The sequence below is a fragment of the Halichoeres trimaculatus genome, unplaced genomic scaffold (genome assembly GCF_033239565.1).
Source record: "Halichoeres trimaculatus isolate MK-OKI-2021-1 unplaced genomic scaffold, fHalTri1.1 fHalTri1_scaffold_5, whole genome shotgun sequence".
Taxonomy (NCBI): Eukaryota; Metazoa; Chordata; class Actinopteri; order Labriformes; family Labridae; genus Halichoeres; species Halichoeres trimaculatus.
Window position 1 is genome coordinate 5,413,687 of NW_027437183.1, and position 72,089 is coordinate 5,485,775.

Here is a 72,089-nt window from a genome sequence, read left to right on the forward strand (position 1 = left end):
TGAGTCCGCCTAACAAGAGGAAACACCAGGGACAAGCAGATCACACCCATCATATCAGATTAATCTGCAGAAAGACATGGATGACCGAGCAGAGGAGCAATGCCGAGTGGTCAGACTATTATTCCAGTTATTAGTGATCCATTTCGATCAAGCAGCTGAAGTAGGATCCATGTAAACAGATCTTGGGCACATATTACTCGAACACTCCAGTAAATTTGTCCTCCAGTTTCCTCAGGCTTGCTACACCCTCTCTTCTAAACATTCCTGTCTGTATTTTTATATTTTTCTGTGGAAGCCTTCATGTATTTGTTTGAGGGCAAAGGTGACAAATTTATTCCTTCATGGTGAGTTTTCTAACAAGGTAGTTTGACCAGCAGCTGTGACGGATTGCTCGCTCTGCTTCTTCTCCACACCGGTGGCATTCTCTCAAAGCAGTTTCCTCTTCAACACCCACACACCGGCACACACACACACAGATACACACAGAAACCTTCTGCCTCCTTTTTTTTTTTCCACATCCAGCCGCGGTTCATTCGTGCCGCACCATGCTTATCGCTTTGAAAGGGAAAACAGTGTGCATCTCAAAGAGAGAAGATGAAAGCGGTTTAATGATCTATAATACATGGGCACCATTCATTGGCGCAGAACAAAGGGTTTTAGGTGATGGGGGGGAGAAACGGCAGAGTGGAAGAAATGGAGGCAAGATTCATTTTGTGTCACCCATCCTTACTGGTGGCTTTGAGGTTGAGGATTGGGAGCCCGCAGTCGCTGCTTTTGTGTTTTTAATTCTTCCTGGACAGCTCCCTTTGCCTCCAAATGAGATTACTAAAACAAACCAGTCAGTGATGACAGACTGACTGACTGACTGGAAGGGGAAAAAAATATTAATTTCAGGGATGTGTGAGGCATGTGATGTGTGCTATTTGCATTTTTTTTCCAGCCTTCACTGTCACAAAACCTGAGATAAGTGACAATGCTCTGCCTCACACATCCGCTCAGGAGATTTGGCAGATGATTTCACTGATTTGTGTTTGATAGCAAAGTGATGACACCGATGGCGGCGCCACAATGTGACGCTTTGGTGTGTGAAATAAAAGTGTTTTCCGTCATGCACACATGACAGCGTGCAGAAAACACAAACTTTCCCTCCCCTCTTTCCCCGCTTCCCCCCCCGGCTTTTGATCATTCGAGCTACGTTTCTGCCACTCCGTTTGGGCCGATGAGATTAGTCATAGCCTGTCCCATCTGTTGTGTTCGCGACTCATTTGTTTACTCGCTGGTTCACATCAGAGCCTGCTGCGGCCGGGGGGGATTCCTTCAGCGCAGGAAGGGGTCTGGGCTCAAGGGTCAACCTGACTCAGTGATTCATCTCATTTCTCACTAATAGCTAAGATGAGCTGCATGGATCCCTTTCTTTTCTCATCAAAGTCAGGTAAAGTAAGGGAAAATGAGACATGTCAAAACCAGGAATATTTACAGACCATATGCAGATTTTGACTGTTTCATTCACAGTCCCTTCTGCTACTACTACACTGCAAACAAATAATAGTGTAACTTGAAGCTGAGATAATTAGAGAAAGCAGCATGTGTTCATTTGAAAAATGACTAGGTTCTCACCGTCATACACGTCTATGACTCATTCTTGAAGCCAAACCCCCCAAGCTAGCAAAATTAACAAAAACAAACATCTTTGAAAAGTTTCTTTAGGCAGGGTAAAAGAGCCAATGAGGAGACAGAAGAAAAGCAGGTACATCAAATATGTTATAGGTTGGGGGCTGCTGCCGGAAAAAAAAACAGAATCATCCCATATTTCACACTTAAACGGTGCGCCCCATTGTGAATCAATTTTGGATGCAATTTGTCCCGTATTTCCAGTTTGCCTTGAAAGCAGCACCATTCTGCTCAATTCAACATGAGTTAGCTTCAGCCTGCAAATAGTAGCAGTTGATTTGGTTGATTTTGAGGATGGAATAAGTGCTTCTCATTAATTGGGAGAGAGAAATGTACAGGAAGTAAGAAGTAAACATGTCCGTGCTTGTGACTGCTTCTGGTACTCCGCCCCATTGTAAAGCAAAAGGTGCAAAAATACAGACAAAAGTAATAAAATTGAAACGACTGGCTTGGACAGTGTCAGTGAAACAAATTCAAAGGACATGGAAAAATCTGTTCCCGAATGCTTTCTGCAGTGCATGGTGGTGTTTGTCGAACATGCAACAGCATGCAACTGGAAAGCAACATTACCACAACACAAGGACCAGTTCTGTGCATAATTGAGACAAAATGAGCATGTTCCTTGAGTTCCTTGTGAACTGAACCGCCTATTTTTAAACTCATGAAGGGAAACGTGAGCAAAGTTAACTCCTGGGGCATTGAGTGGCCGCTCACAATCTGAGAGGCGCCCAAAGGTGCCAAGAGATGAGTTGCCTACAGATGATGGGAGGTGCCGAGCACTGTGATCTACAGCAACAGAATTCAGATCTACTACTACAGCACTCTCTGTGCATTCAGCACAGCTCATCCTGCTGATGATTCACATAGTACGGTTACGGTTTTTCTACCTGTGATGCTATGACAGCATACAAGGATTCATGTATTCGGGGAATTAGCTCAAGGTATAGATTAAAAACACAGATAGCTCTACTGAAAAAAAGAACTTGTGGCAAAAAATGAACTTTATCTAGTTCATTTTCTGGACCATGAACCAAGTTCTAAATTTTCCAAAATGAACTATGAATTTGAACTAGTTCACTTTAACTGGTGTGAACTGAGCTTTGAGCTAGCTTAGTTTTTGTGTTAGCTGACACAACACTGGTCACAGTTCTCCAAACCTGAAGCATCTACAGATACGGTAATCTTATTAGCAACTTACAGTATATGATTGATTTAACTGTGTGGTTTTAAAAAGGCACAAATTATTTTTAAGCTACCATTGTTTTAAACTTCATATATTTTCTTGGATAGGTTATTTGTCATCAATAATTTAAGAATACAGACATTTTGTTAAGACAACATGAAAAAAATGTTCAATATTGATAACTAGTACCATTCATGATTTCAGAGAAAACAAGCAACAACAGGATAGACAGGAAGGACTTCACACGTATATATATATATATATATATATATATATATATATATATATATATATATATATATATATATGTGTGTGTGTGTGTGTGTGTGTGTGTAAGTGTGTGATGAAAAAAATAAAAAATATCAATCGCATGATTGATCATAGTTGACTGTCGATTAATCTCAAGTTGATGAAACATTTTTTTTATCTTTTCCAAATGTATCTCAAAGGGTTAAGTTTAATGTTTTGAAACTTAACAGCCTTCTTTGTTTCTGTTTTTTTTTGTTTTTGTTTTTTTTAGGCAGCTCAACACAAACTGACAGAGTTAATGCACCACAGCAATGAACATTGTCTTACAAGTACTTTTGGTCAGAAAAAAAAAGAAAGATAATTTCCTGGACAATCCACCCTTAAAAATATTATCTCACACAATGTGTATCTCGTTGGCCCTTTTTCAATTGTGCATGGCATATTCACACACACACACACACACACACACATATATATATATATATATATATATACATATATATGTCATATAAGCACAAATTGCAAGATGACAGGTGGTGAAATTAGTGGTGGGGAGAGTGTGGTGGGTCACATTTTTATATTATTTGAGCTCATACTCAAGTGGGAAAACATTGTATGTTACTGTAAGCAACAAACATGGCTGTTGTTAGCAAACATGGTTCTCCAATTAGTGTGTTACCTTAGCAAAATTTTTAAACAACCAACTGGAGCATTGTTGGCACTACAATCAAAAGGAGTGTAAAAGAATCGTCAGCGATAACAACACAAAACATAAATAACCCTTTATAAGCTTTAACAGAGTCTGACATTCACTTAGTATGCTTGTGCCTGCAAAACATTTGAACAGTCAGACAGTTGGTGATTCGAAGCGAGCCAGCGTTAGTTTTACATTATTCAGATGAGCAGAACAGCCACAGCTGGAAAGACTCACACTCAAATGAAACTCTGCAAAAAGTTGTCCACTATGTCTCAATGCACGCTAGACTGGAAATGAGCTCAGCTGTTTCCCTCCTGATTTGGCCATCCATCCTTTCATACATTTTTCATATCAACTCTCAGAAAGCTTATGATTCTCCTGGTTTTATCATATGGGATATCATCACACAATGATAGCTTCTGAGACGGGAACATCTCGAGAAATGAGTTCATCCTTGGTCACATTCTTTTATGTAGAAAACAGTCAAAGCCTCTCATCACCCTCAGGCATAAGAACATACATCCAATCAACACACACTCAAGGCTGCTCGGGCCTTTGCAGCAGAGTACTCTCAGTGCTAAGAGGAAGCCTGTCTGTACAGCGACTGCTCTCAAATTCAGATCACACATCTATAATGTTAATGTAAATCGAAAGTGGACTTCTCAGCTGAAAGTGAAAGCACAAGCCTTTCTACAAACACAGTTAAGAATATAAAGCTGCACGCCACACAACTAAGCCAGTGACAGGCGCCTGCACACACACAGGAAGCTATACATCTAATTTCTGCTCTGATGCTCAGATCAAACAAAATCAACTGTGTTCCATTCTTCATCCTTATGAGAATTATCAACGCAGAGGAAAAAGTAGGCCCCCAGGAATTCAAAACATATGCTGCATTCACCAAATGCATTCAATTTAGCCAGGGAAACACACTCTTACCATGTGATGTCTTCATGATCAAATAATCCATTTGTGTTCTGGTTGGCTGTGACGGAGTGGGTAGTTCTGACGGGCTCAAACCCTCACAGGGATGATTGCTTAAGTCTTCAGCAATGGCCAATTCCTCATCAGAATACCTGATTAGATGTCCCGGCCTGCAGACTGTGTTTACTCCTGGTCAGTGACTGACATCTTTCTGCTTTCTGTTTGTAACTGAGACTCCACCAAGGACATTTGTGGCATACGAAAGATTTATTGTGATACACACTGTGTGCTCAAAAAGTAAGAAAATGTACATAAGATCTGTTAATTTGGCTAAATTGGGTGAAAATAACCACCTACATTGATTACTGTTGCTTTGAGGGGTCAACAACAACTACCCTCTTGTAACCCAGCTGGCTTCTACCAAAAGAAAGGGATTCATGATTTCTAATGAACTCATCTCAAACTCCTGCCTGGTCTGCAGATGATCTCAACACATACAGTGAGGTCACAAAAACATAACCAAACTACATTTACATAAAGTTCAGTCACACGTTCCACTTTAAAGAGCATTTCTTAGTTCATCTGTCAAAACACCCCTCCCTTTCAGTAGTACATGGTTCCTTCCACTCAACTCACCTCATCAGCTAATGACAGGCAGCTGTTCCTGTTTGGTAGTTCCTGGTTTTGGAGGTGGATTCAAGTACTGCAGTGGATGACAGGTGACAAACAGATCCTACATTTAAGATGTTAAGCAGTATATATAATAGTTTATGAAGAGATAAAATCAAGGTGTGATTCATTTGTTTGGAAATTTACATTTTTTGTGTTTCTACTCTTGGGAATATTTGTGCTTTCACATGGTGGTAACTTGCAAATATAAGGCCCATTGGCCATGTGCTCAATGGTACATACGGATACGGATAGAGCCTTCTGTCCGAGCTCTGCATTTATTACATCCGTATATCTGCATGTTTCTATAAAGCTTACAGATACAGACCAAACAGAGCAGTATTACTGGAAACCATGGGGGTGGTGTTTCTGTTACTATACAAATACCCGAAACAAAGCTCTAGTGAGACATAAAGAAGAAATTGCAATGGCGTAACTTTTGTGATGTATTTAACTATCTTTTTTGATTGTGTTTTATGCAAGCGATAAAATTAGCAATACCTCCTCCATAGTCGCCATATTTATTTGAGTTTATTGTTGTCATAAACTTTTGCATTCTGGGCTGACCCCCCCCTCCCGGTGGATGTATTGGTTTACTGCAAAATCAACGTAAAGCAGGTATGGAAGCATGTGAGCAGTGACCGTAGCATTGTTTGAGAGGGACGGATACATTTTTGTACGTAAAGGTAGTACAAATGGGCCTTTAGCATGTTAGATGTCAAAGCTGGAGTGACCATGTAACCTGACAGCATGTGCACTTTGCTTTAGAACTATAAAAAAAACTGCAATTGACCAAAGTGCTGCACGAACTTAAAAAAAAAAAAAAACACTAAAAAACAAACTAAATAAACAGATAAATATTGGTTGAAAGGTAAAGATTAAAAGTAAATTAATAAATAGCTAAAATAAATATGAGAAAATTCAATTTTTAAATGTCACACTAAACAGCTGCAAACATTCAGACAGGTCTGACGTGAGTGAAACTGATCATTTTTCGTATTAAACTGCAGGGAGCAGCATTGAAGATATGAGGCACTGAATACTCTTGAAGGTTGGTAATTTAATTAAAACAACAATTATTTCATGTTGGGATGAGCATTTCAAGCAAAAGAGCCATTCGATATTTGCTTTTAACAATTCGAATATTATTAAGACTTTTTGCCACCAGCCCACATACATCTACCTGCCAATATTACTCTTTGACAAAGATGGAGAGGGCTGTCGTGCTCTGCACGTCGATCATCAAACTTACTTCTTTAGGGGACAGTTGACTGTGGATCTGTGGATAGTGCTGTACTTTTCCCTGCATGCCTCACTGTCACATGGCTGTTCATAGTTGTTGATGACTTGTGATGCGATAGCCTAGCCTTGCAGAGTTTGTGCTGTACCTCATTTTCGTTCGCTTTTTCCAATGAGTTCCCACACTTCCCAAATCATATTTGAATGTGTCCTCATTCTTGTTTTGGTGGTAAATCCTGTAACCGGTTCAATTCAGGTCTGGTTTCGTTCATTTTTACAGTTTGTTGTCGTGCTAAAGCTAAATACGATCTGGTTTGGACATGGTTTGTTGATTTTGGAAAGTCATTGGGCATTTTAGATGGTTTCCGTGCACAACTTCCTGTCCTGCTTGACCTGGTTTTTGGGAAATTGACGCGTAACAGCTCCAGCATCCTGCATAAAACTGTGATCTGCCCCAGACAGGGCAAAGCACTCGTCACACGACTATTGACTATTTGAAAATCATTTTTCATCCCTTGTTTCAATTCATCCTATTTCTTTATGATTTGTAGTTTAAAAAAAAATCCCATTGGCAAAGTATAGTTTTGTCAAGAAGAAGCCTTTTCAGAGATGCTCTACATCAAAACTGAGTCTAGTATTATCTATAATCTTTCTGCTCCAAGAATAATCTTCTATAATCTTCTCTGACCAAAGGTTTCTCACTTCAAGATTAAAGTCCACAACTCTTTTTGAACAATTAGGCTGTATAAGAACCCATAACTCTGACAGCTTTAATGGAAATTTGCACAACAGGTAGAAAAACGTTGGATAAAGGCAAACCAGCTTCAGATATTTAGAAAAATATCCCATTCAGAGGCCCTGTTGGTGTTGAAAAATGAATGTGAAAGCATCTATAATCCTACGTAAATCAGCAAATATAGACATGAAGTACATATTTCCCTGTATTGAAGGCCTGTGTGTTCAGCAGGCCCATTCATATATCAGATCTAAGTTTCTGCTTTGTCCGTCTGCTTTTGGTTATTACTCGGGATATTCTCTTCACCTTATCAGGAAGTGCCAATTATTTCATGGGGAAATGTCAGCGCCTTGCAGAAAGTTAACAACCCTTTCTCCTTGTTAGACATTTGCGGCAACTTGGCCTCAGATGTTGTTATAAAATATTGACAACATGTCTTGCAGCACATTTCACTGTTGCCAATATACTTTAGTTATACTGTGCTTGTCATTCTGACCGGCCATGTAGAAATGATGTTGCGATTATGTTGCAATGTGAGGAAATACAGTCCAATGTCTGGTGAAGGTCTCTTTTTATTAATTTTTCCTCCATCTCCACTGAATGTAGTCAAGATTTGTTTAAAGTAGAAGCTGGATCAGAGAGAAATTACTACATACCTCTGTTCTTTATGACCTGAGAAACAACCTGCTGTTCACCCGAGAAGCAAATGAGTATAGGAACTTCTATTGCAAAACTATGGACCTCTACCACCTACATTATCATAAAGTTATGTTTCTTGTTCAAAGTAAAACTACAGTATATCATCAAAATATTAACTATGATAATTGGCAATACTAAAATACTTTACCATTATTATTCTGATAGGTTTGGTGCAGTTCCCTGTCTGGATTCTTTGTGATGACCAATGTCTCAGACTCAGCGCTCTGTGTCCTCGTCTTTGGTTCAGGAGGGTTTCTGGTTCTTTGATGTGAGTTTATGTCTTGTGTTTGAAGCGCTATAAATGTCTATAGATAATGCCGTAATTTACACTGAGTGACTTGTGTGTCTGATTGCTGATGTCGTCCATCCACTCAATGATTTCACAAAAAGCAGGAAGGGCACCATGCGTGTGATGTAGCTCTTTGCAGTATCACGGTAATTTTTGTGGCCCTTGGTGGATCCAGTGTAAGCTGACTCGTTGACTCGAATGGAAACCTTTCTGATCCGGTGCTGCGATAGATCTGGTGTATTTAGGCTGTGTTGCTGTCCCTCCTGGAGGGAGACATCATTACTGAGGCTGTGATCACAGCCGTTTAACTGCCTGTGCATGGACCCAGTGTCTGTTGTGGACTGTAAGCCTGTAATCTCTCGCTTTGCTGTCAAAAGACAAAAACACACAATACTTCTGGGCGGCTCAGAGCCCTGTTCTCCTAACTGTCACTTCATCTGCTGGCACACAAAGCCTGATAAGAGATTAAGTGCCGGGCTGGGACACAGTGAAGAAACCAATCCATTCATTGTGCTATGGAGACAAAAAAATCTTTGCAAAATTTCTAAACCTGCAGAAGAATGGCTCAAATCAATTACAAATCCACAAAGCCAAGGGCGCCACAGAACATATAAGACGTCATGGTGCGTGGAACTGACTTTCACAGGAGCCTGAGGAGCTGTGTTACGTACGCCACCCTTCACATCTTGCATAACACAAAGCCAACAGTCATTACTTGGAGTAAATTAGCCCTGGCTGACTCCATTACATGCCTGTGAGCTTTAATGTAGGGAGAAGTCTTGATGAGTCCCAAAGACTTCCCTGAGCCCACGCTGGCTTCAGATCTTGTGTGGAATTTCTCATTCTATAATGTGTCCTCTAAATTATCTTTGCAACTGAACCCAACCAGGGAAAGTGAAGCGCGGCGTGAGCAGGGATTTGTTGGCAAATGTGTACCCAAAGGCACGTCTTACATCAAAAGTAGACTTAATTAAACCGATAGAATACAGCAGCAGTGACAGCTCTGTGGCGCTTCGCCTCAGTAAAACTTAACAGCCACTAAAGTTTCTTCTGAGTAATGATTAATGCTTCCAATTTCTGTGATCTGTATTGAGCGCTGCATCATGGGTAATTAAATGATGGTCTACAGAGCACTGACTGCTCTCGTAAAATGAAAAGGCCGTAATTATCATGACGCCTGGTTACCCTCTGTCTTAAATACTAATTGTGTATCAATAACCGAGCGGAAGATGTCAGAGAATTAAAACCCAAAACAAGCCGCGCCGGGGAGATAGCTCACAGCTGCAGCGCCGCGGCAGTCAATAACGTTAATTTCTACCCCTAAAAAAACTTTGAGGGAGACTTTTCCAATGCTTACAGTGCATATTCATTCATCCAGCAGTTTCACAGGTTGAAAGGCGCTCGCACAAAGGCATAAAAAGTAAGACGAGTAAAACCAACAAATTGAATTACCTGCTTCAGACGTGTTTACGTTGTCGAAGATAAAAAAACAGCGTGGTGTAAATCCATCAAAATGCAGCGAGGCATCCCTGAAACTTATTTTTATTCCTTCACATTTTATCTTGTATATAAAAAAAACACCTGCCAGGCTCAGAGGCAGCTGTATTTAAAGGAAGATTCACTCTCTGAATACTGACAGTCGTACTTGTAACACCTCAGTGACCAAGAATATAGCTTTCCCCCTCGGTAAATACAATAACAAAAGCGTTCCACGTTTCAAAGCAGAGGGTTGTGCCGTGTGGAGCCGTTTATACTTTCCTCATTGATTCATAAACAGGTTTCATTTTCACAGGCAGGAATACAACCTCAAACACAGGCCTGCAAATATATAAACAATCCAGAGAAGTCTCCTGGGACTGTGAGGCTGTCCGGGAGACAAAAGTATAATATAGGAGGAGAATATTGATGTTTCCTTTACTACCATTTAAATCAAGCCTGTTATTTTTATTATTGTTGTCCCTCTCAAAGATAAATAGGGTGATAAAAAGAGACGCCCGCCCCGCTCTCGTTGACATTTTAGGGAGTCCTTTCGGAGCACTAAAGACGCCCACATGATGGATACCACTGCTCTGTAGATGCTTGAGGATGCAGAGGCGGATGAGGGAAAAGAAACACACGATCAGAACACAGAGGAAAGGGTAGAGGTGAAGGCGGGTAACAGCAGAATGCAAGAAAAACAACACTGGAAAGATAAGAAAAAGAAAGCGACAGGCAGAAAAAGTCCATCAGCAAGAAAACTCCAGGACAGCGTGGAACAGGGGGAGCTACACGCAGGGAGAGCAGTACTGAGACAGAGACAGAACAGACAGCCACAGCAGCAGCCGTCAACCAGAAAAGATGAAGAAAAAAAAAGTCGACAACTTGACACCCTCTCCTCTTTGTCTCTTCTTCTCTGTTTTCAGCACACCGGCCTGTAGAGAAGCTCCCCAGAGGCAAGTCTGCGTTTCAGCTCCTGCCACAGCAGCCTCTTCTCCTTTTGGGCACCCTTCATGAAGCCTCGATTTTATGGAGACAGGTAGGGCTTCACCTCATTCTCCAGCCCATGGGGGATGTACTCATAGACAGGGGGGCTGCCTGGCCTGTGGGTGAAGTGGGTGAGATGGGAGAAAACAAAACAAGGGCCTTAGAAGCATAATACTGGAGAATACTATCAGAAACAGATATTCTTTGTTCATCCCCAAGAGGGGACTTGCTTTTTAGTTACAGCTACTCCTACAAAAAATGTTAGAATTGAAAGTAGAAAATATGAAATCACAAGATTCAAGAAATTACAAAATATACAAATATAGAATAAACCAGAATAGAATAGAAAATACTTTATTTATTCCCATGGGGAAATTCAGGAGGACTCACAGCAGCAATACAAGAAAACAAAAGTAACAAAGTGTATAGAAAGTGCAAAAAGCTCCATAAGAAAATAGATGCTGACAGCTTGTCCTTCATTGTCCAGCCAGCCTCCACCTCCACAGGGTCCAGGACTGAGCTTCTTCAGCAGTCTGTTCAGTCTCTGTCTCCTGGATCCTGTCTGCTCACAGCAGGTGAAGTTCTTCCAATGTGGTGTTGGTGCCTGGTGTTAGCTCTGCTAGCCATGTCTGTGAATAGCATGATACTACTCTGCCTTCTGGTATTCCCTCTGTTGCTGGGTTAGCACGGCTAGCTTGTCCATCTTATTGGAGATAGATCTTACATTCCCAATCACGATGGATGGAAGGACAGGTCGATGTCATCACTTCTTAGCTCACTCCTGAGAACCAGCACGTCGTCCTCACCTTGTGGGGAAACATCCGGACTTGCACCAATTAGCATCAACATGCTAAAGGCTGCTAACAGCTGATTTGACATGTAAACAATGCAGCCATGGTTACATGTAGGATCTCCAGACAAACACAGGAGCAAAAATAGTAAAAATATCACTAAAGACCAAACCAGTTTGGTGTCCATGACCAACAAATGAACAGTACAGAGTAATGATCCACTCTAAATGCAGAGAGGATAAAAAAGAAATGAAAAAAATCACAAGAAACAGACAAAGAAGAGAGAGCTGCTGCAACAGGCAGCCACAACTAACATTGTTCTGTCTGACAGTAAGGCTCCTGTGTCCACCATCACTACAAAATTAATCACAGATATTGTTTCCAATAAATCTAAATTCTAAATCAATCCAATCCTGCTATGAAGTTGCATTTTGAAATAACCTTTATTGGTGGTTATAATCTCGTATTAAAGTGTGGATTAGGGTCAGACATATTCAGAAGGGAGACTTTTTCGAGATCACTTTCAAAATAATTACACTCCCTTTAAAGGGTTGAAATAATACAAAACAGTCACATTTTTGATTAGGACAGAAGTTAATTAAAAAACCTGAGCAAAAAATCCTCCAATGTCCTCACAGTGTCATAAATTAAAGCGTTTGACAAGAGTTAAAGTTAGCCCTGCTAAATGTGAATAAACAAAATATTTAAACTCCAGCTGTGTTTCCTCTTTGCTGACTCTATATGTCTGCATATATATTTGAATCTTATCAAATTATTTCTTGTAGCCAGGTAAACAAAAGCTCAGTATATATACTGTGTTTTTGGAGTAAACTGGAATATTTTGTGCCTCCAAACACTCTCATTATGGTGTTGCTGTTGGACCAAGAAGTCACACAAGGAATGTAAAATGCTGAAAACAAACTTTTTCAGCTTTCTTCACCTAAAGGACGAAAAGGGATTATCAAGTTTTATGGAGCTTGTTTCTAGTTGTTTGTCACTCTGTAAATCAAGCCACCATTTACATGTAGTTCAGATTTCTGTATGGTGGTGTTTTTTTTCCCCTCTATTTATGTGCAGTTTGGTGAGATTTGGAGTAAAATTGCTGAAAGACTCATTATGAAATGAGTCTTGTGAGTGAATATCTACAGTTTCACTTGTTAGAGTTTTAGCGGCAGAACTTCCTCTAATCTGACAAGTTTCGTGCATTTGCTGAATTTCTACAAGAGGATCTGTTGTCTGCTTGTCAGACTCACGTACTGTGACTGTTTTAGACCGGATTCATTACTGTAAGTGTCTTTTGACAAACCCACAGTTGCTTGGTGTCTTTAAAAACAGTGAGAAGCGGTGGAATAGGTGTCAGGCAGAGAACAGAGAGCTCAACTCCCTTTTCCTTCATTTCATCTAACAACTTCTTTATTGTTCAGAGATTTAACCACACAGCTCCGACTGCTCCATCTCCGGAGAAAACATCAAAGCAACACGTGTGCCTGTTTGCATCAATCCCGGTCAAGGCTGTCTCAACTTCAGCTCCACATTGACAGACAAGCGCCTGCCGCTGCCGCCGTGTCCGTCTCTGACTGACAAACAAAGTGTTGAGAGCCAGCAGCAACGCTTTGTTAAGACAGCTTGTCAATATGGAGGTGTCGCAGTCCATACGTCACTGCGAGCTGCAGACTGACTTCCACGTCTGCTCTCCATCCAGTGGACTGCAGGGTGTGTGTGTGTGTGTGTGTGTGTGAGTGTGTGTCCCTCTGAGGCTGAATAACAGATCCTAAAGAAGCCTCAAATCCTCCTTATTGAGGGGGAAGCTGATCTCATCACACAGGCCCAGCAGTTGAGCAGAGGACACCTTGTTCTCTGTGAGTGAAAGACCCCGCTCATTCATTCTGAATGAGACAGAGACAGAGCAACAGAAACCACTTTGTTTTCACACAGATGCTAAGCTGTGAAAATACACATCAATACTAAGTGTGTTTACAACAGCTTGTTTGCTCAGACCTCTTCAAGGTGTGTTGCCCTGTGTCCTCCTTATGTGAAGCCACCATTATGTCGTCTGCAGTCTCACCCAGCACAGAGTCCAGACACCTCACACTCATGTGAACAAGAGGCAATTCATCCACGTTAATATCCCGAAGTCTTTCTGTGAAGAGTGGATTAACTCACTTCTAATAATATGTTGTCTGTGGCAAACATCTTGAGGATCAAAGTGTTTCATGACTCATTTACACAATACTTCTAATTTACAACGTAAGATTTATAAAGAAGTGCAGGGCTAACTCTACTTTACTTAACACTTTTACACCCCAAAACACAAATTCAGGGACTGCTTCCTGATTTCCTGCCATGTGACTAAATTATAATTCTCACCTCATGCTCATGTTGATGTTTACATCGAATCTAACCGACACTTGAGGGTGGTCTTTGTGCTCAGCATATTGATAACCACAAGAAGGGTTCTTTAAAGTGATACTCCGGGATGGAACAAGTTGGGTCCTATCACAAGGTTTAGGGCAGAAATTACCCCTACAGCAGTGTTTTTGTGCAGCAGAAGCTCAGAGCGCACGCACCAAACACCCCCTCCCTGCTCCTCTGCTGGTTTCCTCTGCACTCAGATGGGGCCATATTTTACTTGACCAAAAACACAAATAAACGGACTCCCACCCAAAAAATTTGATATCGGTCTGCATTCACGCTTTATTTAGAGAATTTTCAGCGCGTTACTTTCACACAAAACAGCGCTAAATGAGGCTCTAGTTCTCATCGTGTCTCTTCGTCCTGGCAGACTACCTGCGTTTTGTTTATATCTGGCACGCCGCGCGCACAGACTGATACACTAAGCGGCGAGCGCCTCTTTGCCAGCTGTGGCTCTGCAGCGGAGGTAGCTCCATTTTACGACACGATGAGAACTAGAGCCTTATTCAGCTGTGTTTTTGTGTGAAAGTAACGCGCTGAAAATTCTCTAAATAAAGCGTGAATGCAGACTGATATCAAAGTTTTTTGGTGGGAGTCCGTTTATTTGTGCTTTTGGTCAAGTAAAATATGGCCCCGTCTGAGTGCAGAGGAAACCTGCAGAGGAGCAGTGAGGGGGTGTTTGGTGTGTGCGTCCTGGGCTTCTGCTGCACAAAAACACTGCTGTAGGGGTAATTTCTGCCCTAAACCTTGTGATAGGACCCAACTTTTTCCATCCCGGAGTATCACTTTAAACTTCATATAACAGCAGATCATCAGGATGAGCTCTTCCTAAAGGTTTTCTTTTTGTTTTGTTAAGTCAGCTAAACTACTTACAAAAAATGATACCCCAAGCTGTACTCTTGCCTCACTTTCTTGTAATGTAATGCTTTTAAATGGCTTAGGAAACAAGTCGTTTCTCTGTCTTACAGCACATTCCCAGGTCCCATTTGCTCAGTTTAGAGAAAACATTCTGCAGGACAAACTCCTCCCTGTGAAGCAGAAGCAGTGGTTTCCTTAAGGTGACAGTTTGTGTCCTTTCTCAGTTACATCATGAAACGAGGGCAACATCATCACTGAGCTTTTCTCATGTCACATGAAGGTTGAAGTTGAGGTCTTATCCCCCTGGTACCCCCTGTTGGAGCTTAGCATGTTTTAAAGCTCAAAATAAATAAACAAATAATGATCTAAACGTGTAGATTTTCAAACATCTACACATTTGTGTGTTGTAGGAATCCCTGAATAGAATAGAATAGAAGACTTTATTGTCAGCCACCACAACAATAAAAACACAGCAGTAAAGCACACAACACTAGAAACACACAACAAGTCCATAAATACATAGATAAATAAATAATCCACTACAATTCCACTACGCACATAAGTTACTTGAGACACAGCTCATAGTTCATAGTTCATTCGAGATTGTTGGTTTAGAATATTCACTGCAGAGGGCACAAATGACCTTTTGTATGCCGCTCTCCTAACTAGAGGAACTCTGAGCCCCCTTCCTGATGGCAACAAAGCAAACGCAGAATTGAGAGGGTGGGTGGTATTGCTGTAGATCAGGACACTTTTTTTTGTTAATAAATGTTTACATATTTCCTGAAGCTGCATCTGCTTGTCCCCTATTATTTTACTGGCTTGGTTAACTACCCAGGTCAGCTTGTTCCTGTGTCTAACTGAGAGATTCCCATACCAAGAAATGATGTTAAAGGAGAGACCGGTAGACCATGGCCAGGGTTTGCTTACTGGCATTAGAGCTCTTCAGTTGCCTGAGGAGATGGAGTCGCTGTCTTGACTTTTTGTAAATGCTATCTGCATTTTCCTGGAAAGTGAGGTTATTATCTATGATTGTGCCAAGATATTTAAACTCAGCGACCTGCTCCACCTCCTCCCCTCTTATGCTTACAGACCTGAAGATGGACCCCGTGCCTTCTGCTTCAATTCTCCCTCCTAAACACATCTTCTTAGTTTTGTTAGCATTGAGGTCGAGGAAACTCTCCTCAAACCAGGTGGTGATTTGGTTGATGTACTGAGAGTAAGAGGAGCAGCAAGCATCGTGCAGGCCGGCAATCAGGACCATATCATACGCATATTTAGTGAGGGAGAGGTTTTTGTTGTTAGGCTGCAGCTCATTTGTGTACAGGGAAAATAAGAGGGTTGATAATACGCAACCCTGGAGAACACCGGTGTTTAAGACGAGACAGTCAGAGAGGGTGTTATTAACACACACCCTTTGGGGTCTTTCTCTAAAGAACTCCGTGATCCACAAAATGAGGTTGCTGCTGACATTCAGGTCACATAAGCGTCTCAGGAGAATGTGGGGCTGAACCGTATAAAAAGCGGAGGAAAAATCCATAAAAAATAAACTGACATACGTTTTAGCGGGACTATCTAGAACATAAAATACTTTACCCAGGAGGCGAATCTGTCTGTAAGCTGTTTAAAACCGTCTTCTCAAAAAAAAAAAGAAAAAAAAAAAGCACCAGATCTTCACAAGATCTCCAAACTAGTTCATGACAAGTTAGAGGGTGCAAGCATCAAACACCAAGGTCTGCTTGTAGCTCCGCCTCAACAAGCCTCCAGAGCGCTGACCAATCAGAGGGAAGGTGGTTTGTGAAGCTGGGAGCCTTAAAGAGACAGTAGCTAAGATGAAGTGTGTTGGTCAGAACCTAAAATGAGGGCTTTCTAAAACACCAGAGTGGGAGAAAAAATTTTTTTAACCTGCATTATGTAAAGCTTTAACACTCAAGTGGCAACATAGACCTAAAAATGTAAAAATTTTAAAAGTACGTAGTAGGTGGTTTCGAGAACAGCCAGTGACCTTTTGCAACCAATGGTGTCTCCCCCTGCTCCCCTCTTAAGACAAATTGCAGTTTAAACTTGCCACCTCTTTGGCTTCATTTCTAACACTAATACACTACCTCCTCTTCCTAATTAACATTTTGAGTACAGTCTGTGTTTTCACTCTCCAGATGCCCTGATGCATTTTATGAAGGTGTCAGTATTCGGGTCACACTTCGCTTCATCGGTGTTGAAACTCCGTCCGGTTCCAGTCTCACCCCTGCAGTGCTCCCTGAACTGTGCGTAAGCTTTGTAATTCTTCCTCTTCATGCTTCTTGCCTGGAGGTTGAAACACATTTGCATGCTCATTACTTCTAATTACATCATGTATTGTGTCCATAAATGAGAAGAAAAACAAGGCAAGCTACCTATGTTCTGTTCCTCTTGATGCAAATGAGCTGTTAGAAAGGCAAAATGTAATTTGAGGCGTTATTAGCGTATACTTTTTGTCAGATTGGAGCTGAAGTCCTGCATCTTTCATAGTTCATTTTACAAACTTGCACTTTTGATACAAACATGTTGGCCTTTTGGCAGTGGCATGCCAGAAGCTGACATTATGTTAAGTGACCCCGGCATGATATTTGCTCAACTGTCCTGCTGTCAGCGTGTTCGCTCTCCAGAGAGGGCGGCTGTGGCAGCACACCACACTTGACCTGTTCCCCTCCAACACAACGGGGAACTGGGGAGCTTATGTCACCAAAGAGAGGACAAAACCCAGAGCATACGGGACGTCAGGGAGTGACAAGTGAATTCATGGCAGAAAACTGAGGAGGTAGTGGCGGATCTAGGATTTATTTTCAGGAGGGCCAATGGGGGCCAAGGCTATATTTTATGGGGGGGGGGTCTTAAAAAGTCTTAAATTCATGTATCTAAAATTAAGGCCCTAAAATGTCTTAAATTCATTTTTGTGAGTGTGTGTGTGTGTGTGTGTGTGTGTGTGTGTGTGTGTGTGTGTGTGTGGGGGGGGGGGGGGGGGGGGGGGGGGGGGGCAGTAATAGTAAATGTGTTTTTTTAAATATATTTTTATTTCAAAGATGTTATTTTTCAGATCTTTAGTTAAAAAAAGTGTGGGTTTGATTCCTAATTTAAAAAAAAAAAAAAAAAACCCACCTCTGTTGTTTTCTTTGTTTAGGAATACAGTTAACAGTCTTGTTTTTGTTTTGTTTTGTTTTGTTTGTTTTTGTTTTTTTTGTCTTTTATCCCTGTGATTTAAATTATCTCAAATTATCGCAAACTTTTTGCGTCTTCAGTGATATTTTTATCATTTCTGCTCCTGTGTTTGTCTGGAGATCCTACATGTAACCATGGCCACATTGTTTATATGTGAAATCAGCTGTTCCTAGCCTGTAGCATGTCAATGCTAACTGGTGCAAGGCCGGATGTTTCCTCACATGGTGAGGAGAAGGAGGTGAGGACAACGTGCTGCTTCTCAGGTGAGAGCGAAGAAGTGATGACATCGACCTGTCCTTCCATCCATCGTTATTGGGAACGTAAGATCTGTTTCCAATAACGATGGACAAGCTAACTGTGCTAACCCAGCAACAGAGGGAATACCAGAAGGCAGAGCAGCATCATGCTATTCACAGACATGGCTAACAGAGCTAATACCAGACACCAACGCCACATTGGAAGAGCTTCACCTGCTGTGAGCAGACAGGATCCAGGAGACAGAGACTGAACAGACTGCTGAAGAAGCTCAGTCCTGGACCCTGTGGAGGTGGAGGCTGGCTGACAGGACAATGATGGACAAGCTGTCAGCATCTATTTTCTTATGGACCTTTTTACACTTTCTGTACACTTTCTTACTTTTGTTTTCTTGATTGCTGCTGTGACTCTTGAATTTCCCCTTGGGGATAAATAAAGTATTTTCTATTCTGTTGTTCTATTCTAAATTGCATCTCATTTTTTAAAATACGTATTTTCTGCATTGTAAGAATGCCTGTTTACTAAAAGTTTACAACAAAAGTTTCCAAAAAAGTACAGGGTTAAAGAATAGAAAATTACACATCACTAAATGCTTTAAAATAAGATAGAGGGCTTTTTATTTTCTTGTCTGTTTAAAAGACCTGGGAAGGTGTTGGAACTAACTATTTAGTGGACCCACTGCTGTAACCAAAGGCAGGGTTTTATGTACAGAAATGGAACACAGGTAATTTTAAAGTCATGGTATCTTTGCTATAAGAAAGGTAACAAGGCTAGTGGCTCATCCCATGAAACTTTGTGTTAAGTGTCTCCATTCCACGATTTTTCTAGTTTTAAAAAAGAAAAAAAAAAAAACTCAAGCTAGTTTTCGTGTAACATAAAAATAACGCAGGAACCCCTTGGCAGTTATTTACTATTGAATTTGCATGTTTCATTAGCTTCGCTACTTAAGTTTTTGCTCGCAAAATATTAAATGTTAAACCAAAAAAGAAATGGTTAAAACTAGGTTCTAGGATGAGACATATTTACTTACCCTCAGCTGGAGTTTGCCTGCTGCCGTTCTCGAGTGTCCATTGAAGCAGGTGCAGAGTGGAAGTTACAGAGGTGTGCTTGTTTTATATTTTACTGCTCCCATCACAAACATCACAAACATTTGTTTCCCACTCCCCGCTCCTATGAAGCTGCCCTGCGAGAACCAGCTGGTTATCCTCTGGGAAAACAATTAACCTAATGACAAGACACTATTTTGTCAAGAGGGCCAATCAGAGTCCAGCAGGGGTCATGGCCCCAGTGGCCCGTGTGAGGAGCGGATCATCTTTTAATCAAAAATTCTTGATTTGATTGGAAGGGACCAATCCAAAGAGTGGGAAATAATCTCAACCCAGTCACTTTAACCAGATTGAGACCAATCTGAAGCGCTCAACTGTTTGGGTTTGTAGCTGTTTGTCACTGCTGATTCCAGATGAGGTTTTAACTGTATTATGATTTATAATCAGATGTTTTCTGTGTTGCACTGCCAGAAATTTAAATTTTCTAGGACCCCTAATGATGTGTAATCTTTGAGCATGAAAACACATCTTAATAGACTGTGGCAGCTGGCATACATCATCGCCTTTTGGCAGCTCTTTCACAAAAACTGTCAGAACCGGCCAACATTTAATTTTAAATCGGGCGTATATATTTTTAATATACATCAACGCATTGGAAGCCTGGCAGTGTAATTATCACGCCTCCAGCATCAAGCCTGTTTCCTTCCACCTTTTTTCTGTTTCAATGAACTGAGTAATGCTGCTGTTGCTATCCTGACAGATCACTGAAGTGCCTGTCAGAACCGGCTGCCTCAGATCAAGCTGGCTTAATGTGCCCTGTCCTTTTGCTTTATGGAGGGAAGGTGTGTGTGTGTGTGTGTGTGTGTGTGTGTGTGTGTGTTTCGCCAAACAAAAGCTTTCTGGGGATGAGATTTGATGTTTCTTTTGATATTTCCAAGAGGACATCCTCGCTACAACATATATCAAAGCTGTACAGTGATATCTTGCTGTGCAACAAGGAAAACCCAGCATTAAAGGAGCCGTAGAAGTCATTGCAGAGGGCTTACCTGGAGCTTTGTCGCCTTACTGAATTTGATAACACAAGGAAACAGTAATAGATGACATTCTGTGTGGCTCAGGCTGACTCTGTAGTCAACAGTGACTACTTCATAAAACTTTAACACTAAAACAAGCCTTCATATACTGTCTTCTATCCACTTCATCTGACCTTTAAAAACCTTAGAATCCATTTTCAGCCTCAATTTTGTAGTTATGCAAAGTTTATCTGACATCTGTATTTGGCTCTTTCACTCCAGTGGATTATTTTCACTGAAGTGCTTTTATTCACTGATTTGACTCTGAAGCGACTCCTTAATGAGCCAAATAGTCTTTATTTTGGACCATGAGACGTCCTCATTAACTCATAATGCATGAATGCTCAGTTACACTTCTTAAATAATACTGCATCTTTCTTTGAACACTAAAAACCCAGCTTACATAAGGTCTGTCCTGCTGTCCAGCTAAATGTAAAAGACTCATTCTGTGAACTTCAAATAGTCTTACTGTATATTTGCATATCCATAAGTCATGTTTGAAAATGAGATAATCAGTGCCAAAAATCAATACGTTTCAAAATCTTTAAATTGCTTTAATCTTCATTACGTAGAATAAAAGAACCTAATCCTACGGTGGCCCTGAGAGCTCACAGCACTGCAATTTAAGTTAACACATGCAAAAAGAAAAAAAACACAAGCAAATTGAGAAACAACTTCATCAATTTGAGAACCCTTGTGAAGCATTTGGAAAACATGCTGCAAATGCACCGCAATACAACAGAAGTATTTTCGGTGGTTACTCAAAAGTGATGCACATGTACCTAATCCAATATTTATCAGACTTTGGCAGGTATCTGACATGCCCATGGCCTGCCTATGGCAGCGTGAAGCGTCTGTTTACATAAAGTGCGATCTGATCAGAGTCAGCACAATGGGACTTTTTGACTTATGGTAAGTCATTTTGGTCCAACACAGCCCTCTAAAGGCTGATTTATGCTTAGTGCATCCACAAGGTCAGTGCTGCCTTGTGCGGACAAATGACCTCATTTTCGTACCTACGCCCTCTCGCACAGTTCTTTTCATGCAGAAAATTTTGAGTGTGCACCACTCACACTCAAAGATTTCTGACCTGCTTTTAGTTCAAGCATGCTTAAGCACGGTACGATTTGCCAGTGTGACAGCGTTTTGAGTCATCCTCCTTTCTGCAGGCTGTGTGTCTCTGCTCTGCTCTCCATCACAGATATTACACCATTGTTGACAACTCCTCAGTAAGAAAAGTAGCGATTAGCTGACCTAGGAGTGGCTTAATGACATCATTGCAGGGGTTGCATAATTAGCCATTTGCTATATAATTGTCATGAACGCTGAAGAAGAGAGAAGAATATTGTCATGGGAGATAAAAAGTGAGAGAAAAAAAATAACGAAAACATGTTTAAATCTATAAATAAACGGTCAAAATAATAACCCTCCTCCTTTATTTAGGAATGGGGGGGCCCATGGCATCACCCGCTAATCGTTTCATAGAGTAAAATCAAAACATGCTTTCATATCACAGTCTCCAAACTGACCCCTGGAGCGGTTTGAAAACTTGTGAAATACAGCGACGAGTGCTACATTTAAACATTGAAAAAGTAGTGTCAAAATTAGCTTCCAAAACAAATGCACACCTTGGCAAAAGTCATGTCTTTGGGACAGTGGGCGAGGGTGCTTATGTGAAACTGAGTCTTCATTCCAGTAAAACGCAACTGATTCTGGCCTCAGGTGTCACTGCAATCAACCCCAAACAGACAGGTATCACAGAGCCTCGTCACCTTGTTTGACCCACTAGTGTTGCTCCACAGACTGATCTGTTACTCCCTCCTTTTGTAAACAAACTGTGTTTCCAAGCATCCAACTGAGCTTCTCTGACACCACGTTACCTTAACAACACGTAATCCCATAATGTTCATCTTTATCTTCTTTGTACTGGTTTTTGCCACATGACACACTTTCCATTCTGCCCACGTTGTGATTCATGGTGTTGTGCTTTTATGGATTATTCACAGCAGGGCAGTTTTAATCTTTCCACACATCACGTCTTCTTGTAATCAATGAAAAGCCTGGCTCTGGTTGTGAAAAACAAGTCGCTACTATCAATGTGAAGTCTTATTTTGCGATTCTGTTGATTCTCAGAGACGGCTGCGGTGCCACATTCACTCCTACATGCCATGCTGTTATGGCTCGTGGGTGATAACAAGATTTAAATTCCTTTAATTTAGTAATGTTTGTCTTTTGCTACATGGACTCACTGTTTAATTTGTCGTCTCATAAACCTGCCTGGACACATCTGGGGGGTTTTCAGCGCTCAAATTAAATTAGGCGCATAATCATACATAACAATCATATTACATGCCTGTCAGAAATGTGCTGCTTCTCCCACTTCCTGCTCTGGTTTATGCAGAGAGCTACCAACAAGCTGGTGAAGTTGACATTTTGAGTCGTCTTTGTAGCGGGTGAGGACCACATGGTCACCTGACCACTGATGCAGAAGAATCAGACCTGCAGGGCTGGCTTTGTCTCAGACTTCAGACGGAGGCCTGGCACACTCAAAAAGACGGTTCAGAAAACATCATTGATTAAAAAAAAACCTCTTTCTGTTCCATGATTTTAAAACCGTCCCTTGTTGAACACCACAGCCTCACACACCATCAAATGCAGATCCAACCGTGGCTGCTTGTTCTGGATTGGCGAGCTAGAACAGAATTTCTCACTTGTCAGTAAATCCTTTCACAAGCCAGCGGCTGTCTGACCTGTGTGCTTATATAAACTAGAGAACAGTGCAAACCTTATGCAAGCTCACTTCTTGAAGCAGAGATAGTTGAAATGTTGCTTAAAGTGACTGTGAGGGACTTTATGTGCTGATATTGGTGCCCTCTAGAGGTCAAACTTACCAATTCTGTCTTAACCCTTAAATGTTTTTTTGTATCCAGGGAGATACAAACATCTAACAGGCTGTGGGGGTGGGGCATAAAGTATTTGATTAATGCAAATTTCTAATCAGCCAATCACATGGCAGCAACTCAATGCATTTAGGCATGTAGACATGGTCAAGACGATCTGCTGCAGTTCAAACCGTGCATCAGAATGGGGAAGAAAGGTGATTTAAGGGACTTTGAACGTGGCATGGATGTTGGTCTGAGTATTTCAGAAACTGCTGATCTACTGGGATTTTAACCCACAACCATCTCTAGGGTTTACAGAGAATGGTCCCAAAAAGAGAAAATATCCAGTGAGCAGCAGTTCTGTGGGCCAAAATGCCTTGTTGATGCCAGAGGTCAGAGGAGAATGGACAGACTGGTTGGAGCTGATAGAAAGGCAACAGTAACTCAAATAACCACTGGTTACAACCGAGGTCTGCAGAAGAGCATCTCTGAACACACAACACGTCCAACCTTGAGGCAGATGGGCTACAGCAGCAGAAGACCACACCGGGTGACCCTCCTGTCAGCTAAGAACAGGAAACTGAGGCTACAATTCACACAGCAACACCAAAACTGGACAATAGAAGATTGGAAAAGCGTTGCCTGGTCTGATGAGTCTGGATTTCTGCTCCACATTCAGATGGTAGGGTCAGAATTTGGTGTCAACAACATGAAAGCATGGATCCATCCTGCCTTGTATCAGCGGTTCAGGCTGCTGCTGCTGGTGTAATGGTGTGGGGGATATTTTCTTGGCTCACTTTGGGCCCCTTAGTACCAACTGAGCATGGTTTAAAGTCCACAGCCTACCTGAGTATTGTTGCTGACCATGTCCATCCCTTTATGAGCACAGTGTACCCATCTTCTGATGGCTACTTCCAGCAGGATAACGCTCCATGTCATAAAGCTGGAATCATCCGACTGGTTTCTTCAACATGACAATGAGTTCCCTGTACTCTAATGTCCTCCACAGTCCCCAGATCTCAATCCAATAGAGCACCTTTGGGATGTGGTGGAACGGGAGATTCTCATCATGGATGTTCAGATGACAAATCTGCAGCAACTGTGTGATGCTATCATGTCAATTTGGACCAAACTCTCTGAGGAATGTTTCCAGTAACTTGTTGAATCTGTGCCACGAAGGATTAAGGCAGTTCTGATAATTGGTTTTTATATGTTTTAAAAGTTGAAAATGGCATAGCTAAAAAAATTGGAAATTTTGAAATTCATACCCCTAAAAAATAATGAAAGTGGGTTATTATAGCCTAAATACATTAGAAAAAAGCAGGTAAGTAATTTTCATAAATCTTAATATTATGTGCTTGACCATTAAAGGGCTAAAAAAAAGTATAACTCACAAACTGTTTTTTTTTTTTTTCTTTTTTACATGTGTGGGAAAACTTGTAGGTAAATCAACCTTCTACCAAGCTGGTTAACCAGTGAGCTGATGAAGGTGTTCGGGAGTCTTCAGCTGGAAGAAAAGACATTTAAAAGGAACATCCGCCCCCTCCTGTCTCAGCATCATCACGACTCTGACAGCAAACATCAGCCTGGAGAGGAGGTGGGTGTCTGCGGAGAGCAGGGAGGTTAAACAGACCTCATGTCGGAGTGACCTGCACATACTTCACTGATGATGGAGAGGAGGCAGACATGACATTGGTATCAGATTTTAGATAACCTGTGACGCAGGTGCAGATTTTTCCCACATCTTTGAAGGTGTGCCTCTCAATCATACTCATATCCACTTTTCAAACGAGTATGGACAGCCATTTTTCCAGCTTAGCTAAAGAGCAAATGATTAAACTTTTAACAGGCGACCATAAGAATGGGAAATTACAGTGCCCATTAGAAACCAAAGTGCTGCATTGCTTTCTAAAGGCACAATTTCAGCCATATAATAAATATTCCAGAGCGTGCTGCTTTATCTAAAATCTCATACATAAACCATTGTTTCAGAGACAGAAACAACAAGAGCACAGGGTTGTTCATTGCCAAGGATTTGTTGAAAACAAATCGGCCAAAGCATAGAGATTTGCTGTGGCTGCAGTCGTTAGTTTGGCCTCATGCAACACGAAGCGTGACCTCACCCACTGTTTGCATCACTATCTGTAAAATTTAAGTGATACTTGTGCTCTTTTGGCAGAAGAAAGACCTAGCATGTCCCTCCCTTTAACCATAGGTAAAGTCATGTTCTAATTTCTAACAACTTTTCTTTCTCAGCCCTCTTCCTGTAAATTTCTCCTAAGATGCAAAGAATGGGGTACTAAAAAATAAACTCTCTGACAGCTCTAGCTTTAAGGATTGATCCCAAACCGAGCTAATATTCATGTCCTCAAAGTCAAGGAACATGTTGGACCACAAGTTGTCTTTTTTGTTGTATCCCATGCACACAGACACAACATAAATTTGCTGGAAAAAAAAAATTGTGTTGTCATTACGAGGTTTTGTGTGTAGAATTTTGAGGGAAAAACTGGATTTATGCCATTTTGGAATGAGGCTTGTTAGAGCCTAATTTGTACCAATGACCTGAAATGCACCTGAAATGTAATAACTGGTCAATAATGTAACAAAAGTGCTGAGCCTGAAATGTAATAAGAATTTTTTTAACAAAACTCAATATGCAACAACTGAACAAAACTGTTACAAGATTTGACATTTTGGGCAAAAACTTCATACATTTGGAGCTCAGCATTGTGTTACATTTATAATTCGGAAGTGTTTGTCATTTTTCAAAAAGCCTTTTTTTTTTTTTTTGCTTTTTTTTTGTGGGATATTACAAGAAAAATGATAGAAGGCAGAACTATATTTTCAAGTTAAATTTAATCGAAAGGTTGACGAATTCATAACTTAATACATCTTAACACAAAATGAGTTAGGAACATGAACAGGAAACACAGCTTTAGGCCAGCCTTCTGAATATAACGTGTTTCTAAATAAGACATCACCCCCCCCACCCCCACACACACACACACACACACACACACACACACACACATACACACCAAAAAAAAAAAAATGTGAAGACCAACCCAAACTGGACTTTCTTGCTAGCACCAAGGCTAACAACTGTGTAACAACTAATTAGATTGCTAATCACAAACTAGACTTATTTCCAATTTGACATGAAAAACACAAAAGTCCTCTCACCTCAAGTTCAGCTGTCTTACGCCAGAGAAGACTTCCTATGTGAGCTGTGATCTCAATTCAAAACTTTCCATAGCACGTTTCGAGGGACAGTGCCCTCTGGTAGTGAAATATCATGAGTGTGACAACCAACCCCGTTCTCCCTTACATTTTTTTCATTATGTTTCAGGTTGTTGTTACATATCAGGCTGTAGGCTGTAACATAAAGTGTGGAAAGCGTGAATAGTTTCTGTGTGCATTTTGTTTCTGGAAACATCTTTTACCTGAAGAGGCCAAATCAGCTGAGTATGGCTGTTCTAGTTTAAATCAACTTCATCCTTTTCCTTCACATAGTGACCACAAAAAGAGTCACTCTTCTTTTTTATCCATATGTAATATTGATACACCAGTCTTTAAATAAACATCATGGAAATATAAATTACAGCTGCAGCATCAGAATGAAAACATTTGCTTTAACGTGTCTGTTTTTCAGCCTTTTCTAAAACAGTCTGTCAAACATTTTGAGGTCATATTAGTTTCCATGTTGACTTTTGGCTGTGTGCTTTGTTTACATACTGCAGTATCTGCAAACTGATTATGTCAGAGGACTTAAATCACCCACATGTCATAACTGTGTGCAGAGGAGTGATGAATATCTGTATGTTGAACCTGAAGCTCCTCACAGACCACTGCAGAGCCACTAAGCTCGAAATGAGTCGTGTTCTTGTGGGGAAACATTTTGCACAGTGCAGCTGTTTGAGCAGCTAGGGAACGGCCTGGATATTATAACGCCTTCAAGTAATTATTTTTCTCTTGGCTGCAGCTTTAAGTGGTTCAGAGGCCTTGCTCTTGTATTGATTTAGTGCAGGAGGTGCCATATGCCAGAATTACTTCGTCCATGTTGACAGATGGGGGAGCTATTGTCTAAGGTGAAGTCATTACACTGCTGCCCCCTTAAACCCCCACACACTGAGGCCCACACACTCAATCCATCATGGCAAAAACTTCACAAACCTATTCATTCTAAGTCAGCTACTGTGAGGAAAAAAAATACGAGCTCTTTTTTATTTTAAATTTTATGGTTATTATTTAATTATTGTATCAAATGCTTCAAATATGCAAATATATATTTTAAAAATATGACAAATAACGGAAGTGAAGCTTTTATTTTACATTTCTTTTCATTAAATTCGCCTCCATCTGCTTTGTAATTCCCACAATAACGCAACAAGCCGCTAGGCATCGTTCTGCGTCCAAGGCCATTTAGAAACAGCCTGTTGCGCGCAGGCCCATGTAAATTTGGTGGCGCACGCATGGCGCTCAGAGCCAAAGATAGAGTAACAAATCAGGAATTTCCCTCCTGCCACTCCTGAGAGCGCAGCAGAGGACAAAAGTTGGGGATTAAGCGCTGCTCCTCAGAGAGGAATAAGCGAAAAGGCAGCTCATTTATCCTCACTTTATGTCAAGATTACCACCGATCTGCTCCTTTCCGCACGCGTTGAGGATTAAATGTTGGAAGAAACTTTTATCACGACTCTGGATCATTAATCCCTGTGTTCCGGCTTGTTTTGAGAAACTTTGATGGAATAAAAGCCTCACTCTGCGAGAACAGCGTGTATGGTTTGCACGTTCTGCTTTTCGGACTCTTTTCAGCTGTTCCCTTTGGATATGTGTCGTTGGTCACTTTTTTCGCTGCCGAGTCTCTTGATGGCGTAGGTGGTGGCAAGAGTTTCAGATCCTATTTTTTGGATAAGGATACACAAGTTTTTGAATGCAGCTGCTTCAGGATACCGTGCGTAAAACACATCGGAGTGCCTAAAAAGCCCACTTACAGCCGTTATTGTCACTTTTGGAGCAGAGGGAATGAGGAGTAAAAACGGCGTCTAGAAGGATGCTGCTGCTTGTACAATGGAAGTGAAGAACTCTTTCGCTGTTTTCGCGGTGGTTTGTGTCTTCTTCTGCTCCAGTGTTAGCCAAGAACTCAATCCTAAAGGGAGGAATGTGTGCAAGGCGCCTGGGTAAGCATCTCAAGTGTGGAAATATGACTTTACTCACGGGTTATTAATGCACATCAGCTTGTTTGTGAGGTTTTCTGGTGACGTAGTCTGACCCATTCTGCGTTTGGTGCTCCATTATGGCACTTTACGTTCAAATCAGCCCAATCAGAGTTCAAATGTTACACAAAATAAGACACATTGCTTGAGTAAAACTTTGTTATGGTGATATTTTTTGTAGTTTTGGCCTTCTTGCGGTTCTGACTGAGCCATTAAAAAAGTTTAAACGTTATGGATTTCCACTTTAATCTGTGAGCGTTTACAGTTTTTTTTAACAACCAGAATTATAAACAAAAGAAAACTTTACGATATTTAACTTTATTTTCTTTTATTTGATGTTTTCTTACAACTTTAAAGACATACAACGTGATTCCAGTCTGCTGTTCTGGCAGAGGAGGAGTCCATTGAGGTTAATACAGATGTGTGCATCTGGAACAGAGGTGTTAACATCGCTCTGTAGGGGGCGCACTCCCTCAAACCCCAACAGCATTCGTGGCACCGCTTGATACCACATTGAATTGCATTATTTTTTTTTTTATCTTAATCAAGTTTTATGAGTTTGGAATGAATTATTATTATTATTTGAAATAATGGATTTTAAACTCCATTCAGCTTCCTTGAAATGCTGATGCTTTCTTCAAAAAATATTCCTCGATGGCCTCCAGGATTACACCCAAACCTGTAGATGCATTTAGCTTGTGTAAAAGAACCACATCCAAGTCCATAATTGCATCGTTAGCGTCCAAGCTTGTTGGACTCACATCTTTGAATTTGGAAATCATGTTTGGCAGGGAACAATAGATGTAGCCCAAAGCTCCTTCGCTGCTCTCTGTTCATAAAAGATGAGTGATAAGAAAAGATGTGCTCACAGTTTCTCCTGTAGGATAAAAAAAAAAAGAGATAGGAGCTGCGGAAGTTGAGGTTATGACCAGGTTAGCATCATAAATCCTGAAAAACATGCTGCTCTGCAAAGCGGGCCTCCTCTTCTCTACAAGTTTGACATTTCGCCCTTGCACAAGCATTCACCATGAACTCACCACTTGCTTGTTTTTCATATTCTGCCCATTATGTTTTTATTATTCCAACTCGAATGTTTTCAGCACTGGTGTATGGAAATATGTTATTGAATTAGTGAAAAACAGCTCTTGAAGTCCTTGGCAAGAGAAGCTGGTACATTCTTGGTGCAGTAATGAAAGGCAAACAGGAGTGCAGCTATAAAAACTGACCCTGCTCTGCACAACATGAATGCACCCTCTCCTCTGGAGTGCCGACATGTATTACCTTTGAGAGGTCAGAAAGAGTCAACCGCATACATGCTGACTGGAGTTTATCAAAGTGTGTGCTGCACAAGTCATATTCGGCACATGCATGCTTTAAAATCAAACATCTTTCTTGCATTAAGAGTGAAAGTACACAGAGGTGAGACCTGTGATCTCTTCCACGCGCCTGCTCTGGCAGGATAAAAAGCAGCACTGATCCCCCGCTCATTGACAGAAAGCAAACCGCTATCTTCAAACACTTTAGGGGAAGCTGACGTGTTGCAGGGGCCCCGCAGAGGTCACAGGCGTGGGAGGAAGAGGAGACGCATCCGTCCTTTCCTGATGGGCTGAAAAGCTTGGCTGCAAAATGTTGTCTCTGGATATCCACTGCCCTACTTCTGTAAATCCCCGAAGGCTGAGGAAACCTAAAGAAGCTGATAAACCAAACAGATGCAGGGGTTAAGAGGGTGTACAGACGGGAAATTCCATTATTTATGTCATTATTCAAGCATGTGCTTAGCATATGCATCCTGTACGTAGCCGTGCATACGTTTGCAGATCTTCGCCACATCAATCAGATCAAAGCAGCTTAAGTTGGGTGTGGATGCTGCTGCTTGGATGTGTGTTGGTTTTACAGCATTTTATCCAGGTTCCCCTCTAATTCTGACTCTCATTACTCCTTCTTTTCCACAGATCACCAGGGTTTTTGTGCTGCAGTGGATGGGGGCAGCTAGGAGACGAATGCCTGACACGTATGTACCACACAAACTTCAGCACATGTCACAAAGCTGTCGATGAAAGCCGGGGGTCTAATGTCGCTTGTTCTTCTTCATCCAAGCTCTCTGTGAAGGCAACTTCACCTGCAAGGAGAACGAAGTGTGTGTCAGGCCCAATGAATGTCGCTGCCGCCATGGATACTTTGGAGCTTTCTGTGACACCAGTAAGTGTTTTTTTTTTTTTTTTTTTTTTTTTTTGTCCAAATATCACTCCAGAGGTCAAGAAGAAGACTTCTCTCCCTAAAAAATACCTGTTTAAAGAAAACAAATGTGTTACTGCTTTTGTCTTTTTAGATCTAGCCACTGATTAGCTTTAGGGATGTAAGCTAAAGTATGAAACCACGTTATGTAGATGGAACCACTGGATTTAAACTAACACACCTGCAGATCCTGTGATTTATTTTTAGTACCACTGACAGATGAACTCTTTTAGTTCCAGCTACAATCAATACCTCGGTCAAATTTTGTGATCACTGGAACAAATAATACATCACATTTTATTTCAAGGCGCCTTTTAAGACACTTAGACCTTCCATGAGGACGCCACACGAAACATAGCATTTCAACAAAAGTTTTAAAAGATAGATAAAAGTTTAAAAGAAATGGATTTAAAAGACAAGCAAAGAAGCTTTTTGACCACTGGAACTGTGTGCGTTTCAAGTACTCTTCGGATGTCCAGGGGGCAGGGCCTCCAAGCTGAATGTTTCTGATTGGTGGAGCACCCTCAGTGTTTTTATGTCCCCCACCCTCCGTCCACAATATGATGATCCCCAGCTAGGGATGGGGTACCAGGTACCGCTTCATGTAAAACCAAAAGGTACCATGTTTTTTGTACCTGAATGCATCCTTGCAACTGTGAGGGACTGGGAGAGTTGGCGATTTTCCATGGTGGACATGAACACAGCATTGGAAGGTTATATACTGAAGAAAAATATGCTAAGTTGAAAAATTTATATATTTCAATTTCAGAAGAATTTATATTTTTTACCACATAAACACAAAAAAAGGTACCCCAAATTGGTACCGTTGAGTACCGGTACCGATTGCCAGGAACCAGGCATCTGTACCATATAGTTTCAAATGTGAATGGTACCCATCCCTACCCCCAGCTGTGATGGACGTGGTTTAGGCCCTGTTTACACAACATTTCACCCCAAAACCTCAAAAGGTAGAGAAGAAAACCTGTGTTTGCACAGAAACTCTGAGAGACCAAAGACACTGTAGTAGGCATGCCAGGTAGGTATTGGCACAGATCCTATCCTGGTATGAGGTATTGGCACCAATCCAGCCACTCAAAGCCAGATCAGGTATCAGTGGGAAGGGTTGGTCCAAACTTGACACTAAGGCTAAACTATGATTAGTCTTCAAGGTTTTGAATTTCACAATCAAAAAGTCATTACTGTAAATTCTGAAGCATATTTTTAACCAAACTGTGGTTAAACATTTATAGTTTGAATAAGTATTAACTTCAGTAATTCAAAAATGTACTTGTTTTTGTCTTTTACTCAAAACATTACAAGTCTTATCCCACAGTAGAGCACGCAGGTTATTAATTAACAATGGTATAAGATCAGGATCGGTATCGGTTGATACCCAAAGCCCAGATATTGGTATCAGTACCTATATTGGGACCAGAAAAGCTGGATCGGTACATCCCTAATGCCAGGGCTAAAGCAACAGTGCTTTTGCGTTTCATCCTAAAACCATTGTCGTGTAAACCTAGAAGCCCCCTATAACCTCCTAACCAATGGTCTCCTTTGAGCCTGATAGTGTAAATGTGTCTCTATCAGCTCCTGGTGTTCCAGTTTAAAAAGTGACCCTGTAAAGTGGAGACCTTCAGCTGAACCAGGTTACAACAGCTGTTCAAACACAGAGGAAGTCCTCAGGATACACCCCAGCTTAGTTTTATATATGTGTGTGTCAAATTCTCCTCATCAGATAGGTTTTAATGATGGCCTAAAGCTTTTTGAGGAGGATGCATCCCACTGAAAGTTGAATAAGCTTCAACCTGTTGCAGTTCTGTCAAAAGCGCGACTATCAGTGCAATATAGCACGATTAAAAGCAGCAAAGCTTGAAAATCTCTAGAGGTGTCCCAGTTCGATATTGATATCGGATATCGGTCCAATATCAGCAAAAAAAACAAGTATCCGTATCGTGTTGGAATGCATCTAAAATCTCCGATACAAGCAGTTTCTGTTACCCATTGGTTAATAATAAATGGGTCAGTTTTTCCTCAGACCTACTGTTGCTGACTACTGTTCTTTGTTTGAATAATATCACTTAATCAAGCCTTTTCTAACATGACAGACATACTACAAATTAGGTCATGAAAGTATGCATGTTTAAAGCTGATATCGTATCGGATTAATATCAGTATCGGCCAATACTCAATGCTACAGTATCTGTATCGTATCGGAGGTGAAAATGTAATATCGGGACATCCCTAAAAATCTCCCATGCTAACAGGCTAACTGCAGTGCTACATATTAACAGTAACTTGTCTTTACCTTCTACGGTGTCATCTCTGCTGAAAGGTCTTGTCTTACTGCCCTCTACTGGTCTTGTGGAGTGTTTTAATTACTTGTATTGTTTTCTTCATACATGAATGGATTTATTTGGATAATCATTTTAGTCAGACCAACAATGAACTACAGGAGCCATGTAACCTGCTGGTCAAGAAATACCTTTAGCGGTCCATTATTTGAGCAATTTCCTCAAGTACTTGCTTTCATATCAGCTTCGGTGTTGTGTGGTGCAGCATAACGTGTTCAGAAACACCCTTAAAAAGATGATGGGACCAAAACAACAGGATGTAAGCATTTTTTTGTCAGTAAACCTAAAGCATAAATGAACCTCCTTTAGAAATCCTCTTACTGTTCGAAATGAAGCCAGTGGGAAAACGGCTGAAAGGGATATTTTTTACAGCGGTAAATAGGTAGAGGGTGATTTTGGTGATTGCTTACGTAGTTAGATGGTTTGAAACATTTAAAGTAAATCACACACGCCTAGTTTCAAGTGTCTCATTGTGAACGTAATGGTCCCATTTGTAGTAAAATCAATGTTAAGCCGGCTGCACCTCTCACTGATGACACACTACCACAGCATAATGTCAACAAGGATGGAGGCATACCTCATTGTGTCCAACCTGTTATCCAGACCTGCACATTTCACATTTGGCCCTGAGAAACCAAGATAAGGACAAAATGCCAAACTCAACAGAAGGTCCAGACTGTTTTGTCTGGAGTGGCCAAACTGGGGCTTTTGCAAGGTTGGCATGAGAAGTCTTTCTATCACCACATCATATTTTAGTTGATTTCCAACATCAAACATTCAATAACATTTTATATTCTGGAGAATTCTTAGATTGTTCTGACTCTGGAAAGTACAAACAACACCGCTAAAAACTGAAGTCTCATCAAGTGTTTTTGTCTTATTTCCAGTGGAAAATGTCTTTTTAGACTTAATATGAGCCTCATCCACCAGACCAGTCCAGAAACATGTCTTATTTTAAGTTGTTTGAAGAGAAAAATGAGGTCTGATATGCTTGAAACAATTGAAAAAAATCTTCCAATGAAACAAGAAAAAAGTTACTTTTATTAAGACATTTTTCTAGTGTCAAGCTAATTTTCTTGCAAATTCTTCTTGTTCCTTTGGAAGAATCATTTCCATGGTTCCAAGCAATTCAGAGCTTATTTTTTGTCTTTAAGCAACTTGAAACAAGACATTTTTCTGGACTGAAAAGTTGAATATGGTTCACTTTAAGCATAATAAGACAATTCTTTACTTAAAATAGGACAAAAACACTCGATGAAATTTTAGTTTTTTTGCGGTGCAGCAACGGGCAACATTTCAGTGTGTTGAAACAGTCATAATCATGACTCTTACTCTGAGAAGGCAAAAAAGACCGATACAGTTTGGGATTTTTTGGGTGGCCAAACAAATTTCTGTTGAGGCCATGGCCACCCCTGGATCTATCCCTGACACTTTAGACTTCAAACCAGCAATCTACTGAGACTTAGGTGACTTTATGGCTTTTACAGTCATTTATTTTTTTCAGAGAAGTTAGAGACAAATGTTTTTATTTTGTTTTTAATTGACCCCCCTGTCTTTTAACAGAGTGCCCAGCCCAGTTCTGGGGCCCAGACTGCAAAGGCAAATGCAACTGTTACCCCAACGGCCAGTGTGACGATCTGACCGGCCAGTGCACCTGCAACCACAACCGATGGGGACCAAACTGCGAGAATGCCTGCATGTGCCAAAAGGGCAAGTGTGATCAGGAAACGGGTAAATGCACATGCCACCCCGGCGTCTGGGGCCCGCAGTGCAACAACAACTGCTACTGCAGCATCAACTCCATTTGCGACGCCATGACCGGTCGCTGCATGTGCAACCCCGGCTGGACGGGGAGGAACTGCGCGATCCAGTGCAACTGCAACAACTCCCCGTGTGACCAGTTCACAGGACGCTGCCAGTGCCGGGAGAGGCTGTGGGGCCCTCGCTGCGAGCGGTACTGCCAGTGCATCCACGGCAAATGCAACCAGGCGGACGGCTCGTGCACCTGCACGCCAGGGTACCGTGGGAAGTTCTGCAGGGAGCCGTGTCCTGCAGGGTTCTACGGTCAGAACTGCAGGAACAGGTGGGGGAAGAAAACTTGGCAGAGAGCAAATGCACTATTTCAAACACACAGGAAACATGCAGTTTGAACAGATGTGTAATGTTCAACTCCCTTGTCTGATCTGCATTATAGTGCGGTTTTGTGGTTTGATAGGAAATACGATTTGATACATGCTGCAGGTGATAACCCATAAAATATCTGAACATGATGCTTAATGGAGCAATAATAAAGTCAGATTTGGGAGTTGGTATTCACATTATCCCATTATCATCAGCCAGCATGAAAAAGCAATTGGGGTTAAGTGTTTCACCTTCCATGAGCTGAGCTGAGCTGATCTCAGAGGACGGCGTTGCTATAAACTGAAGAGAAACAAAGTTCAACCTTCTTTATCTCCTCTTTAAACTTCAATTAGGGAAATGATACTTGGCATACAAATATAGACTCCAAACACTGAGGGGATGGAAGGTTTTAGCGGAAACAACATTAATCACATTTAATCTGACTCTGTGGAACACAGGTGTGGACACTGCAAAGGCCAGCAGCCCTGTAAGGTGACAGAAGGACGCTGCATTACCTGCGACAGAGGCTGGAATGGGACGCGGTGCGACCAGCTCTGCTCCAAAGGCTTTTTTGGCGAGAACTGCCAGGAGGTGTGTCCCACCTGCAAGGACGGACACCACTGCGACCCCATCCAGGGGAAGTGCGCTCACTGTAACCCCGGCTGGATTGGGGACAGGTAAAAAAAAAAAAAACATCTAGAGCTTTGTCATTTTGAAGCTTACAAACAGCCTCTTTAACTAGTAGCTTTCCACACTGTGATAATGTCCGTGACTCATTCCACTCAGCTTAAAAATTACCGTAATCACTGCATTCCTTTCGTGTGTGATAGGTGCGAGGTGCGCTGCCCCAACGGCACATATGGCGAGAACTGCGAGAACAACTGCAGTCACTGCTTTAACGGCATCTGTCATGTTGTCACCGGAGAGTGCCTGTGTGACCCGGGGTTTTACGGCACCTAGTAAGTCATGAGACACCTCATACCTCCAAAATAAAGTCATGTTTACGCTCTCGGTGGCTTTGCAGAAAGGCTTTCTTGTGAAGTGTGTTCTCGTCTTGGGAATTGAAGAGGGGGCTTTTGTTTTTGGGCGTTTTTTTTTCACAGATGTGGAAGATTAACATGGAATAGAAAGTGAAAAATCCCTGATCCTGTTTACCCCTTTATTGCACTCTATTTTCTGTATCCATTGCTTTGAGTGTTTTCAAACAGATGCTTTTTTTCCTCTTTTGTGGTAAAGCTGCAACATGACCTGCCAACCCGGCCAGTTTGGAGTGAACTGCAACCAAACCTGCTCCTGCAATGACAAAAACTGTGATCCAGTGTCTGGTGCTTGCTATCTCCGTAAGAAAACCCCCCTTTTTTTAACACAAACAACCATGTCTGTGTTTATGACGTCTTAAAATGTTTCATTTTTGTTTACCCAGGCTGTCACAAGCTGGTCTTTTTTCTAAATAATGTACTTTTTCAGACAAAAACAGTAATTTCATGACTGCGCTACATGTTCAGCAAAGACCTATTTGTCCAAATGAGCAGATGCCACGAGTGCTGCGTGTGTATAAAACGTCTCATAGTTGGCTGTACACTCCGTGTAGCAACAAACACGTCTATTCAGGTCACTGTTTGTAGTGGGAGAGTTAGCGTAGTGAGGCCTTGATAGCGTTTCCAGACCCGGGCCGGTGTCCTTTTTATGGCTGTGTTTGTTGGCTCTGTTCCTGTCCAGGGAGAAAGAGAAGGAGAGGAAGAGAGGAAGGAAGGAATAAAGAGGGGGATGGTAAACATATAAGAGGAGGAGAAGAAGTTGGAGCACAAACAGAGGGAAAAAGAGTCGAGCAAACTGTTTTGACACGTTTTTATGTAGGACACAAAGTGCTTTGACAAAGCAGATGTGATTGGCTGGTGAAGGCAAGTCAGTGATGTTATGAGGCCGTGACACTTCCCCCCCCAAATCATTTCAGTCTTTAATCCAGCTGTGTGCAATGACAGCATGCAACACCCAGGCTGTCCAACAATCTGTCCTAGACCACAACTAAAGAAAGCTCAAAAAATAAAGGAACTGTGTTTGAAGATTGAAAATAATTCTTATACCAATGTAAAATCTGATAATTTCTCTTTATAATGGAGCCAATTCAGTCAGGAACAGGCATTTGTGGGATGAGCAGCAGAGCAGAGTGTGTGGGTTGCGGCCATGAAAAATTTGCCAAATTCTCTCTGCCAATGCCAAACAGCTGATTCTACACTGGAAAAAATGAAATCTTATCAAGTGATTTTGTCTTATTGTAAATAGAGAACGTCTTTTTTAGACTTACAATGGGCTGGATTCAACTAATAAGTCCAGAGAAATGTCTCGTTTCATGTTGTTTAAGGTCTTGTGTTAAGGTCTTAATTGCTCGTAACAAGTAAAAAAAAAAAATCTGCCAATGTTACAAGCAATTTAGACCTCATTTTTGTCTTTAAATAACTTGAAATGAGACATTTTTATAGACTGATTGCCTAAATGTGGCTCATATGAAGTATAATTAGACAATTTTTACTCAAAACAAGACAAAAAACACTTGATAAGACTTACATTTTTGGTGTGGACTCCTATTTGGTGTTGTTTGGTGGACTAGATGAAGTCTAAAGGAATAAGACATATTATTAGACATATACAACTATAGACATATAGACATATATGTCTAGACATATACAACTCATTCAGAGTACAGGAACCGGGTTATGTTCCTGTAGTCTGTCCTGAATTGTCTGCAAAATCTGTGAAGGACATCCTACAGTTCCTAAGTTCTGGGTGTCATCTTCTTGGGATGGAACTAGACCTTCACTTTTGGGGGGATACCTGCGCTTATTCCAAACAGATTGGCACAGCAATTCTTGAAGCAGACACTTACCGGCCACTTAACAGGGCCCATGGTCCATGGTGCACTGCAAAAAACTGAAATGTTATCAAGTGTTTTTGTCTTTTTTTTCAGTAGACAATGTCTTTTAATATGAGCCACATTCACCTGACCAGTCCAGAAAAATGTCTTATTTCAAGTTATTCAGAGACAGAAATTAGGTCTGAATAGCTTGTAACAAGTTTAAAAAAATAATAGTGACTTGAAACAAGACATTTTTCTGGACTGACCAGTTGAATATGGGTGATATCAAGTATAATACGACAGTTTTACTGTGCAAGCTTTTGGGGTACCAGAAGCTCAAAACAGGAGTGAAAAAAGCTGTTTGGCATTGACAGAGAAGATTAGGCAAATTTTTCTTGGGCGCAACTAGGGCTGCGTGATATAGCCTAAAACCATCCTGACACATGATATATATCTCAATATTCTGATTTTTCCTCTTAATCACTATCTTAACAACCCAAACCCCCCCAACATAAAAACATAAAAACAGGCATTTGCAGTAGAGTTTTCTAGGTGGGTAGGGGAGAGTGCTGCTTGCTCAGGGTCCATGCAATAGGGGGACTGGTGTTCCACAAAAACGTCACTTTTGGAATGGGCCCTGAAACCATTTCCAAGTGAAGGCCAAGTTCCACAGAGCAGTGGATGTTAGAGACAGGCTGTAAAGCGAGAATCCCAAAAAAGGCTGTTTCCTTACCCACAGATCTGCATTCAAGGTTTACAGAACAGCATTGTCCTGACAATTCCAAACAGACTGCAGGGACCATCTCCAGCCTCAAGTCCAGCCAGGTCAACGGCAGAATCAGCTGTTTGGCTTTGGTAGAGAGGATTTGGAAAATTTTCCATGGGGCGCAACACACATACTCAGCTCTGGTGCTCATCTCACAAATACATGTTCCTTACAAGATGCTGCTGCATTCAAAGGGGAAGTAAACAGGCTTTACATTGGTTTAAGGTTTATTGGTAACACTTTACTTAAGAGGTCTGCAAATTTCATTGCACTTAGGAAATAATTAGACAAAGTTTTTTCTTATTTCTTTGAAATTTCCCCTAGAAATTTCATGAGAATTTTGTGAAAATTAGCACATAACTTCTAGCCAGATTCTGTTTTGCAGTGCCCCTGCAAAACATTAAAGGCCTAATCATAAAGGTTTATCATTTTGCATCTGATCTCAATTATGCATATCAACAAACTGGGTACTAAAGAACTTGGTTAAAATTAAATAACAAATAGGTAACTATCAACTGCTTATTGGAAAATTGAATTATTCACTTTACATTTCGAAGGTAATTATCAGAGGAAACAATGAACCCAACTTCTGTTTTCAAGAACTAAGCAGCTATTTATCACCTGCTTCTCTGGAAATAGAAACGTTGGGATACTTATAGAAACATTTTGTGTTGGGTTGTGATTTAATTTGACATAAATTATTTGCTAATCTGGATTAGCAATTTGGACATTATTTTAAAGAAGTGCTAATTTCAAAGAAATAAGAAAAAACTTTGTATAATTATTACTTAAGTGTGATGAAATTCGCAGACCTTATTTTTTAAGCTTTGTTAAAACACGAAAAAATCTACCAAGCACGTGTTTCCTTGCTTTTTCTGCAAAGTTTACTTCACATCTCTGTCCTTCCGAGCCATCTAATCTTATGCAATGCAGGACTTATTATCTCTGGGGTGTCTCCCACTTAAAGAAGGAGGGGTGCTAATAAATCATCCATGAGTTATGGTTGAAGGGGGGGCAGGGTGAGTAAAGCAGAAGTGAGGGGAGGAGGTTGCTCACAGGAAACAGCTGAAAGAGGGTAAGTGGCCTCACATCTTGAAGGCGACAAGATTAATGGTGAATAATCTGTGGTGAATTTCAGCCTGTTGCACTTTCATTTCCTGAGAGATGCTTCCCGTCAAGCAGCAATTAAAAATCAATTGTTAATGCCCCACTTTGCTCCTTCTTTATTATCTCTCTGTAACTATCACATTAATAAAGATCACACACAGTTATCTTACCCTCTTTTCGATTAATTTAAGTTGTAAATCATGATAATCTGCTGTATGCTGATGTCTGACGTGTTAGTGATGACAGACAGACAGAGATTTGTTGAAATTGGCGTTCAGAGCCGCGTGGCACACCCAGAATTCCCTGCGTCTCCCCTTTCAGAGCCCAACCAGCGGATGGGTGTGATTGCGGCTGGAACCCTGGTCTCCTTTCTGCTGATCGTCCTGCTCTCGCTGCTGTGCTGCTGCTGCCTGTGCCGACACAAAGACGACCACAAGTGAGTGACAGATTGGTGTCTTCACCTCACTGGTGCATGATGGGAGCTTTGGGTTTGCCCTGGTTAGGAAAATAGGAAAGTGTTTTCTTTTCAATCCCTCTCACAGGTACCAGGTTGTTGAATGAATAAATGTATGTAATTTGCATTTTAAGTGCTTTTTTTATGTGTTGACATTACAGTGTGAGTAGAATGTGAGCGGCCCCCGGGCCCCAAAAAGAGGCACGGGGCCAGGTGTTATATGCCTCTTTTGAATGATTTATTTAAATTTCCATGGCGTCATCCTTTTCAATCCTCACCAAGATAACTTCTTCTCTCTTCCTCTCTTTCCACCAACAGCAAAAAGGCGAAGCGGATCCTGTGTGGACGATTCAGCCGCATCAGCACTAAACTTCCCCGTATTCCACTGAGGCGACAGAAACTGCCCAAAGTAGTCGGTAAGCCCCAAAACTCTCACTCACATCCCAGCGCCGTGCTGCCAGGAGCTGCTGGAGTTTATGTAACCATCCTCTGTGGTGCTTGTAGAGCACAGCCTGTTAATGCAACATCAATCTGAGCGCTTCATTAGCAGTGAATGCATGATTAGATGATAGGGGCAAAAGTGCACCCATTATTTCAAAAAGTGCAAGTAGAAGTCAGTTGGAGAAGCAGCTCCTGATGCAACATCTTGACTGAAGAAGTAATGAGAAGTTCAGGCTCTGAAGGGTTCTCACGGTAAAAGAAGTTAAATGCATACCTCTTGAGGAACCTAAGAGGCAGCGACAGACACGGACGTAACATGAGTGTTTTACTGGATGATAAAAGGGTTTAACAAACATATTTGCTATTTGTGGAGTGGTGAAGGAGGAAAGTTTGTAGTGAAGTGCAGCGTTGCCAACTTAGAGACTTTTCAGACCCCTCTAACTGCTTTTTTTTTTTTTTTCAAAAATGCGACAAATCTAGCAAGTTTTTCTGTAGTTTGGAGGCTCTGACATTAAAGCACATTTCAATATTACTCTTCTCAAACACGTTCAAAACCACTCACAGGCAGACAAGTCCTCCTCACTTGTGAAAGCAGGCAACTGCACATCAGTGAATCTTGCATGTGCATGATTCTTTTACGCTGTCCACTCTCTATACAGTCTATGTTTACGCACACTGTCATAAAGATGTGACTTTTAACCAGGTGTGTGTTTCATACAGTAGTTTAGTAACTGTGTTAGCCTTTAGCTTGGGCTGTATCTCTCTCCTGTTTCTCTGTCTTCTGCTCTTCTGTCCTTTTTCTGTCCGACAGTTAGGCTCCAGTGTCCACCATCACTACAAAATTAATCACAGAAATTATTTTTTAGCAGAGAAAAACACAGATCTCTCTTTACACTGCTAAACTTTGTCAGCTGGGGACTTCAACGTGCCATAAATCAATCCAGTCCTGCATGACCGGATTGGGAAGCTATGAAGTATCATTTTAAAATAATAGGCGCAAATAATCAATTTCAAAGTGTGGATGTGTATGATCAGGCATATATCTAGAAGGGAGTCTTTTTCAATATCACTTTTACACTCTTCACAGCCCCTTTGAAAGAAGAATAAGAAGAAGTTCCATTTGTAGTTCTTAACAAATTTATGGTGGTTTTTACTAGGGCTGCACGATTATCGCAATCGCAATGTCAGCACACGCAATTATGTAATCGCGAAAGAGGATATCGCAATCGCAATCGCAATGTCAGCACATGCAATTCAGATTTTTCTCCATGATAACCAAGCAAGCCTGTAGACTCATCATGACACAACTTTTTTTATTAAATCGCAAGCACAATCGCAATCGCAATATTGTCCACCTAATCGCAAATCGCACCTTTTCCCCAAATCGTGCAGCTCTAGTTTTTACCCTGCTTACGGGACTTTTAGTTGTTCCAGGGTATTGGTCCCATCAGTCAAAAATGTGCCATGAAGCGGAAAAAACATAGTTCACACTGGACTATAAGGCGCATTTATTTAGAACAGTTCAGCATGTTTACAGTATTTCTGGAGAGAAACATTTACAAATAACTTTGATAAGTCAGTATTTGTGCATTAGGAAACTCGACCATAGTTAAGTTTCAGTTTCTGTTCTCTACATGCGTTCCTCTCACTCACTTCGCTCATGCGCACTCTGCCCCTCCCCATCCTTCCCTGCTCTACTGTGAGTGATGCCGCTTAGACATGAGCTCTAAATGTCCTCACTTTAGAAAATTTACAGGAGTTTTGATACTAGTTTTTTGACTTGAATCCTTAAAAACTGGCTAAAGTGGAGAGCGAAAAAGACACAGGTGAACTTGTTATTTCTCCAAATCACATTACGACAGCTGTCAGGCTGTCCAAGCCAGAGATGCAGAGCCTTCGTCAGTGCGCTGGGCCATCGGGGCCATGGAGATATTTTCTCATCAATATTCATCTTTTATGAATTTAGAAATCTTTCTTCATTAAAGTATCCAATAACACACAACCTCATTTATTTGACATATAAGCCACACCTGACTATAAGTTACAGGAACAGCAAAAAAACAATCGCGACTTATAGTCCAGGAAATCTGGTGCTACCATTTTGTCCATCACAGGACATTATTCTTCCATCCTAAAGCATCCATGACAATTACATGCAAATGCCTGATTATGCAAATTAGGTGATGGCATCATTTAACAACTTCTTGGACAGCCAATAGCTGCTTTCCTGACTGGGCTGTTGGCAACACTGGTGTGGTGTCTGTGATGGAGAGCAGAGCAGACTCACACACACAGCGAGCAGGAAGCAGTATGACTTTAACTACAAGCAAAACCAACTCCAGAACTTTCCTTTTCAGAGAAGTGGTTCAAGAATAGCTTTTAATTTTTCAGTTTTGCTGCTTTATTTACTTTTCTTGCGCTATCCCCCTTCATGTTATCTCAACGTCAATCGACATACATCACTAGCTATCTCTCTATTTTATTTTTTCCACAGCAGCAGCGGCTTCTTTTTGAAAATATCAGTCTGTATCTGTTTTTCCCACAAGTTTTTGATACTAGTGGATGTAAAAATGACACAGTGTATAGTTTTAAAAGCTAATGGTTTTGAAAAGTATCAATTATTTAGACAATCTCAAATACTTATGAGTTATTATCAAATCTTATAAGGTTGGAATCATTTTTCGATAATTTGCTTTGAATGAATTTAGGTAACAAGCCTGTTTTGAAAAGATGATGTGCCGGGAAATGTGTTAAAACTTGAGGCCAAAATTTAGAAAAAGGTCAGGAAAATCAGCTTTACTTCCCAAAAACATGTTTTTTTCTGTTACTTTCCACCTTCAATTTGCATCATGATGCTGATTGACACGTTTTACTTCTAAAGACGCTGTATACACAACATTTTTGGCTCTCTCGGCTGTCGATGCCTTTTTGTGTCAGGAGAGGCAGTGACAGCGGTGAGTGTCAGTCAGAGTGAGCCTCCTCCTCCTCCAGAGCTACCCCAGTCTGCTGCTTTTAGATGATGAATAGGGTTGAAAGTGTGTGGTGGCTGCCAGGCGAGTATGGGGTTTCATTTGAAAGGAATGCTCTGGTTTTAGAGCCCCTTATTTTTCTTGGCACCCTCAAATGCCATGTGTTCACATTATTACAACCCTTAACTGCCCCCCCACCTCCATTTTCTTACTTACTTGTTTCCATCACCTTCTTCCTCAAGAAAACTTTTCTCGGGCCGAGGAGGAGGCCGTGTTATTAAAAGAAGGCCGGTGGTTGTCGGGTGCCCGGGTGGCGCTGAGTGACGGGCTATCAAAGGCCGCACTGTTTGGGTGGATGCTGCAGCTTCATGTGGAGGTCTCGTGGTCTGTGACAGATCTGTCTGTGACCCCGGTCTTCTCTTTTTTTATAACAGCAGACAGAGAAGACTGCTTATCGTTCATGCTGAACCACATCTAGTTAAAAATAAGGACGTTGAGATGAGCATGTTTGGCCCCCGATTAGATTTTTTGTGTTGAATATCTGCTGATACTGCATCCTGTTTTTGAGTTTTCTGTGATAATAGTTGAAAATAACATCAAACTTTTTTTTCCATTTTACTTAGTTCAGCTACTTTTGTTGTAAAAAATCATCTGTTTTATATGCTATGAACTTTTTCCAGAGTTGCTAACAGACAATCCTATGTTTGTAAGTTTTTGTCTTTTATGTCCCAGGAGTGTTACAGTAGGCTATTTTAAAAATGCGTTCTGTAATAAAGCTAAGTATAGCTGTTGTTCCACATCAATATGAGGTTTGTTATTTTCACAAGTTTCAGCCAACTCGCTTGGTAAGACATTGACGTTCTGCAAATTGTGCTCCATCATAGATAGGGTTGGGTTTCAAAACCAGTTTTCTCAAACTTGCTCGTTTTGTAACCGTAAATAAATCTATAAGATTTATAAAATTGATAAGGCACATGAATTTCAGCTCCAGTTATCATTTCCTGACAGTGACGTAAACATCTTTCAGGAATGTCCAGGAACATCGTGAGAATCCTGCAGCGCCCGAGAAGTTTTTATAAACTGCCAGAACTGCGGTGCTGCATTAGATTACATCACACAAAATGCAGCATGTCACAAAGTCGTGAGGAAATGATGGTTGCAGACCGAAACAACTGTTCTAAAGTTCTGCTAAGCTTTTTTCAAAATGTCTCACAGCTGTAGTAACCCTATCCTTAGTTTAAAGTGATACTCCGGGATGAAACAAGTTGGGTCCTATCACAAGGTTTAGGGCAGAAATTACCCCTACAGCAGTGATTTTGTGCAGCAGAAGCCCAGAGCGCTCGCACCAAACACCCCCTCCCTGCTCCTCTGCTGGTTTCCTCTGCACTCAGACGGGGCCATATTTTACTTGACCAAAAACACAAATGAACGGACTCCCACTGAAAAAATCTGGTATTGGTCTACATTCACACTTTATTTAGAGAATTTTCAGTGCGTTACTTTCACACAAAAACACAGCTAAATAAGGGTCTAGTTCTCATCGTGTCTCTTTGTCCTGGCAGACTACCTGCGTTTGTTTATATGTGGCACGCCGCACGCGCGGACTGATACACTAAGCAGCGAGCGTCTCGTAGCCAGCTGTGGCTCTGCATTATTTTCACATTTTTCATTATATATATTACTTCATTGAAAGTGTTACTTTTACAGAGAGATCAAGCTTTCGAATATTCTTCAGAGTTGAAAAACAGCATCTCATTTATTTTGGGTTTGCCTTTTACAGACTTTTTTTTTGGGGGGGGGGGCTTTTTGAGGGGATATTGGGGGTTTAAATCCAAAGTGCGGCTGTTTCTTTAATACGACACCCACCCCCTCCCAGGCGTTAAAACTAAGACTGTAGAAACTGTCCATCTTGTTAATGTTTCATTTGCTTTTATTGTTCATAAAGAGGCATGAAGTGGTGTTAACATCAGCTCCACTCATTTTCACTTCAAGTTGAAAACTCCTCACCTGAGTTCAAAGGTTTATCAATAGTTTTAATGGCTGAAAAATACACACTTTGTCTCCTGAAGTGTTTGTCTAAGCCTGTATTTTTCTCTCCTTCCCAAAAAGTATGCTAAAGTCGGTCTTTTTTCACTGGAGACTGAGGCTGATGTTTAGTCAGCAACACTGAGGGAATGACAGCTGCTGTCATGCTTCAGTATTAAGTCAATGAATTCCTCCATTGAAAGAATTTAATGTGCCCATTCAAAGCTTATTTATTATTGAGAGTTGTTTATCACACAGTTTCTGGTCCCTGTCGTCAGTTTTTTTGTTTCCGCCTGTTTCATGTCATTGTAAACACAATCTTTGCTCAGCTGGACCGACGATCACACCATCAGCTGCCGTCTCTGAGAACTTGCGGTTGAAATCTTTGTCTCCTCTCTGACATTTATAGATTGAATGATTGATGGGTGAAAAAATAAAGTTGCTCAAATTGTTGCACGGCGCTGTCTGCGTTCTGAACACTGTAATCTGACCCTCAGAAAGAAAAAAAAAACCTCAGCTGAAGTCATTCTGCTGTGGAAGGAGTTAAAACATGATGACCTGATTTCTTTTCCATGTCTGAGCAGCATGTGCTGTCTCACTTATCCAGCTGACTTCTTGGGTTTTTTTAAGCTTGATTCCGTCTCAATTATGACTCAGTCATAATACAAAACTAGGACAGAGATGTCTTTGTCTCAGCAGAGCGGGATATTAATATGCTTGTTTGGGAGGTTGACCACGTGCAGTAATGTGCCTGAAGCATAAAAAGCAGCATCATACAAATCAAAGTGGCCTTTTTAAAACAACAGAAAACATTTATTCACTGCAAGACATCAAACGAGACAAACCATGCACCAGTTAAACTCAAGAAGTCCTTTGGCTTTTCCACTTTGTCTTCTCTAAAGTGTTGTTTCTCTGCCACAGAAGCGTGGTCTGCCAACATTTAGAAACTCTAACCGGAGCTACAGAGTCCTGCACACACACACACACACACACATTCCAGAGGGGGCCCAATGGGGCTGGAAACAGGAAGTGGTCAAATTTACCCCAGCCCGTGTCAGAACTGTGATTTATCCACGCCAGGGTCAGTAGCAACAGATGTGGCAAGAAAATGAAACAGGAATGAGGGGAAGGCAACGTTTGCTCATCTGTTAGCATGGTTAGCCTCAGAATTAGCCACATGAGCATGCTGTCACCTTTTTTCCATATGTTTGTGCTTTTAACTTGAATCCCATTCAAAGCGTATTTACTCTGCATCTGTGCAGCATTCCTTCAGCCTCTGTGTCCAACCACCTGCTTTTTCGATTATCACAACCTCCCTGCACAGCTTATACTACAAAAAGTGTTAAGTAGCTATTCTAGATTAATGTGGGCTTCAGCTACAGTCGTCTTTATCATTAGATACACAAATGAATATGATCATTGTTGGGATTATTGGCCCTGATTTGGCCATCTTGGATGCCATTCCATGTGCCGTATTTGTGTTAGACTCTACATGTAATCCTGTAACCCTAACACATGCTATTTCAGGCTGAAACATATTGTTTCTTCTTTTCATTGGCAGGCAGCGTCCCCTCTCTAAGCCCAGCTTTCCACAGCTGGACCAGACATTTGAACTAGCAACCTCCTGGTCTCAGCCAAGCTCAGGTCTGCCGCAGATCTGTAAATGCATCCCCCCACTGAGCAACTGTGGTGGCGGAGCCGTGCAGCTGGGACGTGTCAATAATGCCCTGTTGTGCGTTTGGCCTTCATGTAGGGCGGGAGCACAGCGGCATCCAGTCTGCAGAACAATCTGCCCCGCGAGACCCTCAGTCTGGAGGGAGCAGCTTTCAAGGGCAGCAGTTGTTGAGAGCTGCATACAAGTCGTGTCGCAAAATGCTCATGTGTTAGCTTGTTGACAAACCTAACTGAAGGCTTCGCATAGGCTGGCTGCTCTGCATTCCTCACTCACCCAGAGGCCCTGCAAAACGACTGGTTTAGTCATTTGTTTGTCCTGTCATCAATTTCAGATTGCATATCTGTAGTTACAGCCTGTGGATAGATTTTTCTGGTTGCTTTATGCATTATTCAAAGGGTCTGTGAGGAGTTTAAAAGTAATTTTGAAAAAGTCTCCCTTCTAGATAAATGTAAACCACACTTTGAAATGAGATTATCAGTGCCAATGTAGGTTATTTCTTACTACTTCTTCATAGCATCTTGATAGCTTCCCAATCAGGTCGAGCAGGTCCAGAATGATTTACGGCACTTCCAAGTCTCTATGACAACACCACGCCGGCTGACAAAGTTTAGTAGTGAGAAGAAACAATTGCAGAAAACAATTTCTGTGACTAATTTTGTAGTGATAGTGGACACTGGAGCCTAACTGTCAGACGGTAAAAGGACACAAGAGCAGAAGAAAGCTAAACGGGAGAGTAATACAGCCTAAGCTAAAGGCTAACACAGGGGCTAATCTCTTTGTGATAATGTTCATTCCAACCCACAGTCAGCAGTTATTCTGCAGTGGTCTGTTCAAACTTGAGAGTCTATCAATAAAATGAAGAGTGAGTTTACTGCTTGGTAGATGACTGGCAGGACAGAACCAGGATTCACAAACGCTACACATCATGGACACGTCTTACAGAATGCATATTGCATACAGCATATTGATGGCTACTAACACATTAGCCTACGGATATATCGTAGCACCGGTTCACCGATTCACGTAGAATCAAAAGGTACTATGTTAAGGTACCTAGAGGCATCCTTGTGACTGTGAGGGAGTGGAAGAATAGGTAATTTTCCATGCTGGACATGAACACAGCATTACAAGGTTATATACTGAGGAATAAATATGTAAAATTGAAAGAAATATATACTTTACTCATAAAAAAAAAATATATTTTTTACCACATAAACACAAAAAAGTACAGAAAATTGGTACCATTAAGTGCTAGTACCGACTGCCAGGTACTGGGCATCGGTACCCTATCATTTCAAATGTGAAAGGTACCCATCCCTACTTACAACGTTTGCTTGTTGTCACACTTTAAGCAACATACGTAACTGTACAGATAAATACCTTGCCTCATAGCATTGTATCTGGTAAAAAGTTGACTTCAAAGAAAATCTGTCCCAAAACAAACATAGGCCTGGTTAAAGTCACATCTTTACTTCAGTGTACGTGAGACTCCAGGCCAGAAGGTGGCGAGGCAGTCCAATTAAACAGATCCTCCTCGTAGCATCTGGTCCATGTAAAGACTTTATGTTTGATCTTGAAATAGTCTTCAGAAAATGAAGACTAAGTTGTAACCATAGACTGCATTAATGGGCGTAGTCTCTACAATGTCACCCGTCTGTTTCTGAAAAAGACTTTTGAAGCAGATCGGCTATCACGGCCATATTGGAAGTGACAGAGGCTTTGAGTACAGCTGTAGGCCGCATGTCATGAGCTGAGCTGTGCCTTTAATTGGGTGAGCTCAGGATCTTAATGTCCTCTAAACCGCCAAGTTAGAAAAAAATTCACCCCCTGTACAGTGTGAGCAGATAGCGAAATTAGCGACTCAGATAGGAGATGCTTTTTGAACCAGGCTGTAAATAGGTAAATTTCTCCTGTGAAAACAGCTTTTTTGGCTTGGTATGCATGTGACTTTCGGTACTTCTGGAGCCAGCCTCAAGCGGACACATATATGATCTAGGTCCACCTCATAACACATCTTTAAGCTAGCTCTCTTTTGCTGGCATGGCCCCATCCTCTGGAATGACCTGCTGATACCTTTCAAAAACATTTCCCCACATACACCAAATTCAGCACTCTTTATCATAGGCCCACTCTAATCCCATCTACAGCGCCACCTAATGGACACATACTGAGTTTTCTTGTCATGTTTCAAAAAAATAACTGTACATGACTACAAATTAATACATTACCTCGTCGCTTTACATCCCGGCAAAAGTTGTCTTGGACAAAGAAAAGTCGTGTTAAAAAGAAGTGCTCTCCAAAATAAATGCATGTGGGTGATGATGCTCATGGGAAAGTGAGTCTTTATCCCAGAAAAACACTACAGATTCCAGCCAATGGTGTTCTCTTTGATAAGAAACGCAATCAGAAAGTTGTCCCAAGTTTGACTGTGCACAAGTTTTTGATTAGAAAAAGCAACTGGCATTATTCTTGTAAGCAGGATATCCTAAAATATTCACATAAATGAAGCCTTTGGATGGAATTCCCCTCCCAGACTTATCAAAACACTCTTTATTATCAGCTTTTTCCTCTTTCACACACATCTGTTCTGACTTATTGTGGACATGTTGCACCTGTGTTGACATTATTCATCCTAAAAGTAACACAAAGTCAGACTTTTTGGAGAGCAGTGGTTTGACATCAGTGTAGCCCTAAATATAAACCGCTCTCTGGAACAGATCTTTAATCTGAGGTGGTAACTTCTGTTAAAAGCTGTAATTCGGACCACGAGATGAAGCACAGCTGCTTCACAGAAGAAAAACAAAGCATGGTCTTTTGTACAAACATGTCAGCACACAAAAGAACTCTGTGGCACACACACACACTGACCCAATTCAGATTGGACGATGACTAAATCGGGCTGTTGTTTGAGAGAATGTTGAAAGCAGAAGAAAAAAAGGCATCAACAGAAAGTTACATGATGTGAGGCAGACATGGAAAGCAGCAGAAAAACACCAGATTGGTTTATGATGAGACATGAAACAGACGTGTTTGTAGCTGTCAAATGGTGATACAACAGGAACACATCATCTGTTGTAGATATTTGAATGTTTAAAGATCAAGCTAGTGCTTCTATATGTCACCACGTCTGCAACTATCTGTCTGTAGATCACAAACCAACAGCTGAATCAAGTTTTTATCCCTGGCAAAGCTCCTGGCCCAGTTTAAGGGGAGTTCTCCAATGCAGAGTTTATCTGAGGTCCAAACAAACGCATGGACCCATGTGTCATCGGGCATGTAAACAGGAGCATCTGATGTGGTCGCTCATGTCGAGTTAACGCCCAGCAGAGTTCAGGCCAAAGCTGCACTCTTCACGCCAGATGGGAAGATCAGCCGCAAGTATCCCCAAGAAACCACAGCTGTCCTGAGACTGAAGGGTCAGCAGAATGCTGCAGTGTCTGGAAAGAGGGGGTGGGGGATTTGTAGAAGAGAGAGGCAGACAGGCGGGGAGAAACCCTGCTTAGTGAAGATCCCTGAAATAAGAAGTTAGAATCAATACTTAGCATGTAGATGGTGATGTATGACACTGGTGGTCCAAACTTTGAGTTCTTGAAAGTGGCCATGGGTCAGCAGCTGTAACTGACATTTTTATTAACTGTGACATTAACGATGTCATGAATCCATCTTATTCCATCATCACAGTCTGATGAAATCAAACTTCACCTGTCCCTCAGGTGTCTCTTGATACCAGATGATCAGTGGTCAGTTTTCTACAGTGTTATGTGCTGCGTATACTCAAGGAAAATCTTCATTAGGAGGCGATATGAGAAAAATTTGTCAGCTTTTATTGTTTGGTTTTTGTTCTATAGCAGGATCAGGATCTGGATTTGATCTTTTTTTAATGATGTTGTCACTCAGGTCAGCCATGCCCTTATATGGGCAAATCTCATAAGTTTAATGACAAGTTATAAAGATAGGAGCTATTTAGACCCCAACTGTTTTTGATCCAGGCTGAAATGATTCGATTTTGCTGTGAAAAAAAAGCTGGCTTTTTTTTATTTGGCTTAGTGTGTATGTGGTTTCTGGCCAGCCTTAGCCTGACTCTCGAACAGCTGCATTTCTTAGCACTTCCATATAGGCTTCATACACTGCAAAAAAAATGAAGTCTTATCAAATGTTGTTGTCTCATTTCCAGTAGAAAATGTCTTTTTAGACTTAATGTGAGCCACATTCACCTGACCAGTCCAGAAGAATGTCTTATTTCAAGTTGTTTAAAGACAAAAATGAGGTCTGAATTGCTTCTAACTATAACTTGTATTAAGTCATTATTCTAGTTTTAAGCAAAGTTTTAGAAAATTTTCCTTCTCCCCTTGGCAGATTCTTTTACTTGTTAAGCAAGTAGGCAAGGCAAGTTTATTTATATAGCACATTTCAGCAAAGCAATTCAAAGTGCATACAGACAGAACTAATGAGAAGAAAACAACTAAAATTAATTTAATAAACAGATCAAAATAAAAAAAATAAAATAAAATATATTTTAAAACAAGATAGGAGTCAGTGTACAGTTGCGAAATTGCGTTTTTTTTTTTTTTGTTTTTTTTTTTAAGAAAAGTGATTAAAATGAATTGTTGAAATGCTCAAATAAAAGGCAGCTGTAAAAAGGTAAGTCTTCAACCTGGATTTAAAGGAGACCTGATGTTTTCGGGCACTTTATTTCAGATATTTGGAGCATAGAAGCTGAATCCTGCCTCTCCATGTTTGGTTTTGACTCTGGGGGCTGAAAGCAGACCTTAGCCAGATGAACTTAGTGGTCTTGATGGTTCATACGGGATCAAAAGATCATTGGTTTATTTTGTCCTTAATCTATTTTGATTGCTGTCCATTGTTACAAGAAATTCAGAATTCATTTTTGTCTTTAAATAACTTAAAACAAGACTTTTCAGGGCTGACCTGTTGAATGTGGCTCATATCAAGCACAATAGTTTTTACTTAAAATAAGCCAAAAACACTTGATATGATTTAATTTTTTTGCAGTGTATTAGGATTGCGGCTTGATTTCAATTTCTAAAATCCATTACCTTATTCATTCTTTACCTTCCTTGGGGCTTTATTTATGTTACTGGACTTCAAATAAAAGTGAATACATGTTGGTGCTGGACAAACACTCCGTCACTGCGCTCTGTCTTGCATCTAATGGTTTAGAGAAGTTCAAGCAAAAAAAGACAGAGCTACTGGAAATGTAGATGTAACAGAAACAGAAAGCAGAATGAGCTTTTGAAAGTTGGAAGTTGAAAATGAAAACCATGTTTGTGTAAAATGTTAATGAGAGAAAGAGCAAATACAGAATAAATAGGAGAGGACCCAATACTGAACCTTGGGGGACACCTTATGACAGAGGAGTGATTAACAAACTGTCAAAAGTTAGAAGTTGACATATTCCTTCATTATACTGAGATGATAACCACATCACTAGTAGCTGTATGTATTTTCCAGAGTGGTCTGGGTTTTTGTTCACTCATATGCAAAACGCAGACTCATTTAAACCAACACTTTCCACGACTCGGCAGCAGTTCAGAGCGTGAGTGAGAGCAGACTGTTGTTCTTGTAACATGGTACAATACCCTCCGGCTGACCTTTTGGCTTCTGCGTTTGTTTTCTGTTCTCAGTAGCCCACCACGACCCAGAGAACACCTTCAACTGCAGCTTCATCGAGCCCCCGTCTGTAACCGAGCAGCTCCCCCCACCCTACTGGTCGTCCCAGGAGTCTTTCTCTTCCTTTGAGAGCGGAGACGAGGGGCCGGTTTACTGTGTGCCCCATGAAGGTGAGTCATCGTCAGAATAAATAAACAGTTTAGTTATCTAGAATGACGCACGTAAATCTCAAATCTGTCCGTGGCATGAAGGAGCCTTTTCACACGTACACACACACATACACAGATGCTGATAGGCTCGAAATCCCCAGTGTGACCGCTCACTGACTAACCCACTTCTGTAAATCTCATTATGGAGATAGCTTTATCATGTGCCATCTAAGCCCAGGTTTTGCTTCGAAGACCAGGGAAGTATAAACAGGAAATGGAACGGTCAAGTCAGCACATGGCTCATATCCAAACAGTGACTAACCCCTTGAAGTTTGGTGGAAAACACCGATTCAGTCAGTTTCTATTCTGGAAGTCTGACAGTGCAGGTCAGGGTTTGTTTTGAGGGGATTTTGTGTGTGTTGTGTGACGGATGGATGGATGGATATTTTGTTCTCACTTTACAGTTCAGCTCTACATGTTGATCAAGAGTTTCAGATCGATCTCTAAATCATTACAGTAAACATCACAGAAAAGTTTGGGAGTAGAGTTTCTCTGATAGGATCTGTTGCATTGGAGCCACTCCAGTTAAAGTATGCGTACACAAATTAGCAAATGAAGTGGCACTGATAAGCTTGTACTGGTCTTCTAAAAGATAAAAACAATGAAATGCAGCTGTAAATGCTCCTCTTGTAACTCAAACTAATGCAGCCTGGGGATTTTTTTTCAGCTTTTTAATTAGTTGTCTCACATTGTTCTGTCATTTTAACTTGTAGAGCTTAACCCTCAGAATCTCAAACCCTTTTTTTTTTTTTTTTGCTTTTGTCATATTTTTACTCACTGTGGTCTCATTTTTCCTCTGTAAAGTGAAGTCCATTTATGTCTTTATGTAGTGTAACAAAATTTAAAGGTGTAATTCATTAGAAAAAAAAGAGTATTTAAGAGATTTTGCAATATTAAAAACTTCTTAAAAATAAGGTGGGAGTATATACAACACACTTTTAGGTACCCTGAGGCATAAGGAACACAGGAAAAAAGTGGTGTGGTTCTGTCTTTACAGAATCTACACATTCTAAGACCTAAGTTAAGTTGCTTGTAATTTTTGGCGGGTTTTTGTTTCTGTCACATTTTTACTCACTGTGAACTCATTTTTCACTCCAATTCTCCAAGTTCTACACTTCTATGAGGTCAGGAAAACCAGGGCCAAAGGCAGATGTAACTCAACAATGTCTCAGAAACATAACAGAACCAGACTGCAAGAAACTGTTCAATAAAGACAGGCTGACAGTCACATTTTCTGAATATTAACTCTAAAACAATGCAAACTGTGAAGAACTGTCTACAAAACACTTTATTCAAGCATTGAATCAAAGAAGTTGTGAAGTATTTTCATTTTTACAAGCTCTGAGCACAACAAACTGTTGCTTATTGGTAGATGGGCAGATGAAAGGCAACTTTCAAAGAATTCTTTAGATTTAAATACAGGTCTAATATCGATCGTTCAGGGCTTGTTGGAAGCAGTAAAAAGTGTAGGATTATGCGTTTTTTACAGAATTTAGCTAGACCAAACTGTTGATTTTCTACAGATTTTCAAAGAGGACGTGTGAATAAACTCGATGATGATTGCAGTCTCACAAAATCATTGATCTTTCCCGCCGGTTTACGGCATGTTGCAGATGTCACATGTGTCGATTCAGGGAAACTTGAGAATCTGACGACAACGCTACTCTTTACAGCTTTTGAATAGGAAAAATGGCTTGTAAATGCCAGTCATTTGAAAATAGGTGCGTCCTGGGCCCACCGGTGGGCCTGGGATTCCCAGGGTTAAGTACAAGTTTGCCAGGACTTAAAGAGACAAAGATTATAAACCAGTATGTCTGCTTACCTTATCTAAGCCAACCAGTGGCTTGGTTATGTTGTGTTATGTTACAGCTGATTTAATATTGCTACAAATAAATACATGATGATATTGTTATGCATTGAGGATGTTCTGAAGCAATTAATATGCTTGTTCTTGAAACTAAATTTTAATTTTCAACTAACCAACTAGTCTCACGGTTAAAAGTTTGCAGAGTGTGGCTAACACTAGCAGAGTTAGCACCACCAGCTTTTGGTCCCCCTGAAGCTCAAATGTTCACAAGCCTCTCCCGAGTTGACCATACAAAGCCTAAATAAAACTTTGTCTCCTTCCATATTCTAAACTAAGACACGGCAAACCATTCTGTGCAACAATATACTATCAGCTGTCTGGGCCTGTTTACATCCAGATTGTTGTAATTGTCAAAGGGAGCTATTGCTAGTGGTGGATGGCTGCATTACAGCTTACATACAGCATATACCCATCCGACAATAGGCAATTTTACAGAATTACAGCAGCAAACAAGAAAGTGCAAAGTACCAACATTACAATAAGAGTATATCAAAAGAAATATTTAGAGAACCAGTGTACCAGCATAAGTTGTGCACAGACTGATAACATAAAGGTAAAAACTCTCCTGAAAGGGTGAGACATGCTGTCCATCAGAGACACCAGCTTAGCCATCATTCCTCTGTCAGCCTCCACCTCCAGAGGGCAGCCCAGGTCAGGGCTGGCTGGCCTTTTTCATCATTCTGTGTGGATAAAATCCTTCCAACGTGGCTCTGTTAGCCATGTCTCTGTCTTTAGCTCACTATCTTATGGTCGATGGCACTCTTTTTGGCTTGCACCACAGCACAAGCACATGGTCCTCTCCTCCTTCTCAGATCATAGGGAACATAAGGCCTAGCACTAGCTAGCATCCACATACTTTAAGCTGCAAACAGTAGATATCGCATGTAAACAGTTCACAAAGGATCCCATGACACACACAAGGGAACAAAAAAAGTAAAGACACCACTGCAAGTGTAACCAGTTCTATGTCCATGGCCGACAAATGAGCCATAAAAAGTAACTACAGGCCCCAATGGGAAAACAACTTACAAGAGAAAAGAAAAAGTAGAAAAAAGACAAGAAAGAGGGAGCTGTTGCAATGGGCCACCACTCGGGTGGTGCCTAGCAACAATAAGTTGTTTAACAAGTTAAATAAAGAGTTGAAGGATTGATAACACAAGCAATATCTGTTCTGTTAAATGTCAACTTAATAAGCAACGGTCAGCTTTAAGTGGGCCATGGGTGGTTAGCATCTATAAGCTACAGGTCATATAAAACATGGAAGTTGCAGCGTAAGCACAAAGCATGTTACTGCATTCCCTGGTTCTTCTCATCATTGATGAATCCATCCCATATAAATTATCTTGCTTTGATCAATACTGTGAATTATTCTAATAGTCTGATCTGTATTTTTACTTTCTTGTGAGCATGACAGTCCTTTATATTTACTCTGTTTTTCATTGATCCACAGACTCAGTGAATGAGAGCAGAGAGAAGCGAAGCCCCAGCCCAGCAGCAGCAGAGAAGCAGGAAGCTGACCTGAATGAGGAGGATGCCGGGGAGTACACCTCTCTGAAAGACACGAGTGTCACAAAACCAGAGGGCAGCGAGCAGCCCCTTCTCAAGTCCTCTGACAGTGAAGGCTCTACCAGCGGCTCTGAGTCCACCACTGCAGCCCTCTACGCTCGCATCGCACGCCTCTCCAAGCAGTCCAAAGAGGATGATGGGAGTGGCAAGGATGGGGATGGCACCCCTACACCAGAAGCAAAGCGAAATGGAAAGCCACCACCTTCACCTGGGAAGCCCAAACCTCGGCCACCAGACCCCTCCACGAAGCCAAAGGTGTCATGGATACATGGAAATACCACAGGGTCTCCCCAGCCAGAACAGCAGGGGCAGGGGGGAATGAAGGCACTTTCAGTGCCAAAAGAGAAAAAGAGGAGCTCAAGCGATGGCTCATCCAAGAGCGAGGAGCGGCAGAAGTTGAAGCAACAAAAGAAACAGGAGGCGAAAGAGGCAGAGGTCAACGGCTCCCCGAGCAAACACAAAGCTCTGCGGGGAAAGAAGTCCAAAGAGGAGCAAAGCAGTCCCAGTCACATGGAGCACATCAATGGTGTGGTTCAAAATGCCCTCAAGAAGATCAGCAACTTCCACAGCTCCTCATCAGAGAAGAAGAGCGCTGAGAGTCCAAAGGAGACCCCGAAAGAGCCGCCAAAGAGCCCGAAGGTCCTCCACCCTCACATGAACTCTGAGGCTGCCACACTGCTGGCTGCTCAGCTCAAGGAGAAAACCCAAAGCATCAACAGAAACGAGGGCACAGGTCTCACGAAGACCAACGGTCTCTCCACACCCAAGGGAAACCGGGAGAAGCCGACACCTCCACAGAAAGCCAAGAGGACACCCTCTGGTGGATTGAGTCAGCAGGGCTCCACTAAGCCCCTTCTGCCCACCTCAAGCACCCTTCAGAAGATGGTGGCACCAGTCACCACTGACCCTGGGACCCCTGACGCAAAGAGCCCGGAGAAGCAGGACTTAAACGGCTCCAAGGTGGGGGACTCATCGTTGGATCCTACACCAAAGAAGACTCCAATAAAAAAGCCACCCAGGAAGAAAGGCAAGGAGGGTACTTTGGAAACCTCTGAAAGTAAAACACCCCAGCAAAAGACGGCCATTATGCCACCACAGGTAGTGAAATAAATATTTCAAAGACAAGATGCCAAAGATTTTGATACATTTCAAAGAGACTTGAATGGATTTGTTGGAAGGTGAACCGAACATTTTTTCACCCAAGGAATTTGAACTTTTTTGTATTGTGTGTCGTGCCTCCAGGACCAGTCAAGAGTGAGAATATTTTTAAATGGGCGCAGTTGAATCATTTTGGTGAGTCCTGTTAAACTGACTTCTACACACCGTTGTACTTCAGTCAAGATTTCTTTCCTCTTGTCACAACTCTTCACCAATCTCACACCAGCAGCCTGTGAGAGCGCACAGACACTTCCATAGTTTATTCATCTCTCATTTCTATTCGTCCACCACTATATTTATATACAATTGCTTTTGAGGTTGCTACGGTGACAGGAAAACAATGATGAGCACTGATCACAGGTACTAAAACACAAAAATTCAACCTTTTGTGAAGCTATTGTATTATCTCATTTCTAAAGGACCACAAGGCACAAAGTCACCCACAGAAATAGACATCCATCAATCTTGATTTTGAAACTTTTATTTGCAGATGATCGATTCCTTTATTATAACTAACAAACAGCAGCACTTTCTAGCATGATACCCTAGAAAATGACACACTCCTTTTAGATTGTGCATCAAATTTCCATCAAAGAGGGGGTATTTGGCTTTCCCATATTTAAAAAAAAAAGTTATAAAGTAATAATCCTGGTTATTCAAACTAAAATTGAGCAGATTTTCAAACCTCTACACATTCATACGTTGTAGAAATCCCCAAATCTGTCTGCAAACTGATGTAAACCTCCAAAGAGCTGGCCAGTCAGAGGGAAGGGGGTTTGTGGAGCCTCAAGCCTTAAAGAAATAGCAGCTGAAATGAAAAGTTTGAGGGATAAATTGTCAAGATTAAAGCTGGCTGATGTTAAACTGAAAAAACTCCAGTTGAACAGATTGCTCTTACTTTTTACCCAGGTGGTTGCCAAAGTAAAGCTGTAAAGCTCATTGAAAGATCCGAATGGCTCAGGTTAAAGAGGAGGTATTGTGCTTGATGAGATCTTCATGATCACCGGAGTGATGAAATGATGAGGTCATCACATAAGTAACTCCTAACTTGCTCATGAAACATTGAAAGTTCAGGAGTCACCAAGGTCTGCCCTTGACAGGCCTCCAGAGGGCCGGCCAATCAGAAGGAAGGGGGCTTGTGGAGTGTGGAGCCTTAAAGAGACAGACAGGGATTTTCAAAACACCAGTGTGAAAAAAATCATTTAAAGCTACTCTGGAAGTACCAAAGGAAATTAAAAATCTTAGATTAAAAAAGCCTCTCTTTAATTCTTCACTTGGTATGAAAAAGGGTTTTTGGGCTCCTCACTGTACAAATGCAGAATATTTGATTTCCTCGATTCAGCTTTCATTGCTTGGTCATAGTTTGTGAAGCCCAAACAACCTTCAGCTAACAGTAGATCACCAGGATGAGCTCTTCCTAAAGGTTTTCCTTTTGTTTGTTAAGTCAGCTAAACTACTAACAAAAAATGATACCCCAAGCTGTACTCTTGCCTCACTGTCTTGTAATGTAATGCTTTTAAATGGCTTAGGAAACAAGTCGTTTCTCTGTCTTACAGCACATTCCCAGGTCCCATTTGCTCAGTTTAGAGAAACATTCTGCAGAACAAACTCCTCCCTGTGAAGCAGAAGCAGTGGTTTCCTTAAGGTGACAGTTGTTAGTAGCACTCTGTGTCCTTTCTAGGCTAACATCATCACTGAGCTTTTCTCATGTCACATGAATCTGTGTATGCCAAAGGGGTACTGTGCCTTCTCTGAAATGTTGTGTACCGTAAGGATCAAAATTATCTTAAGCTAATAGTTTGACGCCAAAATTCTTGGATGCTTCATTTTAATGTTTTAGGTTTAATGGTACCATGCCTCGAGTGCCTCAACTGTGGATCAGTTTAAGCCAAAGAAGCTATGTTTGCCTTAATGTTGATGTCATCTTTTGTGTCACGTGATGATCCTAAAGGAAGAAAACCAAAACAAAGCTGGTGGGGAGGGAACTGGATTTATTCCGTACAGTAAGAAAAAAGCTGAGCAGTAGTTGTTGAGCTGTTTCAAAAGTAGCACGAGCTATGACCAATGAACTACAGGTATGTTTACCACACGTAAACATGCTAATAGCATGTGTGGCTGAAAACTTGTTTTGGTTTTATGTGTTTTTTTTTCAAGGTACAACACATTTCTTCAATTATTTTTTCAACATTTTCTACTTGTATACATCGTGTACTTTTTATTATCTTTGTAAGCTGTGCTTATATGACCATTTTAGTTCTTCCTCTGTGTCAATGAACTGGCTTTCATGTCTTCTGTGCTTTTTATTTTTGGTATGTTGCTTATTTTTGGCTCTGAAGCAAACCTACAGTATGAGTACTTTTCCTCCTGTAAAGTTTACATTGGCTCTGTAATTGTTCTCTGTTGATGTTATTGTTTGTGTAACACTTGACTGTATGACGCAGAGTGGAATTATATGGCATTGATAGCTGCACAGGAAATCTGTAACCTCCTCCCCTTCATAAAAAAACAACCCATACAGAAAGGATTGTACAGTTTCACTATGATACCACTGTTGAAACATCTGCATATACTTAAAACCATAACATTGTGTAATACTAAGTGGCATTTTTTTAACTGACTGGCTCACAGTGCATTATTGTAAAGGAGGGCCTGAAAAGCTGCAAAAACATTACCAACTGTAAGGTATATTTTTCCTTTGATTTGTGTTGAAGTTATGTTTCCTCATTTACTTCTTTGGAATAAAAAAGCAATACATGTAGCTGGAGTCAAAAGAGAGCTTTTAAAGCCAGTGCTCATTTAATTGGTCATCATTGCTAATTCATTATAACCCCATTAGTTCTAACCGGGTCATAACCTCTCAGTGGCATCTGCTCTGAGCGTCTTTATCTAGAGCACGATACTGAAACAACACAGAGGTGGGGAGAGATGTCTTGGGTTATACACCACATAATCCTCTTCTTGTATTCCGCAAACAGATTCACTGATATTTGACCTTTTTTCCTGTGACTCCGGGCCGCAGAGTCTCAAAGACGAAGCGGGGAGTCCTGCAGAGCTCCTCGGTCACAGCAGCCCCCTTCAAAGAGCCCAGAGGGAACCAGGGAACTGTGCGTTTGGCTCCCTCAGGATGGTGGGACAAGAGCCCCTTTCATGGGGGAAAAACAGTGGAAAGTCTGTGCTAAGGAGTCAATCACGCGCTGCATATGTGTCCTCTTTTGGCAGAGAGCAGGGGGATATAGCAGGATTGGGCCACAAGGCAGCGAAGGAGGGAGAATGGATGGATGTAAGGATAGGTCATGTGATGGGTAATTGGAAACAGAGGATGAAGTGGCTTTGTTTTGGATTCTGTGCTCTGGATGTGTTCTTCCTGCACATATTTAAGGGTTGAAGTGAACTAAGATACTCAGCGACTGAATAACCTTAGTTCACTTTTAGTCTCAAAGTCAGAAACTGTTTGTTGCCTTTCAATACTGCTTAGGGCAGGGGTTCCCAAACCTTTTGGCCCTTGAGCCCCTAAGAAAAGTAGAGCTGGAGACTGATGACCCTCTGCTGTGGAAATGCACTAACAAGCCAATCCAAAAACAGGCCTAAGAGGCTGTTTACACGACAACGGTTTTAAGGGTGAAATGCAATAGTTTTGCTGCATTTCAGCCTCCCAACTACACGGAAACAGCGTTTCAGCCGACCGTAAACGCAAACTTTTGAAAACTGCCTCCAGAGTGGAACTTTTCTGCAACGCTGCCGACACCGCTGCCGTGTAATCAATAAGCTGACTTTTCCATTTGAAATGCTGCCAGGTGCCAGGTGATCGGCTCACCTCTACTTCAGTGGAGATCTCCCAAAAGCAGCTTCTGGACAAGACAGTTATAGCGCCGACTACAGTCCTGGCATGCTTACTACAGCGTTTTCAGTCCCTTGGCGTTTCCGTGTAATCACAGATTTTTTTCTCAGTGTTTTTACTGCGTTTTAGCATTTTCAGATAAAACGTCGTGTAAAAAGGGCCCAAGATACTTAAATCAGGTGGCAGAGGACTTATTGCTGTTTTCTAGCACCATGAGGACTGTTGCGATCCTGGCTCAGCCACCTCAATGAATCTTGTAGCAACAAAAACATGTGGAAAACAAATTCCACCAAAATCATTTTCTGTTTGCATGGTTTCATATAAAGATTAACCCCTGTTTTTGTTTATATTTTACAATAATGGATGCAATATGTAATCCTAAGTGGCCCTCGATTTTGGAAGGCAGATTGTGACTCCCCCTAATCAGTGTTTCATGACACCCTCCCACACACAAACTAGGGAATCATTTGTTTAGAGGTTGGCAAAACTAACAATCCTGCTACAAAAACATAATTTATAATAGTAATAAATAAAGTTTTATTTGTTTTATTCAATTACTCTGGTTAAACTTTAAGAATGAACGTCTTTATCTTCCAGCCCTCTTGTTTTGATGCAAAGTTTTATTCTAAAAATGAAATAGTGTTCACTTGTTTTTAAAACCTGGATTGGATCCCCACCCCCTTCAGAATTAAATGCCAGTTTCTGATTTACCTCTTATTTCACAATTTTGGAGACAAGAGTGTGCAAACCATTTGTTGCTTTGCTGGAAATGAAGAGATACTTTTGTGAGTGTTACAATTCAATGATCTGAACCATAGATCTTGATTTTAATAAGTGGTTTAGAAACAAAGTTTGTTGTTGTTAACATTATTATTACTCATATCTCAAAAACTTGATGGACTATTGTTATATGTTGAACGCATTATTGTCACCAGACGATGCGCTGTGAAAACTTTTATGGCTACTATCTTCTTTATTGTCAGAATAAATACAATGTAGGGAGTTTTATTATTTTTAATATGTAGACATTGATCATTGAAATTCATGGCACAGAGAGGATAAACTACAGTGGGCGGTAGGTGTCAAATTGCAAATGGAACAACACAAATGTAAAAGCCGCAACAATAGTCAAGCGAGATCAGTTATCCCAGTGGACACAGAAAAATTGTGAAATATGTTATTGGTGGTAATTATATTTCTGTTTTTGTCAACTTATTTTTAGCTTTATGAATCAGTTGGTATAATGTTAGCTTTTTAGCTATTATTGTCATACGTGTCCATAAACTGACCTCTTTTTAACCTCTGCTGTGTTGGGGCTTTGCATTCATATTGTTGCTTTTGCATGTGTCGTTCTATTTGCATCCGTGTTGTGGCATTTGCAAATCATCTGACATCAACCGGCCACCATAATGAACCATCCATCAGCCTTTTTGAAAGCACATCCACGAACCATATCTTCAAAAATTAGTATAAATACCTTAACAACTGTTAATATTTCCCCAATAGGATAAACCATACTAACTTTTTTCTCCTCTGGCTTTCTTGCTTATAAATGTGCTATAGTAACGTATGTTATATACGTTTTTATTTTAAAGTATACGCCACAAGCACATTTTTTTTGTCCATGATTGTCTGACACAAGATTAGACCCTGGTGAATTATACGATCTAAACCTTTCATCAATATACTGTAAGCTAGCCTTTTTTATTTTTCAACTGAAGAACAAATGTTAAACCATGGTGACTTTTGAGATCCTTTTACTTTTCTCCTTGTATTAGCAGGAGCAAGATTTGATCATTCTGTTAGTGCCAAAGCATTTTGTTCACATTTTGGACAGACATTTAGGTAATGTGTTGTTCCCTTTATTGTGAGGCTTTGTCTTTGGCCACCTTGAAGTTCATATCTAAGAGAAATGTACTGACACCTGATTGGATGAATTTCTGAGTCTCTTACGTGTGACTATGTCTAATAATAACTTTGAATTGTCCTATTCTTTGAGTGCAAAGCTAATGATCACTTTCTACCATGCTAGACTGAGACAAATCAAACATGTTAATCATTATCCATTCATCCATTCATCCATTCATCTTTTCATCCATTGACTTACTCTTTTTTTCCCTGGAGGTCACTTATGCTTGCTTAAAATCAGTGTATGAATATCACTTTACTCCTGCTAGCTGGCTAATGTTAGCACAACAGCTGTTTAGCAAACAGATTGGCTCGTCTTGAGCATAATCAAACTTGATCTGGTATAAGTGAGTACTTGTTAGCCTCAGTCTCGTGTCTCCAAATCAATCTTCCCTAAAACTTCCCCGACTGTCTGTCAGCCAAACCCCAAACTGGAATCTCCTCTTCAGAATCATCTCATTTTTCATGTGACAATGGCTCTAAGTCTGATTCATTGCCAGTACGGAGAGGAATGTTGACACAACTGCCTCCATCTGCCTGTCCTCAGCTCACAGATGGAGGAGATTCTCAGCTGAGCACACCAACACATGTTCCCCCCGGCTTCTCATCCTTGACATGCTGTGAGAGAGTTGCAGCTTGGAAATGTGCGTTGCATGTTAGTGTGATGCGGAGTTTCAGGATTACGAGTGTTGACTGAGCATGTGTAGGACTTGTGATTCAAATGGGAGAGGCCTGTGTGTGATCATGGATCTCGGCCTTTTCATATTCCCTCTGCAGCTAGCAGGGAGTAATACCGTGCTCGTTTTATTGACTCGGTGTTGAAGGTTGATGTGTGAAACATTAATTCGTTTTGGCGCCGCAACACAAGGGAACACAAAGGAGGGACTATACAGGATAGCGCAAAGTGTGGTCAAAAAGTCAGGGTGAGGAGTGTGGGAAGGGGGTTCAGTGACATGTGGGCTGCCAGTCTAAACACGACTTGGAACCGGTGCTCTATCAGCGTGCCAAGGCTATAGAAACAGCCCAGCTTTAAAACTCGGGCCTATGAGTCAGCCAAAAGCCCTGGACTCAGAAAACCTATTCCAGTCCCTGCGTTACCATCGCAACGGGAACAGATTGGAACCACATCTGGTAGCCATTTCAGTCCCTGCAAGCAGAGGAAGAAAGAAATTTATGAGTGAGGGGGAAAAAGACAAATATTTTCTGCAATGCAAAGCAGAAAGAAAGCGGAGTCGAGTTACACTTTAAAAAGGGGTTGAAAATATTAATCCTACGTGGACGCAGCCAGAAGCAGGAAAGTGGTTTGAGCTGTGCTCAGTTTGAGCTTCAATCCTGTAAAAATCAAGCTGCAAGAAAGCAACTTGTCGGAGAGCACTCATAGAAATAAACAGTTTTTTACGCTGCAACACAAAAGCATCATCTGCATCAACTCCCACCTTGATGAATTTGTCCAGTTCAGAAGTTTTGACGTTTTCACAACTGTTTCACATTCTGACATGAATGTGTGTCTCTTGCAGCACAATTTCCTAAAGTGCAGTCATTTCCCCGGCCGACTCGTTGCGTCAGACATGACCAGGGGGAGACTTGCAAACGCTGTTTTCATCTCTCATCCTCGTCGACTCTCTGTCTGTGAGAGACGCTGCCTAATTGCAGTCCTCCTTACACGTTAAATGTTGTTTCTCAGCCTTGTGGAAATGCAGTAACTATGAAATGACATTTACTGGAAATGGAGCTGCTGCTTTTCTTGAGCCAAAACCGCTGAGAACTGAGGTCAGCGCGCAACCGGAGGAGGAGGAGAAGGAGGGAGGAGAAACAGCGCCAGCATCGAATGTGTGTTTATAGATTTCCAGTGACATCTACTCACTCGGCGATTTAAGACCGTCATTATGATAGACTCCAAACTCTCTTACAGTGGCGCAGAGATTGAAAAAAAAAAAAGACACGGAAAGGCAGCTCTTAATGCGCAAATTAAGAGCAGCCACACAACAAGCCGACCTCCCAAAGAGATGCTTAGTCAGACAGGCTGAAACTGGGTCAAAAGAGCGGAAACTGAGTCCTGGTTTGGGATTGAACCACTTATCACTCCTGTGATGAAAGTCAACGTAAAGGGCTGCAAACTACCAATCTGCCGCTTTTGTAACATCCTTAACTTTACTGGGATGATGACGCGTCTGTCTGGGAGACAACTACAGACATTTCTCATCCTGACTTATGAAGATACACTGGAAAAAACTGAAATCTTACCATGTGTTTTTGTCTGATTTCAATAGAAATATTAAAGATGCTGTAAGGAGGATCTGTTTTAATTGCACTACCACGCCACCTTATGGCCCGGAGTCTCCGCACACATAAATTACTTTTAGCGAGGTGTGTGTTTGTTTCGGAATATAATGGACATTGGATTGAAACTAGGGGTGCGCCAATCACAATTATGTGGTCAATCACTGATCTTTAAAAAGCCTAACCTGCTGATACTGATTTGGGCCAATACCATTTGTTATATTTCATTTTTTACAACTGACAGCATATACTTTCGATGATCTTATCTTATTTTATTGAAAATCATTGAACAATGCCTGTGAAACAATAAAATCCTTATGTTTTAACTTAAACAACCAATAAAGTATCCTGAGTTTTAGGTCTCAGAGCAAAAAGCAACAATAGCTGACTGTCAGACCGTCCCAGAGGAATATAAGATAAGTTTCAAATTTAAGGATGGGCCGATCACCGCTCCCCTAAAATTAAGGAAGTCAGCACCAATCGATCAGTGCATGTCTAATCTAAACAAATTTCATTTTCCAGGTAAACTTTTTACTGTATACAACACGCCGAGGTAAGGTATGTATCTGTACGGTTACGTAGCACTACAATTTGAAATGTGTCATCAAGCAAACGTTGAAGTACCTGTTTATATGTAGCGCTATCGGCACCCTGGTAATGCAGCGTATCTGTAGGCTAACATGGCAACAAGTAGCTGTTTATATTAAGCGTAGCTGGCAGCCCGATGCTGTAAGACATGTCTGTAACGTATAACGTTAGTGAATCCTTGTTATGTCCTGCCAGTCATCTACCAATCAGAGCTAACGTAACCTCACTCTTCATTTTATTGATAGACTCTCAAGTTTGAACAGACCACTGCAGAATAACTGCTGACTGTGGGTTGGAATTAACATTATCACAAAGAACTTAGCCCCTGTGTTATAGAGTGATACAGCCCGAGCTAAAGGCGTATCAGCCTTTTCTCTCCCATTTAGCTTTCTTCGGCTCTTCCTTCCTTTTTTTTTCTGACAGTTAAGCCCCATATCCACCAAAGCGGTTCAGTTTGTCTCGGCATGGCATGCATTTTATGGTGTTTCCACTGACTGATCCTGGGACAGACTCCCACTTTTTTATTTTATTTTATTTATTTATTGCACATAAAGAAAGATGAACAAAAAAAATTACGATACATAATTAATACTTTTTGGCACCCTTTCGTATGGGTGCCAGACTAAACCAATCCGATCTCGGAAGGTGGAGCTACAACACTACAGACCGTTGATTGGTCGAAAGAATTGTCACTTACCGTGCAACAGCGGCTGCAGTATTTCTCCTGGCGGTACACAGACTTCTCTGAAACAAAGCTTGATTGTGCTTTGTATCAAAGAGCTACATGCCAATCACAAAGTGGACGAGATGCTGGATGTCTTCCATCATTGCTCTTTGTTTACTGTGTCACGTTTTTCTTGTCCATTGGATTCATTAGCGGGTAAACTGTGTCGCACTGCTATGGGGTCACAATATTATTTGCGTTTTGCCTACCACGAGGGGGCACGGTTTGCCGTGGAAACGCAAACGGGATCAGTACCAAACCGTACTGAACTAATTCAGACTGATTGGTGGAAACATGGCTTTAGGCTCCAGTGTCCACCATCACTACAAAATTAGTCACAGAAATCGTTTTCGGCAGAGAAAAACACAGACGTGTCTTCTCACTGCTAAACTTAGTCAGCTGGCGTGGTGTTGTCATAGAGACCTTGATCCGGTCCTGGTTGACCTGAAGAAGTAGCAATTTAAGATAACCTCTAACCAGCAATATTGGCACTGATAATCTTGTTTTAAAGTGTGAATTACTATCAGACATGTATCTAGAAGGGAGACTTTTTCAAGATCACTGTCAAACTCCTTGCCGCCCCTTTAATACGAGTTTCTCTGTATTTGCTAATCAAATTTTTTTTTCTTGTTCCGTTCACATTTTTTTTCACTTAATAAAAGAAATTCAGACCTCATTTTTGTCTTTAAATAACTTAAAACAAGACACTTTTCTGAACTGACCAGTTGAATGTGGCTCATATCTAGTCTATCTTTAATAAGAATTTTTTTTAACTTAAAATAAGATAAAAACACTTGAGAAGATTTCAGTTTTTTTGAAGTGTACAAATAAATATGAATGGCCAGAAATGTAGTGAAGCTGCTCTTCATATCCAGATGGAGATTTTTCTCCCCCCTGTTTTTTCCCTTCACATGCCGGGGTGTGCAAACAGTTGTCTGGGACTTCAAATTGCCCTGGATTTTTCCCCCTTTGTCAGCACAATTCTGTGGAACGAGTGCATCAAGGGAGCAGATTTGGACGGCTAATAGAAAGCAGATCAGTCAGATGCTCCCTCTTCCTCCTCCCCCCCCTTTCCTCTTCTTCTTCTTCTCCTTCTCCTTCTTCCATAGCCTATTTTCCTTCTTCATTCACTCCTTCCTCCCTCCTTCCCTCGCACACCCATCCATTCGCTATCTGCGCAGCAAAGTGGGACTTCAGACTTCATAATGTGGCTTGAGGTTTCAGCTTTCACATAATTCCACAGGCTGACCCAAACTCTTTTTTTTTCCTTCTCTGCTTTTCACTCACTCCAACCTGGAGCAGTGAAGACTGCAGGAAGAAGAAATCTTCTGGTTTAGTCCAGATATTGGTACGGAAAATGATCACAAGACCCAAAGCGTCTGCCCAAACCAGAAAGGGAAAATAAGCAGAGGGCTTATGTTTTCCTGCGCTGTCCCGACGATCAGTCCTGTCTGCGACCGATGAACTGTGCAGTACAACAGATTTGTTGTTTGAGACGCAAACTTTCACCTCGAATGTTTTGCCAGAGCCAGTCACAGAAACATATGTCGTGCAGAGTTACTCAGCGTTAGCCAGAAGAAACACGAAGCTGTTTTTAAAACTGCATCTGATTTGTTTTATCGCAGCGTTGTGACTCACAGGTCGGGATTATTCACACTTTCTTACGGTGCGTTTGCTCTCTTGAAGACGCCAGGCTCCACGAGCAAGGGAAGTGTCTGCTGTGTGTGCTGGTGTGTGCTGGTGTGTGTGTGTGACCCTCGCAGCCCTGTTCTACTTCACAGGACAACACTGGAGCCATTATGGGGAGCCATGTGTTTCTGATTACCCCGGCACAGATTAGAAGGAGGGGAGCGGTGGTTGCTGTCTGCTTTCGCCCCCCCACCCCTCTTCCCCTCCTCATCTCCTCTGATGTGGCCAGCAACTGGACATCCATCAGTGCAAATCCCTCCGTCGCCTTCGCCTCCTTTCCCAAACCTTCACATCCGCCCTGATGTCCCTACCAGCCCCATCTATCACCTTCCTCTCCTCTCTGTTTAGATATGTAAACACGCTGAAATTCTTCCTGCTTGACCTACATATTGTGCCAGAAGCAGCAAGCTGTCACCGCTCTGTTCCTGAAAATGCGCTCACGCTGCTAAATCATAAAACACGGTTGTGGCTCTTGAGTGGGACCGCAGAAGACAGCAGAAGAGATTTGTTTGTTGTCGATTCAGCGATCTGATACTTGCTTGACCTCCGCGGGGAGACTCTTGCTAACCTCCTCGGGGAGGTCAGAGATCGGGATGAGATACAGACCAGTGTCCCTTAGAGTGTGAGGCATCAATGGTTTTAACAAGTACACTCTGGCAGGGTCACCACACCACATGAACTCTGGTGGTTGGAGTGTAAGAACATATTAGAAGAAGTTAAGAGGCCTCCTCAATCATGCATTATGTTGTGTTTGCACTTAATCTAACACTACATTACTTTCTCAGACACTTTCCAGTCATTGGAGAGCTTTCTATTAGCATTTGAAGTCAGCAGAGTTTGAGCTACTGCAGCATTTTCTTTATTTTAAAGCCTGTTCAGAAACGGTCATTATCATTGCTAATGGAGCCCGTGTTCCATCAGGCTTTCTTAATGAGCCAGATGGTGTTTAAAGTCGCATCCCTTTACCATATGGACACCAAATGCATCAATATACACTTCTCATGAATAGACTGCAGAAACCTTTACAGGAGCACAAACATGTCGTACTCAAGTGGCAGCTTCTGGATGGGGGAAATGAAAAAAAAGGCAGTTCATAAATTGTTCGTTTATACGCTGAATCAGTGGCAACCCTTGAGCAACAAGCTAGTTAGCTTAGCATAAAGAATATCAGGAGGGTTTAGACTGGCAGTAGTCCCCCGCCTTATTTATTTGCTGAAAACCTATTTTTACAGAAAACTCTTATTCTGTGATTTTAATTCATTTTTATCTTATTTGTCTTGATTTTATTGGAGTGCCTTTATGTATCTATTTTATCACTTTACTGCTTCTAGTATTTGTTTTTCAGTCAGGAACACCCTCCTCATAGAATTAACCATTTATTGCCAAATGGATACTGTAAGAACAGATGAAGGAGGACAAATACATACATACACACACACACACATATATATATATATATATATATATATATATATATATATATATATATATATATATATACATATATATATATATATATATATATATATATATATATATATATATATATATATATATATATATATATATATATATATATATATATATATCTCAACGCGTAGAGTCTTGATACACTGCAAAAAACTGAAATGTTATCGAGTGTTTTTGTCTTAATTTGAGTAAAAAATTCTTTTTATACTTAATATGAGCCTCGTTTGACTGATCAATCCAGAAAAAAAATCTTGTTTCTTGGAGAAAGATTTTTTTTTTTTTTTTCCAAAAATTTGCTTGAAACTAGAATTATGTCTCAATACAAGTAACTTTTCTTTTTTTTCATTAGCAGTTTTTTTTTCCACTTGTTACAAGCAATTCAGACTTCCTTTTTTTCTTTGAATAACTTGAAACAAGACATTTTTCCAGACTTGTTGGGTTAATGTGGCTCATATTAAGTCTAAAAAGACATTTTCTACTGAAAATAAGACAAAAACACTTGATAAGGTTTCAGTTTTTTGCAGTGCACAATCAGTCCCCAGTCTTATTTAAATGCTAAAAAACTATTTTTAAGGAAATCTTTTATTATTTATTTTTTCAGTTTTTTTGTCTTGATTTTATTGGTGTGCCTTTATGTAAACTTATTTATCTATTTTATTGCTTGACTGCTTCTCTTATTTGTTTTTAAAGTCAGGAACACTCACGTTTCTTGATGAATGGATACTGTTAGAATATATTAAAAAGGATAAATACAGATCAATATGATATAGAGTCTTGATACACTGCAAAAAAAATGAAATCATATCAAGTGTTTTTGTCTTAATTTGAGTAAAAAAAAATCTTGTTGTCCTTAAAATAAACCCCGTTTGACTGGTCAGTCCAGAAAAATGTCATGTTTCAAGTTGATTAAAGAGAAAAATGAGGTCTGAATTGCTTGTAATAATTGAAAAAAACTACTAATGAAAAAAAGAAAAATTTGCTGAAAAATTTGCTTAAAACTAGACTAATGTCTTAATGCAAGTAACCTTTCTTTTGTTGCTCATTCTAAGTCTAAGTAGAGATTCTCTACTGAAAATAATATTAAAACACTTGATAAAATTTCAGGTTTTTTGCAGTGTAGGAGGAGGCTGTGGTGGAGGATATATACGATCTATGGACGATCACAATGTGCTTGATAGAGGTCTGTGCTCTCTCAGTGCTTTTCTACCCCTTTGGTGTGGATCAGAAGTGTTTTGTCTGGGACTCTGTTTCTCCATAAAGACTCCATTTCCCATGAGCACCAGCACTTACTGCCATAAAGACGTGACTTTTGCCAAGGCTACATTGATATGCTTTTTAACTCTACTTTTCTTTGTTAATGACAACTTTAAACTGGATGCAAAACAACAAGGTAAGGTTATTTATTTATTGTTCAAAACTTGATAACAATCAAAATTTGTGAACTCAGTTTGAAATTTAGTGTCCAGAAGGTGAGCAGATGATCTGTTTTGTGAATCCTGGTTAGCTACATCCTGACAGTCATCTACCAATCAGAGCTAACGTAACCTCACTCTTCATTTTATTGATAGACTCTTGAGTTTGAACAGACCACTGCAGAATAACTGCTGCAAACAGTT

General features: G+C 41.0%; 1 protein-coding gene and 1 long non-coding RNA gene across 3 annotated transcripts; both read left to right on the forward strand.

Moving 5' to 3' along the window:
• Positions 1–5,398: 5,398 nt before the first annotated feature.
• Positions 5,399–13,229, forward strand: LOC141790749 (uncharacterized). Of its 2 annotated transcripts, none has more exons than XR_012598280.1 (3): positions 5,399–5,443; positions 10,759–10,871; positions 13,035–13,229. It is a non-coding gene; the product is annotated as an uncharacterized LOC141790749 (long non-coding RNA). The 2 variants fall into 2 exon arrangements; XR_012598281.1 differs by having other exon boundaries at positions 5,441–5,513.
• A 14,575-nt stretch (positions 13,230–27,804) lies between these two features.
• On the forward strand, positions 27,805–58,556 carry scarf2 (scavenger receptor class F, member 2). Its single transcript, XM_074670819.1, has 12 exons — positions 27,805–28,508; positions 30,497–30,555; positions 30,642–30,743; positions 34,697–35,216; positions 35,713–35,931; positions 36,085–36,213; positions 36,491–36,594; positions 40,303–40,417; positions 40,754–40,851; positions 53,191–53,346; positions 56,703–57,916; positions 58,061–58,556. Exons 1-12 carry the CDS (start codon positions 28,399–28,401, stop codon positions 58,100–58,102), a joined length of 2,868 nt encoding a protein of 955 aa, XP_074526920.1. The 5' UTR covers positions 27,805–28,398; the 3' UTR covers positions 58,103–58,556.
• The last annotated feature ends 13,533 nt before the right edge of the window (positions 58,557–72,089 follow it).

What these genes read in the sequence shown, in the direction of transcription:
- scarf2 (XM_074670819.1), top strand. Translation starts at nt 28,399, where the DNA reads ATGGAAGTGAAGAACTCTTTCGCTGTTTTCGCGGTGGTTTGTGTCTTC. An exon ending in AGGAGACGAATGCCTGACAC is followed by an intron (nt 30,556 to 30,641) that starts GTATGTACCACA and finishes TCTTCATCCAAG; the next exon opens with CTCTCTGTGAAGGCAACTTC. An exon ending in CGGCCATTATGCCACCACAG is followed by an intron (nt 57,917 to 58,060) that starts GTAGTGAAATAA and finishes TCGTGCCTCCAG; the next exon opens with GACCAGTCAAGAGTGAGAAT.